General features: G+C 44.5%; 1 protein-coding gene across 1 annotated transcript; it reads right to left on the reverse strand.

The window, feature by feature from the left end:
- Window positions 1-2,422: 2,422 nt before the first annotated feature.
- Window positions 2,423-34,788, reverse strand: ZRANB1 (zinc finger RANBP2-type containing 1; the record flags this gene model as incomplete). The annotated part of the gene is made up of 9 exons (XM_084245767.1): window positions 2,423-2,827; window positions 3,954-4,183; window positions 4,314-4,443; window positions 5,645-5,765; window positions 11,529-11,727; window positions 12,327-12,398; window positions 14,896-15,049; window positions 15,910-16,097; window positions 33,975-34,788. The coding sequence occupies 9 exons, from the start codon at window positions 34,786-34,788 to the stop codon at window positions 2,609-2,611; spliced, it is 2,127 nt and encodes a 708-aa protein (XP_084101893.1). The 3' UTR covers window positions 2,423-2,608.
- Between the last annotated feature and the right edge of the window lie 37,301 nt (window positions 34,789-72,089).

Below are 72,089 nucleotides of genomic sequence, written 5' to 3' on the forward strand. Positions count from 1 at the left end.
GCATGTTAAAGCATCATCATCACCTATGTTACGGTGAAGTCCCCTCCAAATTCCCACAAAAAGTTACTGGGGTAGAGAGCACGGCTACTGACCTATCCTCCAGGAGTTACACGTTATCTTCCTAAGTGCTTGTCAAGTAGCAGCCAATGATGAGGGTGAAATGTGCAGGAAACATAGTCCCCAGCCATCCACGAGCAGCAGCAGCCCCTAGCAAAGACTAGGCCTCAGACACGATGCGCCTAAGAGTCAAACATCAACAGGCAGGTCCAATTCCATGATGCACCTGGGTTTTGTTTAATTAGAACAGAAAACACCACAATGTATTTCTCCCTAGGAGAAAAAAAACCAGTAAGTCTGTACAGTTACTCCCAGAGTCAACCAAAAGACATTCACGTCTGTCACCCAGCAGCATAGACTCTTCCAGGAAGGACCGCATACTCTATTCTTGCTTATTTATGGCTGTTTAATAGTTCAAGAGCTTAACAGAGCATTGGATCACCCAAAATCTTAGCTTGCAGCAGTCTATGTCCTATGCAAACCATCCAAAGCCCCAGCCCTATCTGGAGCCTAGGAAATGGAAGTCTCTAATGCCTTCTCGCAGGGAATAATGCTGTACTGTTCAGCCAGTTGTGGTCAGGATCGCTGATGATAATAAAAACCACCTGGAGGGCAGCAACGCTCAGACCGACCACAACACACAGAGGCCGGGAACCCAGCCTGTCCTTCCTGACAGCACTGGCTGCAGTGGAGAACAAAGGATAGACACTTCCCCCTCCAACGTTCTCTCTGGCTTCTTCAACTAGGAGGGTAGTTTCTGTTTAACAGGCAACTAACTAGAACAGGAGCGGTGCCCACGGAAGAGATGTTCCTATACATGGAGCAAAGTTATTAGAGATGCTACTACACTAAGGAGTGAGAATGGCAGCCTTTTGAGAAACCTGATCAATTACTGATCAAAGTGAAAGCAAACCAGTAAATTTGCAATAAAACATTAACCACTATGAACGGTTTTTAACATTGACCATTATATCAAAGTTCATTTATATGGACTCAACTTGCCAGTGTTTTCCTGCAAGGTTTTGCATGCGGTAAAAGTAGATCAGCCTGGAAGCACCTTTTCAGGAGTGTTCGAAAGGGGAGGAAATTGACGCCCCTTGTACTTCTCCGTTTTGTCGTATTCTGGCCCTAAGTCTGAGGCTGTGTGCAGTCTTGTCATCTGGTTAGAGCTTAGAAGAAAACAAATAGTTAAAAGGTTTTCACAGCCTTTTCTCATCAAAGGGAAGGAAAAACTGTGTGTGTCTATGTAGACACACACACAACATGTATACATGGGGCTTCTTTCCAAATCCTTTCCTATTAATAGTTAACAAAGCGCTAATCAGGACACTAAGTCTGTGTTCCTGAGATAGGTGTGAAATTTTTCTCCAGTAGTGAATGTATACCTGAAGTGGTCAAATAATACTTTTTATAAAATGTTCTACGACTATACTTAAGTTAAAATAAAGATGGCCACAATTAACCAACATGCAAAAACTCTCAGACCACTCACTGAGAAACTCCTTATGCATATGCAGTGCATTTACCACTTCACTGCATTTTGGAAATCTTTTTATTCTGTACTGAACTGATTTCCCGATGAGCCAGAGCAGAGGCACCCTTCCTAGCACAGCCCGCTTGGTGCAGAATTGATGAAAGAGCAAGTCCACAGCACTTTTGCACGGTGATCCAGGAATACATTGTCAATGGAGTAAATTCCACACAATTCATTTTGTTATAAATGGAGGCTCCCCCAATGTACATCCAGGGGGTACTTCACCAGCAGACTGTGGCCAGGAGTAAGGGCTAAGAACCCTTATTTTAAAGGTACTCTTTAAACAAAGTAATACCTAAATACTGAAAAGGGGCATATCAGAAAACCTGAAAGACAAAATAACAGAAACCAAAATCCCTTGCAGAAAAGGGAGCAATGTCTAGATGAAGTTCACTCAATAAAAAATTCTTATTTTCCTTGCAGTTTGTTCCTTAAAGATTTAATTTTATTTTATTGGGCACAACAGGGACTAAATTATTAATAAAATAAAAAGCTTGTTTATTTTTGTTTTGCTGTGGATAATTTGTACAAAAAGTTTCCAAGTCTCTGGTGAACTCTGGTGAGACTTAATGTAAAATGGATCTCTTAAGATGGAAGTAGAATGCCAGGTTCTACTTGAAAAAAGAAGATCTCAAAGGAACAAAGAGGCATCTGCCATGTGCTTTTGTAGGTGCCCGTGCTGGGAAGAACTTCTGATAATATGAGGATGCTGGCACAACTTTTCCTATTACACAACTTCTTACACAACCACATGCGTTACTTTATAGACAGATTTACAATTTGAAAGGGAAAAAGTTCTGTCTTAATAAAATTAGTTTTTTACAAACTGGAGTCCAAACAAAGTTTTCTGTCCTCACGCAGCAGATGCAGCCTCCTCTCGGGGTGTGGATCGAGGCGCCCTCGCGCAGACCCTCCAGCTGGGCTGGTTCCAGGCCGTGCACTCTGCTTGGAGGGCCACACTCACTTTGGGGTCACCACAGTGCCAATACCTAGGTCTTCTGCTCTCTGATTTGTTTTTTATTCATCTTCATCATCTTCATCTTCCTCGCCATCAGACAGGGATGTACAAGGTCGGATCTGTCGGTAACGGTCGAGCCATTTTTCCACCATCTGCGTGACCAGGGGGTGGTTTCGCCGCCGGGAGCTTTTCTGCATGGCAACAAGCACCCCCCCCTCGGTCACACAGCAGTCCAGCCACTCCCTGAGCAGTTTTTCCTGCTGTTCCTCATTCCCTAGCTTTTAGAGGAATGTGAAGAAAAGGGAAGATAATACGACAGATCAGAAACGTGATAGGAAAAATTCAACAGAAATCTACTGCTGCTGTGAACATGGGTAACAGGGCCAAAGTAACAAACTTTTTAACATGGTTTCAAACTCAACAGTTTTATGATTCAAATCCAGCTTCCGGTGTTAAGTGGAAAAGACATCAGGGGAACATTCACAGAAAAACCCAAAGCAAAGAACCACCCAGTCAGGTGCTTTGATGTAACAGCAGAAAGCAAGTATTCTCTCACAAACTGTTCCTGGCGAAGAAAAGCCAGGTCTTAGTCACAGCTTCAAACATATGACAAGGTAAGTGCACCCTGTGAATTACGTGCAGACTGATGTTGCAAAAATTATGGTCTGGATTTTTTTTTCTTAATGTGGTTATAAATGTTTTATGATTACTAGTATATCAAATAAAAATCCAATAGTTTTATAAGAATATGGGTTTTCTGAGTGTTCTTGCATGCATTCTCACCACCTTCGTCCCTTAACCCCCAGCCCCCACCGACAATGCTCTCCCCCTTGGTATTCCTGTGCCGGCCACTGCCGGGCATCTGCTCTCGACCCACAGCCAGCACGGACAAACCAACACAGCTGCTCAGCAGAGCAAGAACCAAAGCTTTCAAAGGCCAGTGATGAGCCTCTGAACCCTGCCCCGCCCCCAGCCCCTCAGCCTCCTCCCTCCCCGTCCACACACCACAAACTACACTGGCCTCCCAATCCCTTCTGCTTGCTGCTCCGTCCACCTAGAACTCTCCCCACAGCTCCCTCTAGTGTTACTGCAGTCATGCCCTCACCGCCCCGCTCAAGCCACAGCACCCCCACGACCCCGAGCACCACCCGCCCGTCGTCTTCCTTTGCTTTTTCCCCTTGGTCCTTGCTCCTGCCTGCCAAGGGGCTTTCATCTTCACATCACTGCTGCAGCCCACAAACACACATCCCACTCAGAGTCGGGCAGTGTGTACAGAGAGTGAGTGGCTACCGCCCAAGTCCACGACGTGCCGGCCATGCGACGACAGCCCCTGGCAGGCGGCCGGGGCGCGTTCTGGCCGGCATCGCTCCCTCCAAGCGGGCAGCGAGGACGACGCGCACCCACCTCCTGAGCAGAGAGAAAGTGCACGTGCAGTAGCTTCCTCTCGCTGTCCACCAGGGGCAGGAAGGTGATGGTCACGTCGTCGTCCGTGTGCAGGTTCGCCCCAGCGCCGCGGCCGCCATAGCCGTCGTTTTCCATGGCGACCAGAGCAGAGAAGTGGCCCCGTGTGTAGCCCAGAGCAATCGGGCTTTTCCAGCAAAAACTCTGTTCCCACAATAAGGGCAAATAGACACCTGCAGAGAGGGAAGAACGCCGAGGCGAGACGTCAGCGTGCCAGCCAGAGGCGCTCGACCGTAGCCTCCCCACCGCAAGCTGCGTGGTAGGAAGCAGGGGCCTCTGAAAACACCGCAAAGAGTGACTCACCTTGAAACCGAGTATATCCTAGGGTCTCTCCCCGGAAACTCTTGTAGTATTTCACGCCATAGACTATAATTGGCCGTCTAAGAATGTGCGCAAGTACAAAAATGTGCGTCTGCTCCAAACTTGCCCCCGGCTATGCGAGATAGAAGAGAAGAAAGCAGTTTCACTTTGAAATATTTATTGCCTGCCAAGAAAACCAAAGCCTATCCTCCCCAGCACAGATTTTTAAAAATTGTATCGTCAAGTTAAAGAAGCATTTGATGTCTCCGGCAGCCAAGGCCAGCAAATCTGTAAAGGAATGTGTAAGGTAGCTTCACTGCCCAACTCAAGAACCAAACAGATCTGGGTTAATACTGAATTCGGGAACAAGGCGTCCAGACAGCAGGGGCTTCTTGACTGGCCCATCACCACCTGGCTGCACTACCTATGAAAAGCACTTTGACAGCAGGTCCTTCTGCGTGAAGAGACAGTGCGAACTTTACAACTTTACACAGGTCTGCCTTCCACTGCAAGTGTTCTACCAGCATATTTCCAGGACCCGTATAAACAGACCTCAGCTATGAAGCAGCCACTGTAAATCCTGCCCAAGGGGTGCAGACAGGAGACACACCCTTCTGGGGGTCAGATGAATGACAGGGCTTTCTGCAAAGAAATGGAGTGGTTTCTGGTACACAGCTGGGCTTCATCCTGCTGTATAGTGAATGTGTGTCACAAAACAGAACACGACACCTGAGTCTAAGAGGGACAGCACCAAGCTCCCCTTTACTCGTTCCATGCCCCTCGTTGGAAATCCCTCCCGTCCACGGCTCCTGCTGCTTGGCTAACATCAGGTGAATGAATGCACCGAAGACGCCCTAGGTAGGAAGCCTGGTAAAGATTAGGATTTGTTGGCCAGGGCCTGACCGCTCAGCTCCAGCATGAGTGCCAACACTAGCTGGGGGACCTTGAGGTAAGCAAGACCCTCTCAGACACAGACCAGGCAGTAACCTGCAGATAGGCAAACAGGCGTAAAACCACCTTCCTGGGGACATAATGAATGAAGAGCCATCAGAATGCACATGAGCACAGAAGCATGGCTGTACACCAAGCACTGAGACAGCTATTATATCAGTTAATGTGAGAAACACATGAAACATCAGAAATCACTCCCCCTGCTCTGAAGGGAGGACACAGTAGATAACCAGGCGTCAAGAGGAGAACCCAAGTTACGTGAGGGGAAGGTCAGTGCCAGCGGCCAGCCCCACCCCGCCCCACAAGAGTATTACTGTGAGCCTCAGGGTTTGCAAACTTGGCTGCAGCCCTCACGGAAGGGCTGTGGCGCGAAGCATTCTCACCTGGCTGGCGAGAGAGAGTATAAATGCCCAGTCTTCTTGCCACTGTTCTTCTCTCAGGGAAAAATGTAAACCAAAGCTCTGAGAATACCACGATTCCCAATCTTTCCAACGTGTGTAAAACCTAAAACAGTAATTTAAAAAACAAAAACCTTTAAACAGTGCAATCATTTATTGTAGTAAAAAGCAATTCACATGAAGAGATTAGTAATCTGATTTTACCTGGCTTACAATATAGTCTTCAATTAAAAATACCTCTACTCTCCTAGCAGACACCTTTTAACATATCCTGAGATAAAATCTGATTCACCACTCATCCAAAATTTCATCAAAACGTCAAACACTAGAAGAATGGCTAATTGTAATAATCTACCATTGGTTTACAAATTTAAAAAATTTTAAAACTACACTGAAAATCAGTGGTGTCGTAGCCACAGTCACCACACCCTCTCTCCAGAAGTTAGTGGTGCCCACCTGGGGGACCCTACACAATGGACTGGGGCGTCCACATGCTCACAAGACCATCGAATCACTTCCTTTTAATTCCCTGCCATTACAGGTTTTGATTATGATGTGATGATTAAAAAAAAAAAAATCACCGCAACTACACAAGCAATTTCTTCTCTATATCCAATATTCCTCTAAATATTTTGGCCTAATCATGAAGATAAAAAAAATTGGTAGACTCAATTACTAAAAACAAAATTCTATTTTTTTTTAAAGATTTATTTATTTGGGCCTCCCCTGGTGGCGCGGGCAGTTGAGCGCCACCCTGTGGGGCTGTCCACAGTGTCTGCGGCACTGGTTTGTCCCAGCCAGCAGGCGGGGGGTCCCATGTGGCGTGGCAGACCTCTCCTGTTGCGCCCCCAGCTCCCCTCAGCAGTATATTTCGTCAGTCTGCCTGTTCTGTTCCCCGCTCTGTCTCTGGTGAGTTCTCTCACCCTCCTGCTCATCTGGCCTGTACCCCGGTTCTTATGTGGATGGATGGATAAATCTTTAAAAAAAAAAAAAAATTTATTTATACAAGAGTACAGGCCAGGTGTGCAGGAGGGTGAGAGGATTCACCAGAGACAGCGGGGAACAGAACAGGCAGACTGACAAAATACACTACTGAGGGGAGCAGCGGGCGAGAAAGGAGAGGTCTGCCGCACCATGTGGGATTCTCACCGGCCGGCCAGGATGGAACCCATGCTGCAGAGGCTGCAGACAGCTTTACAGTGCGGTGCTTAACCGCCTGCGCCACCAGGGAGGTCCCAATATTCTATTCTTTTTCTTTACATTTAATCTGTTTGCATTATTACATCCCTCCCACTTAATAAAGAAACAGATACTTTTACATAACTGAATTCTCAGCAAAAGGAGCAAAGGCTAAGAAAACTCTGTGTTGCTGTTGTCGAAAAGTCCAGCCTAGAAAGTTCCACGTGATAGAGGCACACATTCTGTACATCAGTTAATGGAAAGGCCCCTAAACAGGTAACTACTATAGTTCAGATTTAGTAAAGGACAAAACAGGAATGCTACAAAGACTTAACTCTTGATAGAATTACTTTTCCCTCTTTCAGGTAACCAAGAGGTTTTTTTTTAATCAGCAGCGTAAAGTTTCAATGCCAATGTTTTGGAAATAAAATTGGGTATCACTCTTAAAATACATAAGATAGGGCCTCCCCGGTGGCATAGCGGTTGAACGCTGGGCTGCGAGGCTGGCAGCGCCGGTTCGTTCCCCGGCTGCCGGCAAGGGTCCCACACACACACACCAAAAAAAAGGTAAGATACACAGAAATATCTTTGAATGTACCACCAACAAAAACACTTTTGAAAAGTTCAAGAAGAAATATGAGATACAAAATGTTGTTAACAAGAAAGAGGCACAGTTCAAGCTTTCTTGGTTAGAACTGGGAATCATTTTATGAGCGAGACATTAAGCATGCGGAAATTAAATAATGACTGCACTCAAAATTCCTCGGTAAGAACAAAACAGCCTTAAAAAATAAGCATGTTCAAATAATCACCTCCATCGCACAAAAACCTGGACTCTGCAGCTACCTGGGTCAGGAACACAGGCCAGCAGCACAACAAAACAGGCCTGGTGGTCTTTGTCAAACACACGCACTCGGGACTAGATGACTCAGAACTGTCAACCAAGCCACTCTACAAATTCAGTGCGATCTCTCAAAATCTCAGCATACACTCTTGTGGAAACTGATACTCTGGATCCTAAAATTTATATGGAAATCTGAAGGACTGAGTAACTAAAGAATTCTGAGGGCCTCCCCGGTGGCGCAGCTATTGAGCGCTGGGTTGTGAAGCTGCCCGCAGCCTCTGCAGTGCCGGTTCGATCCCCGGCTGCTCCCTGGCCACAGGGTGAGGGTCCCGCATGGCGCGCAGACCTCTCCTGCTGCCCGCTGCTCCCCTCAGCAGTGTACTTCGGTCCTTCTGCCTGCTCTGCTCCCCGCTCTGGCTCTGGTGAATTCTCTTACCCTCCTGCACTTCTGACTATACCCAGTGCTTGTATAAATAAACAAATCTTAAAAAAAAAAAAAAAAAAAGATTTTTGAAAAATACCAAGTAGGAAGAGTTGGACTCCTGATTTCAAAACTTACCACAAAGTCACACTCATCAGGACAGTCCGATGTTGGCATGAGAATAAGGACATAGATCAAAAGAAAGTACACAGAGTCCAGCAACAAACCTATACTTTCATAAAGTCAAATAATTTTTGACAAAAGTGCCAAGACAACTGAAAGTCTTTTCAATAAATGGCACTAGGATAGTCACCCTCACATGCAGAGTGCATGATTTTAGATCTTTACCTCACAACTTAACCTCCACTCAAGATGGACCACAGACCTTAAATCTAAAATCAGAATCACAAGGGCCTCCCCGGTGGCGCAGCGGTTGAGCGTTGGGTTGTGAGGCTGCCCACGGCCTCTGCAGCACCAGTTCGATCCCCGGCTGCTCCCCAGCCACCGGAGGAGGGTCCCGCATGGCGCACAGACCTCTCCTGCCGCCCGCTGCTCCCCTCAGCAGTGTCCTTCGGTCCTTCTGCCTGCTCTGCTCCCCGCTCTGGCTCTGGTGGATTCTCTCACCCTCCCTCGCTTCTGACTGTACCCAGTGCTTGTATAAATAAATCTTTAAAAAAAAAAAAAAAACTTTAAAAAAATAAAAAAAAATAAAAAAATAAATAAAATAAAATCAGAATCACAAAATTCTTCAATGATAACATCGGGAGTAAAACTTTGAATTTTTAAATTCTAAAATTAAAAACAGCTGTAATAGCCTAAGGGCTCAACTGAAGATTAAGGAGACAGCAGCAAGAGCTGGCACCGAAGCTATCTATGGCAACAACGATTCCACCTTCCCCTCTAGTAACCTTCCTCCCCTCCCCACCCCAAGTGGGGTCACCACAACCCCTGCAGCTTCCTGTGTCTTCACTGTAAACATTAGGGGGGATCCCGGCAGAGTGGAGGAGGCAGTGCCAAGGCACACTGTTTGAGGAGGTCTGTCCATAGGCAACTCGAGGCCCTCACTCCTGAAGCATCTTTTTGTGCTCAAGGCCTCCATTACCAAAAGATCTGCTACAATAACACGTAACAGAAGCTGGACCCATACAGCCTAGCTGCTCCCAACCGGCCCATTTACCACCTCAGGTTACGGCACCTGCACGTCTCCCTGCTTCCCTGCTAGACGTCTGAGACCTCAAAGTCACCTCAGAATTCCGTCCTAAAACAACTTCTATTGGAAATTCTAATCCAGAAAATCACTCACTACCAGCTTTACCACCAGCCACCAATGTCTTTAAAAAAACGAAAAAAAAGTGGGCCTCCCTGGTGGCACAAGAGGTTAAATTCCAGCACTATCAAGCTATCAGCGCCCACTACAACAAGAGTTTGATCCCCAACCAAGTTGCTGACCCGCATGGCGCAGCAGACCTCTCCCATCTTGCTTGAGGCTCTCCTCAGCAGTGGATTTCAGGTGGATTTCAAGTGGATTCCACTTGTTCTGCTCCCCACTCTGTCTCTGGTGAATCCTCTCACCTCCTGCTTACACCCCTGCTCTTGTGTGCATAAATAAATAAAAATAAATCTTTGGGAAAAAAAAAAAAAGCCCTCAAATAAGGAAAAACAGCTATCACCTGAAATTTACAGTGCACTCTCAGTCTTACAAGGGCAGGGTATTAGCAGCAAAGGAAAGGCGCCAGAGCTGCTTTTACAAAGTGACAGATTTACCAGGGCCAGCTCTGCCTTCCGAGCCGGCAGCCAGGCCTCCCTCACCCACACCCAGAGAACAGATCCACCTGCCTAGAGCAGAGGCGGTAACTAAACCAGCAGGTTAACTGTGAGGCAATCTCAGAAACTACTCTCCTAAGAACCGAGTAATTCTCACCCTCTGCGGGCGTAGGCAGGCCCAGCAGACAGCAGTCATCAGTAGGAGGGTAGTTGGTGAGCATGCAAGCCAATCAGCGCATTCATTGACATCACCTTGCCCTGGGCGTGTCTTCCCCATACCACAAGATCAATCCTCAGCACTCCCTCAATGCCACTGCAAGGCACAAAGCCCTCTCTCCTGGACAAAGGCTACATGACTGAACTGGCCTTTGGGAGCGACCTAGCCCTCCCTCCAGTACGTTACACACCCAATCGGGCTGTAACCCAAGCTTCTCAAGCAGGAGCTATTTTATTTTTTTCAGATAACCACAAAATTTTACTCTATTGCATTATGCTGTAATCTCAGAAAATGTGGCACTCAAGTAATTATATTTGCCCTCATTTTCAAATTCCAGACAGTGCTTTTATTTTACTAAGTACTGACTGCACACTTACTATGTCTCAGGCTACTTCAGGCCCTAGATCCTCCACAAGGCAACACAGCATCTCTGTTCTTGTGGAATTTACATTGTAATGGACTCTGTGTAATCCCTAAATACTAACGACAAAACCGACAACTAATGAGTGCTCAAAAATTATATGAAAATACTAGGACACTAAATTCATTTGGAGTAGGGCCACGATCATTATTGTGTCAGCATTCAATTAAGTTTAAGACAAAAAAAGCACCTTTGATACTGACGTATGAAAAATAGTACAAATCTTTAAATGACTTCTGCTGCTAGCTTCAACACTGGGCAATTTAGCCTCTTTCAGGCTCAATTTTCTCACTTATGATAACTAAATGAGATAATGCATGCAGAGAACCACCAATATACCAAACATCAAACTACTACTGATTCACAATCACAGCCATTGTTGCAAGCGACTCAGTTTAAGACTACAGTGACACACACGATGGGACACCAGACAAATATATACATATATATGGGATATTTCTGAGAATGTGAAAAATGTGCCATGACTGTATGCTGAATAACTGGCCTAGTGTTTTCTCAGATGCAGTCATGGGGATGTTGTTAAGGAAGGAGAGTATCCCTGTTCTTAAAATCTTCATGCCGAGATAGTAAAGATAAAGCATCTGATTCCTCTAAAACTAAGTGGCAAAGGGAGTGACTATGTATGCAGAGATGGAGCCTGAGCAGCCAGATGTTACCCTTCAACCAAATGAAGGTGATATTGGGGCCTGTTGCCCTTGATCTTTTCTGACTTTTCTTTAAGTTTAAAAAGTTGCAAAAAAAATGTGGTGTTAAGACTACCTGCCTTAGAAAGGAAAAAAACTGGTAATACAATGTGCATCAGGTTGAACAAAATATGAGCAAAGATACCATCGATACTGAAGGTTACTACAACTTCATTATCTCTATTTTAAAGCTCAGTAGAAAGGTGTTATTCCAACTACAGCAATGATCCAAGTGTCTTAATAGCCAAAGCCGAAGCTATTTTCCCCCATCTTCCACAGAAAACGCATCAGGAAGCCTCCAGCAGGGAAGGTGGCTCACCAGTGTGAACAGTCATGCAGGCTGTCGTGCAGGGCTTTCCGCAGCACCGAGTCTTTGTCATAGATGCCCCAGGTTGCCTGCAGTACGGAGTCTAGTAAGCAGTCTCCTGCAGTACGGTTCCAAAGTGCATAAAGCCGGCTGTCCAAACGGGTAGCCAATTCCAAGGACCAGTTTATAATTGGAGACTCCTCTTCTAACTCTACATGAGGAATGGAAATAACAGGTTCCTTTTCATGCTTAAGCAATTAAGGACTATTCCTTGGAGGAAGGAACCTACTTTCCAGGTGTTACTTTACACATAATTTACTAATAAGTACCTAAATAAATCTCATCAATTGAAATATAAATCTTTTGGTATAATTTTCTGCAGCAACCTTTCTATTTGATGGATGGGTTGCTGCCAGATCCAAAAATCATTCAATAAGGCCAATTAGATCTTTAAATGTGGAAAGAAATTTTAAAAATATATATATATTTGCATAGCTGAAAACATCTTGTTGCTCTAGGATAATTTACTCAATTATTCTTTACAATTTATTTTCTAAAAATGGTTAATGTAGATATATACTCATTCTAAAACAGGAAGTAGAAAAAACAAGGTTTAAGAACATTCATATATTTTGTGTTCGCTAGTTAAAATGAGCATTTTTTATAACATAATATAGCACTGTCTTAAGGACTTTACATTTTTAAAGTAAAAATAAAATAGGTTGATATACACCAAACTCTCCAAAACTCACAAAATTTACTGAAACCAATGAAAGGTAAATAAGTGGCAATCACTAATTCCATGCTTACCTTTTTGAACATCCCTATCAAGCACCTCATCAAATAATTTTTCTTGGACTGTTGGAGGCAAGTCTTCAATATCTACAAAGAAAAAGTAGGCTTAAAAGATATTCTTATGTCTTGTTACTTAATAAATTTGACAGCAGCATCTAACAGTAACTCCCTCTAAAATAACCATCTTTCCACTAAAGGTTATTAAGTAGCTTGTTTTTAAAGTGTGTGTGTGTGTGTGTGTGTAACATGTATGTGGAGGATAAAACATTTCCTTTCTGCACTTCATTGTCAGAAACGTGTCTAAAAATAACAGCACCATCCTAAGCAGTAATTACATACAGCAATCATCAAAATGGCAAAAGCCACAATGTTGCTGAGGACGTGGGAACATTTGCGCACTGCTGGTATAGTAACTGGCACAGACACTACAGAACACAGTATGGAAGTGTCTGAAAAAATACAACAGAAAATCAAATGAGGGCCTCCCCAGGTGGCGCAGCGGTTGAGCGCTGGGCTGTGAAACTGCCCGAAGCCTCCGCAGCGCCAGTTCGATCCCCAGCCACCGGCGAGGGTCCCACATGGCGCAACAGACCTCTCCTGCCGCGCCCGCTGCTCCCCTCAGCAGTGTATTTCGTTGGTCTGCCTGTTCTGCTCCCTGCTTTGGTGAATTCTCCCCCCACCCCCCGTGCTTCTGACTGTACCCAGTGCTTGTATAAATAAATAAATAAATCTTAAAAAAAAAAAAAAGAAAAATGATCCAGCAAACACATTTCTGGGTATTGACCCAAAGAACGTAAAAACAAAACACTTGAAGAGAGATTGGTACTCTCGGTTAGAAGCAGCACACGTGGCAGTGCTGCATGTGACGTGTGTGTGACAGCAGTTCCTCAACCAGAGGAAGATGGGATGGCTGCCACCTGTACAGTGTTGACGGGTCTGCGGGCATGACGCTAGGTGAACTAGCCAGAGACAAACACTGCATGCTACCACACACAGACTCTTTATCCAAAAGTCAAACTCGCAGAGTAGAAAAGTGGTTGCGGAGCTTGGGATCGTGGTAGAAATAGGGAAAATTGATTCATGGGTATGAAATGTCAGCTCTAAGATGAATAAGGCTATGGATGTAATGTAAGACACATTGGCCATACTTGATAACACAATGTTGTACAACTGAAATGTGCTGATAATATTCTCACCAAGAAAACAAATATGTGAGGTGATGACTATGTTAATTAATTAGGTGGGAGGAAATCCTTTCACAAAGTATGTCTGTATCAAATCGCCATAATCTACAATTCAGGTCTCTTACAATTTCATACCTCAATATACCAAATTATATCTCATTAAAGCCGAAACTAAAAAAAAAGAACAGAGCTATCTGATATTCAAGTTAAAAATAGTAATAATTACATACAGATTTTTTAATTGTTCTCTTCTCCCACATCTCAATCTCTGCTCAGGTCTCTTATTTTCAGACTTTAGAATCTTCCTATAAAAGTTAATGAATCATAATTCTGGCACACAGATCTCTGTTTTTGCCCTCTTTTCAAATTACCTAGCTCTATTCAGTTTACTATTTGAATGATCTAGATTAAGAAGCATTATTATTGAAAATAAAAAAAATTATTTTCAACTCAAACAACAATCTAATCACTTGGGAGGAGGTTAAATTTACAGGGTATACTTCAAGTGAAATTTGTCTTCTTTTAAAAGGTGTAGCTACTCTCTCCTACCATGTGAAAATGCCCCCGTTTATGTCTGAATACAAAATTTCAAAATACCCAGAGTCAAGACGGAGGCTTTACTGTAGAAACTTTTGGTGCTTGGTGCATTTGCAGTGCCAACTGACAACAAGCATTCTGAAAGACACTTTCAAAAGAATGCCAGTATCTCTGCCTCAAATAACTTGACTGTACTCACTGAGAGCCCATGCTCTAATTCCTGTCTCCTATTACCAGCTAAACCATAGCTAATAATTTCAAAATAATAGGCTGGCATTAAGAAAAACAATGACTGATAACATTCTAAAATAAAATGGAAGGGCCTCCCCTGGTGGCGCAGCGGTTGAGGGTTGGGCTGCAGCCAGTTCATTCCCCGGCCGCCGGCGAGGGTCCCGCATGGTGCGCAGATCTCCCCTACCGCGCCCGCTGCTCCCGTCAACATTGTGCTTCGTCAGTCTACCTGTTCTGTTCCCCGCTCTGGCTCTGGTGAATTCTCTCACCCTCCCGCACTTCTGACTGTACCCAGTGCTTGTATAAATAAATAAATAAATCTTTTAAAAAATAAATAAAATAAAATAATATGGAAGAGGAAAAATAAGTGGTTAAAAACAAAAATTTCTAAATATCTGAGACCCACAAGAAAGTTCACTGCTATCAGCTGTTGGCCTCCTCCCAGATAACTGAATTGTTTGCTTGTAAATCCTCATACTGGTGACTTCTAGCATTAAAAAGCTAGTCAAAGTAATTTAAGATGCAAATATAGTAGGCTAAGTTACCGGTTTTCCAACAAAAACTTTCTCATTTAGACATAAAAAATATATAATAAAGTGGAAATTTATTTTCGTATTGAAATTTGGAGTTACCTGCCGGCAATGTAAATGTTACGAGGTCAGTTAAAAAATAGCAAGCAAAATCCCCCTTTCTCTGATGAAGAGAAGCAGCTATCTCCCGTCGGATCTGCTCTGTCAGTTCAGGACACACCATTGCTGGAATACACTTTGCTGCTTGTTGAGATACCTTAAACACAAAAAAAGACTTTGCTCTGCATCTCATTTATCATCAGCCAAAGCAGAAAACAACATTATTTAAAAATAATTGCCAAAAAGTCCTACTAATTCAAGGTGTTTTGTTGTTTTTTTCCTAACTATCAGGTATTGGATAGAATTTCCTCCCACTGGAAGGAGGCATCAGTGCACTTCCCAGGGGCAAAAAACAGCCATAAAAATGCTTTGCTCTGAGTCTCCCTGATGGCGTATGGGGTTAGAATGCAGCCTATGAAGCTATCCGCAGCATAAGTTTGATCCCCGGCTGGCCAGGGAGCAGCCCACATGGCGCAGCAGACCTCTCCTGGCTTGCCCACTGCTTCCCACAGCAGTGGACTTCAGTCAGTCTGCCTGTTCTGTTCCCCACTCTGTCTTTGGTGAATCCTCTCAGCCCCCCCACATCTCTGGCCTGTACCCCAGCTCTTGTATGCATAAATAAATAAATCTTAAAAAAAAAAAAAGGTAACAAAAGAAAAAAAAATGCTTTACTCTGACTCAGTAATTCTGTGTCTTGGGAACTTATTCCAAAGAAATACACAAAGCTGCATATAAAAATGAATGCAGATAAATATTTGTTACTTGAATGAATAAATGAAGAATGAATGACAGACATATCCAGTTTTTTAAATCAAATATGATGATCAAATACTGGAGCAAAATGTTCTATTTTAAAAGCATCTCACTCTTAAGAATTACATACAGTTAAAGTCTCAAGTTTAATGTGATTTTTAAAGGTGGATAAAAGAATCTAAAACTGTTTGAAGAAACAAAGTAACATCAAGAAGGAAAGCTGAAGAACTCATGTCCTTCAAAGTCTAACCAACGGGCAATCACCTCAGTGAGCAGTATTGCCAGCATGTCCTGCCTCTGGAAGCGGATGGCCAGGTGCACCAGCGTGTAGCCCACATCGAAGGCAGAGGGGCGGCTCAGCAGGCGTACTTCGTCTGCGCTGAGCTGGCGGGCGATGTCCCCTCCCGAAGACTTGTATGCTTCTATAGCAGCTAAATCTCCTTCCACAACCCCTAAAACAGGCATCAAGACATAAAACAGTTTCATTCTATTTTCCGTCATGAAGCACAAACCTGCAGCACTCACGCAAACTAGTGTTTCTGTGCTTCTCGGATCCGGGGACATTGTTTGAATGTTCTAAAGAATACAAGGAAAAGAGTGTGCTCCTCTCCTTTTTATTTCTTCTAGAACTACACCTGCCTAGTTACAGATACTTACCTTCATGTCGGTGCTGGTGCCATGCTCTACAGGGATAGAGGAATTATGTGGAGATATTAATTGGATCAAAACTCAGCAATCTAGTATGAGACCCTGAACCTCACAGAAGATACTAAGCTCCCGTGCTGGTCCTGCCTGCAGACACCAAAGAGACAGGAACCACTGCTGGTGCTGAGCGGCATCTGCCCTTTACACTGAAATCTTTAAGCTGAACCAGCATGCTGAGCTCTTCATACTGCTGTTTAGCGTCAAAAGAATCTAGAGCAATTAAAAACAGTTTCCATGCAAGTAAAAGCTAGAAATACTCTGATTTCAGAATCTCTCAAAGTCAAGTCTTCCCGTACACCACCTGAATTATTCGTACAGTACGAATTATTAATACAGTAAAACTAAGATAATTTTGAACAAAAAACTTTGTGAAAATGAAACATTACAAAGTAGTTAGGGGTGGGGAGATGAAACAATTATCACCTTTTTCCAAATCCATAAAAATCTTTCCATTCCAACTGAAGTATGTTATTCATCTTAATGCATATCAATGTAAAGGCAGCAACCCTATTTGGTAAGCAGAGCAGTACCATCTACGCACCAAAAAAAAACAAATAACCTTGGCAGAAAAACGAAGGTATAGGTCAGCTTCAAATTTACCACAAATAGTTTTTTTAACATGCCAAATGGCAGGACCAAACAATTTTAGGTGTTTCCTATTACATCAAGCAAAATTTGTTGTGTAAAATGTTAACATTAACTAAAAATATTCTTAGCATACTTTAAAAATACCATTTCTGCCTCTCTGGTGGTGCTAGGGGTTAAGCACCACACTATGAAGCAATCCACAGCCTCTGCAGCACAAGTTCAATCCCCAGCCGGCCAGGGAGCAACCCACATGGTGTGGCAGACCTCTCCTGTCTCCCCGCTGCTCCCCTCAGCAGTGTATTTCAGTCAGTCTGCCTGTTCTGCTTCCCACTCTGTCTCTGGTGGATTCTCTCACCCCCTGCATCTCTAGCTTGTACCCCAGCTCTTGTATGCATAAATAAATCTTTTCAAAAAAAAATTTTTTTCAAAAAAAAAATAAAAATTCCATTTCTAATAACCACCTTGTATTAGGAATTAAAGTATAAGAGATTGGTACAATGCAATAATTTCCCCCACTTATTAAAAATAACAAAGCTTATTTGTTTAGTTCCCCCATTCGCCAAATTTGTGACCCCGAGGGCACCACGGGGGCATTGTGAGGAACACGACCACAGTGAGCATGGCTCCTCCGCCATGTACAGTCCTTGTACATCGCACTCGTGAGCCCTCAAATGCCAGCTTCAAAGGTTTTCAAACCATCAGATCATAGATCCTTTCTGCAAATCCTGATCCTTTCCCTAGAAAAATGACGCCTTGCCCCAACACATACATTTGTCAGGTTAAGAATCCAGTATCAGGGGCCTCCCTGGTGGTGCAAGGGGTTAAGACACAACCTGTGAAGCTGTTCGCAGCCGCTGCAGCACAAGTTCCATCCCCGGCCAGGGAGCTACCCACATGGCGCAGCAGACCTCTCCTGCTTCGCCCGCTGCTCCCCTCAGCAGTGTATTTCAGTCAGCCTGCCTGTTCTGCTCCCCACTCTGTCTCTGGGAATCCTCTCACCCTCTGCATCTCTGCCCTGTACCCCAGCTCTTGTATGCATAAATAAATAAATCTTAAAAAAAAAAAAAAACCCTGACTGAAATACAGACCCAGCTAAGCAGTGGTGCACAATTACAGATAAGGGAAAGTTAATATACTCTTTAAAACATGAAGAATCAAGACTAAATCAAAGTAACTATAGTATGTATTACAAACTACAAATTAAGCAAACAAACAAGCAAAAAAAAAAAAACCCATGTTGTTCTGGACCAGGAATAGTTAATCTATTAGAAGCCACAGGTCACAACTCACTGGGGACTTCACAGCTACGATGGAACTCCGTTGGTCAGAATATGGAGCTGGCTCATAAATGTTTAGAAAAGACTTATTTTTTTCCCCCATATATGGCACAGTTTTCAAAGTTTTGCCTTATTTTCTTTTAACATAAAAATCATAATGGTAACTAACTTTGAAAAGATGCCAAATGGTAAAAAAAAAAGCCAGGACTTACCTGAGCCCACCTGGGGCCAGCTCAACACTACCCTGGAGTTCTATGGTAGCTGTGACATCACAGCATGCTTTATGCTGTGGGGGCAGGGCGGACTTGAAGTCAGCTGGCACAATGTCAGGAGCCCTTGAAGAGAAAAGTTAGTTTTAAGTGGTAATGTTCAGAATGTCTGTTCTCACGGTGAGCAGAGATGCAAGATGGGGCTGGTCACATGGCACGGGTCTTTTTCCCCTACCAAAGTTTAATCCATTTCACTGGTTTTGCAAGTTAAAAAGGAAGGTACACCAAGCCAGAAATATTTTTTCTTTATACTCCTCAACATTTGGCTATTATTTAATCCCAAACCTGGTTTAATCATGGCAATCTCTTTCAATACTCAAACATGAGCTGCCTTTCAAATAAAATGACCTCAACATTTTTAAGTGTATCTTCCAATAGCCACAGTGATAATCCCAAAAAGTTTGAAGACCACCAAACAATCACTTCCTAAATGCATTTTTCACAGAATACCCAAAATTAATCTACCAATTCTATTCCTCCGAGAAATAACCCTTTCCAAAAAAAGGACTGGATAAAAATCACAAACTGAAAATATATTTTCAAACTTATCATAATTTGTACTATCTATCAAGGCAACCTTCTATGCAATTTATTAAACTCCTTTATTAAAACAGCCTCGTTAGAAAAATGAAAGATTCAATGAGATAGGGAAGTCCCAGTCACTAATTGTTGTATTATTGATCATGACAAATTATGCAAAACATAGTTCAAACTTCAAGTTCTGACCTAGTTAAACATCCCAACTGGTAGAGAAACATAAGTCTGCAAAGTCATGAAAAAGCTACCTGAAGTAAAAGCTACTACTGAAAGCATAATGAAGGATTTCAAGAAACGTCTCACGTAGCTGTCTTTGGAACAAGTCACCCAGGATCAGGAACGCTGTTAAAGGGTTAGTGAAGCTGAATCTAAGTTAAAATTGCAAAGATTACATAAAACACTGACAACTATAACTGGAAGTTTAAAGTTCTTCAAAACCTAGGGTTCCAAAAGTCATCCAAAATAATGTATGCCTCAACCACAGTCACCATGAAATCAAGTCCCAAGAGTTCTCTCTGATTTCAAAGTAAAATCTCATCTGCAACACTGCCAAATTATCCCAGCTGAATTTGAAAACCTATTTTAGATTTTGAAAATTTTACTATTTTACTAGAACTGGGGGAAGCAGTCCAGCCCACTCTTCTACAATTGAGAGAGCTAGAGGTAAATGAACATCTTTAAGGGACAGCGGCAGTACAGAAAGCGGCTCGTCATGACACAGCATCATTACTACTGTTTATATTTTATTAGTATCAATCTTTTTCTAGTCAAAAATGCTAACTCAACTGAAAGAAAGAATCGTCCTGAAAGCGATGTTTAAGGGTGACTTAGTCCATCTGAGAAGGCCCCAGGAAGAAGCACAAAACACTGGCAAGAGAATCCCCTGGGCTTTAAGAATCACTGGTGCCCAAGTACCTGCGTAAGCTCAATGATAGCTTCGCCCCAACATCGCCAGCCTACAGAGCCCACGCTCGCTCATCTAGACAGCCTCTCTCTGCCGTGTCTGCAATGGGACTTCATTTCTCCTAGGTTTAGGAAAAAAACAATCAACAGCTACCTGACCCACAAATGCCCACACCTGGGTATCTTTCTTAACTCCTCCTCCTCTCAACTCTGTATCAATCAATTCTTCCTAAGAATTCTTCCTTTTAAGTCTTTCTCAAAGACACACTGCGACCCCAAGCTCAAGACAGCGCTCACTCGCCTGGACTACTGCCACTTCCTCCTCTGTGCCCAGCCTGCTCCGCCCGCAGTCTCCAGACTGTGACCAGGGATCTTCCCAGACCACAGGTTGAGTGAGGCGTCTCCTTGCAAATGCTCACCGTTGCCTGAACTAAGAGGGAAACACCTGGGCCAGATCAGCAGGCCTTGACAGGGCTGGCAGTGCCCTTCAGGTTGCCTCTTTTCTCCCCCAGCCCCTATCGGGCAATTGACCCTACCTTCTCTCAGCTTTTTGGGCAGGCCATGCTCTCGACTCTGGGATCTGAAGACGTGCTCTTCTCCATGGAAACACTCCTCCCTCTTCTCTTCAAGGTTGTGGCTTAGACGCTACTTCCTGAAAGCCCTCCTGGAAGCTCCAAGGAGATGAGGGTGTGTACCCCTCGGGGAGCATCCTGCACTTTCTCTGCTCTGCTCATCACACCATACGGGTTTGTAGAATGCATCTTCTTCAACTAGATCTCCAGCCTGCTGAGAGCCAGGACATCTTTCCTGGTGCCCGGGAGCACACTCAATGACTAGCTGAATGCATGAGAGGGATGGATGAGCAAGCAAAAGGTAACAACTAAGACAATTCTGAAAAGCAATAGGAGGGTGGAGAAGGATGGACATTTGTCTCATCAGATTTTTAAATACCTAATAAAGCCATAATTATTTACCTAAAGGGTTATAGTGACATAAAAAGCATAGAAAGGGGCCTCCCTGGTGGCGCAATGGGTTAAGCACCGCACTATGAAGCTATAGCAGCCTCTGTAGCACGAGTTCAATCCCGGGCCAGCCAGGGAGCAACCCACATGGTGCAGCAGACCTCTCCTGCCTCCCCATTGCTCCCCTCAGCAGTGCTTTCATTCAATCTGCCTGTTCTGTTCCCCGCTCTGTCTCTGGTGAATCCTCTCACCCTCCACACCTCGGGCCTATACCCCAGCTCTTGTATGCATAAATAAAAATGAATCTTTAAAAAAAAAAAAAAGGCACATAAAGACCCTCAAAACAGGGCCTCCCCAGTGGCGCAGCGGTTTGAGCGCTGGATTGCAAAGCTGCCTGAAGCTTCTGCAGCGCCAGTTCAATACCAGGCTGCTGGCGAGGGTCCCACGTGGCGCACAGACCTCTCCTGCCACACCCGCTGCTCCCCTCAGCAGGGTACTTCATCGGTCTGCCTGTTCTGCTCCCGGCTCTGGTTCTGGTGAATTCTCTCACCCACCCGCGCTTCTGACTGTACCCAGTGCTTGTATATATAAATAAATAAATAAATAAATAAATAAATAAATCTTTTTTTTTTTTAAAAAAAAAAAGACCCTCAAAACAAATGATGTAGAATCACTTTATCTATGATAGAACCTCCAAATCAGTGGGAAACTTTGCTTAAAGTTTACTTAAACCTTATTAGTGGAAATTATTTGGATAAATATTTTAATTCCTCGTTCAATCCAAACAAACTGTGAAACAACAAAGACAAAATATAACTCTCCCCACAAAAAGGGAAGAAAAGCCGCAACCAACATGACTGGTACATACCAGTTCTATCTGTACAGACTTCACATACCTTGATGAAATAACAAGGGAAAATGGACAAAAGACTTGAAACAACAATTCACAAAAGAGAATTCCAACGACTCAACGAGGCAGGCCTCCCTTCATCACAAACACCAGCGAAGACACAGCTACCCGGGAGGTGCGCGCACTGCTGATGGGAGTGCCACTGGCGCCGTCCTCCAGGCAGCAGCTGACCAGCACGTATGATGGGCCCGTGACACATTTCTATCACCTGATATTATTATCCCATTTCTGGAAACCGAAGAACCTTGTTTTTAAAACGCTGACAATTTTGTTCATGAAAATATTCAGTACAAAAAAGGTTCAAGTAACCAAAAAGAGTTGTTTACATACTCATTAAAAAAAGATGAAAGTTTTTTAATTACTTCAAAATGTAAAGTCCAGTGAAAAAAAGACTTTTTAGATGGTGATTCTAGGAACTTTACTTTTTAGCTTTTATACCAAATACTCAACAGTATGTTCTGCTTTTATTACTGAAAAATGAACTAAATTCTCATATAATGTCACAGGAAGTTAGTACAACTGTCTAAGCTTGATGAAACAAGAAACAATGATATGTCCACCAACGGATGACTGAATAAACAAACCGTGGCACATACATACAATGGAATATTATTCAGCCTTAAAAAGGAAGGAAATCCTGACACCTGCTTCAACACTGATAAACCTTGAAGACAAGACTAAATGAAATAAATCAGTCACAAAAGGACAACTACCGTATCATTTTATTTAGAGGAGGTCTCCGGAGCAATCACTCGTAGAGACCAAAAGCAGATCAGTGGTTGCCAGGGCGGTGGGGAAGTGGGGGCGTTGTTAACAGACACAAGAGTTTGAAAGATGAATAAAGTTCTGGTGGTGAAAGCTGCAAAACAATGTGAATGGACTTAACGCCACTGACCTGTACATTCATTGTTCTGAAATATTTGATTTTAGGGCAATGGCAATACCAAAGAGAGCAAACTTTGGTACATATATTTTGCCACAATCAAAATAAATTTAACAAATGAAAATAAGATACAAAGATATTATTCAGAGATATCAGAGATGCTGCCTTACCTCCCCCCAAAACGTGAATGTTTAAGTTTAACCTAGTGACATCAAGTGAGAATCATTCTGTACAACAAATGGCCTGGACTCAAAAATGCTGATGTCACGAAAGAGTAAATTTATTAAAAACAAACAAACAAAACACCTATGGCACTATTTAGAGACTAAAGAGGCAAAGCAATAAATAAAACGTGTAATTCCTGATAGAATGGCATTCGAACAATAAGCTATTAGTGAAACTACTAGTAAAAATAAATGTGGGAGTTGAATAGTAAACCTCCTAGATAATTATATTGTGTGATTACATAGGGAAAATATTTGTTTTTAGGACATATGTGCTTAAGTATTCAGGGCAAAATGTCCTGACTTCTACAACTCTCAAATGATTCAGGAAAAAAACCAAAAGGGAGAGGAAGACAGGGAGGGAGCAAACGTGGCAAAGAACTAACAAGCAGAGGGCCTCCCCGGTGGCGCAGCGGTTGAGCGCTGGCTTGTGAAGCTGCCCGCGGCCTCTGCGGCGCCGGTTCGATCGCCGGCTGCTCCCCGGCCACCGGAGGAGGGTCCCACATGGCGCGCAGACCTCTCCTGCCGCCCGCTGTTCCCCTCAGCAGTGTCCTTCGGACCTTCTGCCTGCTCTGCTCCTTCTGCCCCGCTCTGGCTCTGGTGAATTCTCTCACCCTCCCGTGCTTCTGACTGTACCCAGTGCTTATATAAATAAATAAATAAATCTTTAAAAAAAAAAAAAAAAAGGAACTAACAAGCAGAATCTAAGTCAAAGGCAGGTGATGTTCAATACATTAAAATTATAATTTTTGTACAGGTTTTGAAATTCTTTTGGAAGAGCTGATGGGGGAAAAAGTGCTGTCTCTGCACGGCATGACTGGCAAACAGAAGGAAAAGGAACTTGCATTTCTTTATAAACTCTGCATATTGCTTAATTTTAACCATGTGCATAGATTACTTTAACAAATGTTTGCGATTAAAATTCTTTTAAATGACACATTTGGATTTTGTAATTAAATGTGTTCATTAAACAGAGTGTTTTTTTTTTAAAGTTTTTTTTTTTAAATTTTTTTTTTATAGAGGCATGTTTTATTTATTTATTTGTTTCTTTGTTTCTTTGTTTATACATGCACTGGGTACAGTCAGAAGCACAGGAGGGTGAGAGAATTCACCAGAGCCAGAGCGGGGAGCAGAGCAGGCAGAAGGACGGAAGTACACTGCTGAGGGGAGCAGCGGGCGGCAGGAGAGGTCTGCGCGCCATGTGGGACCCTCCTCCAGTGGCCGGGGAGCAGCCGGGGATCGAACCGGCACCGCAGAGGTCGCCGGCAGCTTCGCAACCCAGCGCTCAACCGCTGCGCCACCGGGGAGGCCCCAAACAGAGTGGTTTTTAACAAACGAAAACCCTTACTAGATCAATTCAAGCATCATATCCTATGATGGAGACTCGCCATAGCCCCAAGCACCAAGGTCTGAGGCGGCCCATTAACAGCAGGCAGGGCTGTGAGGTTATCATTTCTAAGCCAGGAATCGAACGTCAGACAGAGGACCAGCAACCAGCAGAGTATTGCTGCGGCTCTATTTCTGCCACTGCCTCAACACTCATTTCTGGAAGCCTCTTTTTATCTCAGGTGTCAGGAAGCACTTCCAAATCCCAGCTTGAACTGGCCGGGGTATTTTATACCCTGAGTTCCAAAATCATAACAGGAAATCCTTAACGACTTGAAGAAAACCTATCCAAAGATAAAATTCCTCTCACAGCGCTAAAAATAATCCTATTACCTATAACACCAAAGGCTTCACATAAGGAGATCCACAGCAAGGAATGTATGTGGAGAGAAAAGAAGTCCCGTTTTTATGGCTACACACCAGCCCCACGTCAGAGGATCGCGCACAGCTAACCAGGACATACAAGGCATGGCAGGCACACTTAGCAGCTCACTTTCCTTTTATGGATGCAGTGCCAAAGATTTCTGCAGGAGTCTGCATACATTTTAGAGTCTATTAAAAGCTTTGAATAGAACATTTGAACTGAAACCATTTTGTTTCTTTAAAAAGGGAAGGGGCAATTCAATGGTCTTAAGTGTCAAAGGCTAACAGAACGCCAAATCTTTTTTTCTTTTTTTTTTTTTTGTATCCTGGCTTTATTCATATGTAAAGGCAAGTAGGACACTAAAAACTGACGCTAAATCAGAAGAACACCTTTCAGTAGAACACTCAATCTGGTATCAACAAAATCAAGTTCATAACCCAACAGAGCGGCCCCCTAGCACACTGGAATAAACACGGCATTTAAAAATAACCGTTAGCAAATCTATCGGAACAATTTCATTAGCTTCCCCGCGCAGCTCCCAAAAGGAGATCTGTAAAATTAAATATCCAAACACAGCTCTGCTACTGGGCTACCAGCTCAGAAGTGATAATGACTGTGAAGCAATTCCAGAGGTCCAGAAAATTTCCAAAAATGGAAAATAACTTGTCCAAACATCTGTGGCACATCAAGTTGAAAACAGGACACAGAAAACGCAGGAAAAAATACTGTAAAGATGACACACTAAAATCAAGTTCAAGTAACACAGCCTAAGCAAAGAAAGGTGGGAAACACTAGCAAACGACAGGCCACCTCAGGACACAGCAGCGAGCTTCACACAGGTGTATTTACTGTAGTCGACACAGGGAAAGGCAGGACTGGAAACATTAGTATTGACAGGCATCCCCTACTATGCATCAGACATCAACAGTTTAGGAATGGCACTCCTTCCAGCCCTATCAGACAAAAACAGTGTGATACTGTGAGTTACAAAGATCATGTATTTGGGTCTCACCACTGATCCCAGCACAGAGCTCCCATCGCCCCCATAAAGAGCCTCTATGGGGCCATAGGGCAGCTTTTGTTCTATTTATTTTTGTTCCAGTTCCTGGGAAGCTCCGGCACCATAAAGGTGAAAAGCTGTCTCTGTCATTCATGTAACAAGCCCCTTTCAACCTCACCCCAGTTTACACCGATGAGGTCCTCACCCCAGTTTACACCGATGAGGTGACTTTTGGAAAGCCTCTAAGATGGAAGGTTGGTTGCCAGGGAAGCCAACCTTGTGATTACAGGACTGGAACTTTCAGCCCCACCTCAGGGGCGGGGAGAGGTGATGGGTTGGAAGCAATCGTGCCTACTTACATGACGAAGCCTCCATTCAAATCCCTGAAGCAGGGGGGTCAAAAGCTCTTCCAGCTGAGTGGACATGGAGGTGGGGCAGAGTGGTGCACCAGAGAGGGCATGGCGAGTTCCTCGTCCCTCCCTTGCCCTAGTTGTTCCTGAGTGGTAACCCTTTTACAGTTGTCCCCCTCATCTGGTTCCAAGACCCCTGTGGATGCCTGAAACCTTAGCAGCAAAAGCTACACTTTTTTTTCATATACACTTTATTTTCCCTATATATGATAAAGTTTAACCTATAAATTAGGCGCAAAAGATTAATAACAATAAAAGCGCAATCATTATGACTACCATAATAAACATCGTGTGAAGGTGTGTTCTCTCTCTCAAAATATCCTACTGCACATAGCATTTTACCATCACCATTGATCTCAGGCAACTAAAACCAAGGACAGGGTCAGACTATGGATAAACCAGTAATCTGCTTGGTTAAATGTTTTCGAGGGGTGAGAGGATTCACCAGAGACAGAGTGGGGAACTGTCAGAACAGGCAGACTGACTGAAATACACTGCTGAAGGGAGCAGCGGGCGAGACCGGAGAGGTTCTGCTGCCCCATGTCGGTTGCTCCCTGGCCGGCCGGGGACCGAACTCGTGCAGCAGAGGCTGCGGACTGCTTCATAGTACGGTGCTTAACCTTTGCGCCACCAGGGATGCCCAGGAACTGTCTATCTGAAGCACAAGTAACAAGCTGGATTTGAGATTGGCACCTGTGGGACTGAGTCCTTACCCTTTGGGATCCAACACGACCTCTAGGTAGAATGTTGAAGGACACCCAACTAGAGTTCAGAGATTCTGAGAACTGCTTGGTTTGGTTGGGGAAACTGCCCCTCCCACACACCCTGGCAGAGAGCCACTGGCAAGAGCTGGGAATGCAGTGTGAGACCAGAGGAGACACACAGAAGGGAGGTTTCATGCCAAGCACCTCATCTTCCTCCAGAAAAGGACACAACGTGGCTCTATCACATCCAGCCAGTCACTTAACTCTCTGGCCTCCTCTGCTTAACAAAAACAAAACCAGACTAGACTCTCAAGGAACTGGTGAGGGTTACCTTAAATTTCTCTGAAACTGCCAAAGATGCTAATTATAATTTTTTTTAAAAATTACTACTTGTATTAATTTCCTCTTGCTGCCCTAACAAATTACCACAAACTTAGTGGCTTAAAACTTAATACAAATAAGTTATTTTAAAATTTGGGAGAGGTCCCTTATGCGTTTCACCGTGCTGAAATGGGGAGGGGAGAGGCCCTTGAAGGGATCCTCAGCTTTTCTCACTTTTTTAGAGGCACCTGCATCCCTTACTCCTGGCCATCACCCAGACCTCTGCTCCTCCACAGCCACATCTCCTGTCTCCCTCTTTCACTTATAAGGATCCTTAAGGTCACCTGGATAATCCCTCCACCTCCAAGATCCTTAATCACATCTGCAAAGTCCCTTCTGCCATGGAACACGGGCATATTCATAGCTCCTGCAAATCAGGACACAGGCATGGAGGCGGCGTGCTGGACAGCATTCTTCTGCCAGCCACAGTGTTTTTAAATCAGGTCTGTAGATCAAAAAAGTTCAAAGGGGTGGGGAACTGGGGGGAGGAGTCTATAAGCAAATCAAGTAAAAAACAGGAATCTGGAGACTATAATTCTATTAACTGTGTTTTTCAAATTCTTAGCGTTCATCAATAAAGTATCTGTGGAGCAAATTAATTTTTAAAAGGACTACTGAACTATAGAAAAGCCTCTTCCATTTTCTCTCTACAATAATTTATAGTCCCTAAGTTTCCTTTGAAGTTAAGAACTGCCACAAAGACAGGATAAATTGGTAAACTAATTAGAAAGATCACTATGGTGTCTTAGTCAAGGGTTCCCTTTTCTGTTTTGTTGGATGTGGCAGTTATCTTGATACAAATCACCTTATAATCACTTCTGTTCAAGTACCACCATCTCTCAAAAGCTAATCTCACATGCTTCTTCCTTCAGCTGGTCATTTTTGTTTGGATCCTTGTATAACACCCCTTTTATCTGGCCAGCACTATCTCAAAACTTGGAATTAAAAAAAAGTCACCACAGCAGATTACATTTTGCAAGAGACTTGTTTTTCCAAAGAAAGAAAAATAACACTAATATAATCTTAATTGCTTACTTCCTTGATAAAGCCATCCATATACACAATTTATAATACCAATAAGCAAAATAAATTGAAAGAATGCTTTGAAAAATAATAAGCCCATAAATTGCTAGCTCTTGTATTAATGAAAAGAGTGAAAACCTACTGACACACACATTCTGATACACAGTTTTAACTCCATGCAAGTTTTGGGTATTTTCTACAGCTATGCTAACACGTGCGCAGACGGGGAAGACACCACATACAGATTTGATGCTAAGGGGCGAAAATACAGTTGGCATCAATATGAAAAATAATTACCACAGATACTGACTTTTAAGGTAAGTAATGAGAAAAGAGGAAATATTAGCTCAACTATAACAATATTTTTTGTAGATAACTTGAAAGAAAAAGTTAATTCCAATATATTTTAAGACTCCCGTAGGTTTTTACAAACATCAGAATTTTGCTCAGAAATAACCAAGGTTACAATTCTTTTTTTTTTTTAAGATTTATTTGTTATTTATGCACACAAGAGCTGGGGTACAGGCCAGAGATGCGGGGAGTGAGAGGATTCACCAGAGACAGAGCGGGGAACAGAACAGGCAGACTAACGAAATACACTGCTGAGGGGAGCAGCAGGCAAGACAGGAGAGGTCTGCTGCGCCATGGGGGTTTCTCTCTGGCCAGCTGGGGATCGAACTTGTGCTGCAGAGGGTGCGGATTGCTTCACAGTGCCGTGCCCAAACCCTTGCGCCACCAGGGAGGCCCCAAGATTACAATTCTTTATGATTCCATTTCTGCATGCTCCTTGATCAAGACAGGCAACGGCTATCAACCAGGGACCCAATGCACACAGCGGGCTGCTTTGGGGCACTCAGTATTTCAACGTAAAAATTCCGGTTTCAACATGTATATGTTTTACAAGCTTAATTCTTATCCTCTATGCCATCAACACCCCCTGCCTCATCCCCATCCCATGTCCATCCTTCCCATCTTTCTTCATGTAAGAAGAAACAGTTCTTGTATGCATGAATAAATAAATCTTTTTAAAAAACCAGTTACGAGCTATTAAGACTTGAAACAAAATGTCCACCTGGAGGTGACAGGGCCAATGACAACTGAATGAAAAACTGTCACATTGCTTAACAGAACTTCAGGGATACTAAACATAGAATGGTTTTTGCTTTATATCAAATATTCAACAGTGAGGTAGGAAGACAAATTAAAGCAAAGATATCAGACTTCATATCCACAGATGGCCGGGAGCATGACAATACACTGAAGCCTCCACTCTTTCCTTTAAGATCCTATGGCACCATGGGCCTCCCCTGGTGGCGCAGCAGTTGAGCTCTGGGCTGCGAAGCTGCCTGCAGCCTCTGCAGCGCAGGTTCAATCCCCGGCCGCCGGCGAGGGTCCCACATGGCATGACAGACCTCTCCTGCCGCGTCCGCTGCTCCCCTCAGCAGTGTATTTCATCACTCAGCCTGTTCTGTTCCCCGCTCTGGCTCTGGTGAATTCTCTCACCCTCCAGAGCTTCTGACTGTACCCAGTATTTGTATAAATAAATAAATAAATAAATCTTAAAAAAAAAAAAAAAAGATCCTATGGCACCTACTTCCTGTCTTCCCCACAGGGAGAATCCAAGTCACACTGGTTTGAGCCCTGGGTAAGTCTATAAGCTGAAAAATACAGAAAGCTAGAAAGAAGGCAATGAATCTAGAAGTTCCAGGGAGGCTCGGAGTAGAAGTCTAAGTGTCCAGATCCCAGTGTTCCCATTACCCATGGATTGAGGTAAATGTTCAATTGCTCACTGTGCATCAGACACTGTTTTCGAATACCACTAAGATATAGCTGTGACCAAAACTGACAAAATTCTTGGATCTCAGATCTCAGGATGCTTACATGCTAGGGGAGAGAGACAGAAAGGTGTCTAGTTATTAGAAGGTAACAAGTGAGGGTATAGGATGGGGCTGAAATTTTAGAAACAGCAATCAGGAAGGCAACAATTGAGAAGAATGAAGAAAGCAAATTAGCTAATTCTACAATCCAGGCAGAGGAAACAGCTAACACAAAGGTTTTGAGTCTTACTAATATAAAAGAAAGGGGACAGAGTTGGTTAGAATGAAAGACAACAGATGAGCTCAGAGAGAAATAATGTGTATGGGGGAAGCTGGTGAGGACAGAGCAGAGGGCCGGTGGGGTTTTGGGGGGACTCTAGCTCTAATTCTGAACTACTTGGAAGGGTTCTAAGCAGCCTCCTATGTTGATCATTGATGGGCCCGGAGGTACGAACTGGCCTTATTCTGGACAGATACTTGAAGGTCGTTAAGATTTTCTGACAGAGGGGAATGAGGTAAAGAGAATCAAGGATGACCAAGGCTTCTGAAACAGCAAAAGGAACAGTGATGGCCATCAACTGCCACAGAGGGGCAGATGTCAAGGAGTGGCCAGTTCAGTTTTAGCCTCACTAAGTTTGACTTATTAGACAGTCAAGGGAAGATGGTATTTGGTAGCTGGGCATGTGGGTCTAGGATTCAGGAGCAGATTAAATTAACCCTTTGCACTCCACTGTCCCCTCTCAGGGGACATTGGTAGCCAATGTCCAGAATGGTTCGGAGTGCAAAGGGTTAAGGTACTGCACAGATTCAGTTAAGGGTTCTTATCTGACCCTGTGCCTTCTCAAGGGATCAATTTGGATCACAAATTTAAAGGTTCTTTTAAGGTCAACTGGTTGGATACAACAGCAAAAAGAAAATGGTTAACCAGGAGGTGCCACCCTATTCTCTAGGGACATTATCATCTCCCCAGTGGAAAAGGCAGCCTATGATTAGCACTGACATGGCCTCCCAGAAAATACCTGGCAGCAGATTGCAGACATTCCAGATACAACTGGACGTTTAAATCCACACCTCTACCTCTACCATGCCAGGTTCCCACCCCCAAATCCAGGTTTTGGCACTGTGCCCAATGTTCTCTTACACATAAGATAATATGACTTATGTGAAACTACATCCAACAGTCATGTAAGACACTCAAGACTGATGATTTAGCTTATGTTTGCCTTCTCTACACCAAATCTTCCTCATTCCTATTTTATCAGCTACAAAGTTGGCCTAGGGTTGAGTGGTTTTTTTTTTTCCTTCCTCACTTTTCTAACTTCAATTGAAGACTCCCAACTTATACCGAATATGAATGTTATACTTATATACCTCTTAGTTTGGAGACTTAGGAGATAGTTTTTTTGTTTGTTTTTTGTTTTTCTAATGTGTGTGTTGCTGAAGCAAGCACTGGAGATAATTTTTTTTAATGCCTAATATGGACAAGCCACAATTAACAAATCCAATGAAACCTGGAGAAAATGCAGACACAAAAGGGGAAGTAAAGATGAATTACAATGTAACCAAGTAAAAAATATTTTAACATAATTCAGTGGGGTTTACAAACCAGGATGTGACTTCCCAATAAAGACAGGCCTATGATCTTTTGTACCATTCAGAACCACTCCATATAGTGAACAGTCAAAACTATGTGCTGACAGGAAAAATAATCCATATTTACCAAGAACCAGATAATCAATTCTTAGCCCTAAAAACCTATGAACTCTGGAGTGGGAAGGGAAGAGGGGTTGAATACCAAGTAATCCTTTAGTGATACAACACTGGTCTGCTGGTAGATCCACCTTCAAAATGAATTCATAGCACTACACTCTGAGGAGCTTACGTAATACACTATCTTTAAAGAAGGCCATGTGGACAGAAACCCAAGGCAGCACAAGACAGAGTAGTCATAAAGATAAGAAATACCAACATAAAGACAGTTACAGAACATATGTTTCAGGAAAAGAAAATATTTCAAAGCAGGAATTCTCATCCTGATACACTAGCTTCAAGAAATAACATCTGTGCTTCCTTAAGGATTCTGACCCTGAAAGAGCTTAAGAATCACCACAACAGCCTTCATTGCCACCTTGAAGTAAAAGTATGCATAGCACACCACTATTGCCTGCAAAATGATTCTGAGACTGTTCCAAAGTCATGCTGGTAAACAACACCTTGCCGAGACACAAAAGGTCACAAAACCCAAGGTTCCATTTCTACGGAATATGCACAAGAGGTAAATCCATAGAAATAGAAAAGAGAAACCAGGGCCCAGGGAATGGACAGGTGCTTAATGGGACAGGACTTCCTTTTGGAGTGAGGCACTGACTCTGAACTGGACAACAGTGAGAGCTGCTGACACTGTGCATGCACCAATGCCACTAAAATGCTCCCTTTCAAAATAGTGAATGCTATGTGGTGTGAACTTGAGCTCAATTTTAAAAAATCAAGCTTCAAAAAAAAACAAAAAAGGCAATCACACGCATGTGTTCTCCTAGTTTGGGGAGAAAAAAATGACATCGAATGGGATGAAATGGGACAGGTCAGAGCAGAAGGCTAAGTGTTTTCACCCCTAATCCTCAGCACAGGAGACAGCTCAAGTGAGCTATTAAGTACTTGCTGTACTGGCCTTCAGAAGGGCTCATCTGCTGGGATATTCATTTTACAGAACAAAAGGAAAATGAAAACCTCAGATTTCTTGACACCTGTTAGGACTTGCAGGTTCATACAGCCATGTCTTCCATACACCTGTGGCAATATCATAGTGAGGGGCTAATCCAGTGCAGGGCAAATGTATAGACACAGAAATACAGCTAAGCCCTTTTTAAAGACTTCACTATTATTGTACACACAATATTTAATATATTGATTGATCACTCAAAATTTCCTTCACAAAACTGAATTTAAAAGTAAGCAACCCGGGCCTCCCCAGTGTTGTCGCGGTTGAGTGCTGGGCTGCGAAGCTGCCCGCAGCCTCTGCAGCGCCAGTTCGATCCCCAGCCACCGGCGAGGGTCCCACATGGTGCGCAGACCTCTCCTGCTGCGCCCGCTGCTCCTCTCAGCAGTGGACTTCATCGGTCTGCCTATTCTGCTCCCCGCTCTGGTGAATTCTCTCACCCTCCCATGCTTCTGACTGTACCCAGTGCTTGTATAAATAAATAAATCTTAAAAAAATAAATAAAAATAAAAGCAACCCATCCAAATAACTGAAGTCATAAAATGCAAATATATAATCTACTCAAAAGTCAAATAACTACTTTTGTGAATTACACTGCAAAATATTAACTCGCAAGGTCAGTAACTAGAGAAGAACCCTGCTCTCATAATATGTCTCTGTCCTTTTAATAGTGCTGAGAGGCAAACTGAAACCAATATCCAGAATTTCCTTAAGAAATCACATAAACCGCAAAACACTCAAATCATTATTTGAACTATGGAATCAACTGGCCATGTGAATTCAGTTTCATAAAGTTTGCAAATATTTACTACATGGCATTCATGTTAAATTCACACCAGTATTTTCAAGGTCAGTATTATGTTTGTTCAACTTCTTGGAGTCACACATTTTTGTGGTATTTTTAACATCTGACTAAAGCGTCTATCATCACAAGATGCTAGCACTGTTTGTAAACACTTTGAAGCAGCAGCTGGTGCTGCTCACACATCTTGTTACGATAAATAGAGTAGCAATTTTAAACTCCAGGTGTATATTTTACTACTAGTGTGTAAAAAAAAACCATGTTTTATCTTAAATTTTTCCCCTAACGATAGAGGGGTATGCACACAATGGACTTAGGACAAAGTTAAGACCACATCACAAATACAGCGATTCTTATAGATGCGTCCTGAAAGCAGACTACCATGCGGAATGAAGAAATGTTAAATGATACTGACCCTGCTTCTCTCTTCCATGTCATTTTTAATACAAAAAAAATGCAGAAACTTACCCACACAAGCATTGAGGAATAGCCAGTCGGTCTTTTTCATCCTGTTTTTAATTTGCTTTAATTTTTTGAAATCCACTTCAAGTTCCTCCTTACTGCCGACAGCACCAGCCAACTCAATCCTCTGAAAATCCATTTTCATGTCAGAGTCCCGCTTCGTAGTAGGCGGCGATCGTCTTTGGCTATTACCACTACTGCAGCTTCCCCTCCATCGAGCTCTGTCCTGCTCATTTATTATTGAAGAAGCCTCTTCAGTCTCTGCCAGCTCTATTGCTTCAATATTATTAGGTCTGGGATGATCGCAAACAACACATTTTTTAGCCTTGGCCCAGTTCTCATATGTGCAAATAGAACAAGTCCAATGCTGGGTCCTTGTGTTCAGTTTATTTCTATCATTGTACTCCTCGCAAGGATCCACAGAAAAAGCAACTGGTCTCGAGCCAGATCCTGAGGACTGAGGAGATTCTGTGGGACTCCGGGTCCTACGCTGGGATAAGCACTGGGTACATCTGATTGCTCTTGGCCAGTTCAAATATGTACACATGTGGCATGACCATTTATTTGCATTTTCCATGCTGTACGAAGACTTAACCCTCGGTCTTGCACTGGAGTCTGGGCATATCAAAGGACTACTTCCTCCTTCAGTGCTGGAAGGATCCCAGTCTCGACCAACATCACTTGAGCCGCTTTTAAATGGATCTTCTGTAATAATTGTTCCGCTGGGTCTCTGAGCACGACACATGGTGCACTTGATTGCAGATGGCCAGTTTTCATACGTACAATATTCGCAAGCCCACTTAATCCCACGTTCTGACATTGTGCACTTCTTGAAATGAGTTATGTCAAGCAGGAAGCTACAAATAATTAGGACAAGGTTATTAAAACACCTTTGAAAATATGCCCCCCAAAATAAATGTACCCTTCCACTTATAAGATACAAATTTAGCAAAAGATGCATAAAGATTTCACATCAAACTATCCTTATTTTCCTTTCCCATTTATGATTTCCACATAGATACTGGAGATAAGCGCCCAAAGAAAAATTTTAGTCCTTGGGATTTAATGAAACTGCACTTTGGAATGCAAAAGAGATAGGCAGACAGTAAAGGGAGATTCGCAGCTGTACAGGTTAAAATAGGGAACCCACTAACAGAAATATTTCATTTCAGTCAAGTGACAGCCATCAATTTAGAAAAGTAACTAATAGCTAAAAACTCAAAGGAAAAAAACCAGAAACCAAGTATCTTAAACACAAATATCTTCAAATTATGAACACTATTATGCCACCTAGTTACATTATTATGGTTGATTTACAGTCAAGAATTCAGAGGATCAAAGTCAATTCTGTTACTCTTGCTAAGGGAGAAAAGCTGCTTGACGTGCTAATTAATCGCCACCCAGGTAAGCACAGGTAGGAAAGAAAGACAGTGAAGAGTAATCCTACAATTAACAAGGTAACACTGTGAAAGAGAGACCAAGATCCTTGATATTCCATATTCTCAAAATCCAGTTCTGTCTAAAGCACAAAAAATAGAAACTTCACATCACCTCCACTGGGACAAGCAAATGGACAGGACATCCCTGAAATGCCTGCAATGACTGCTGGCATAATCACTCCAAAGTCATTCTGAGTAGTCATGTTCAAAATATATAGTTACTGTTTTAACTACATACTCAAGATTTAATTCATACTAAAAATATGACACTCACTAAAAGGTTCCTAGGAACACTACACTATAATGAAGACTTTAATGATGACTAATTTATAAAAGAAGCAACTTAACATAGCAAATTTAATGATTTATTAAATGGCTTAAATTTAGACATATTCTACTAAGACCAACATTTCCACTGTCTTAAATTCCTTCTCAACCCAATAAATATCATCACCTTGCCACCTATTTTTCACTAGAAAGGTGAAAGACAACCTAAGCAGAGTAACAGAAACTTTTCCCTCTTTCTCGAGGATTTTTCCAAAACCTGGAAAGCTAAACATTTCATTTTTAAGTATGCTAGCTCCCTGCCTACCAAGTCGTCATCCCATTTATAGTGCAAACTCTGAGAGAACAAATTCACTACAAGAAAGGCTATATTTAATATTGAAAATAAAGGGGCCTCCCCTGGTGGTACAGGCAGTTGAGTGCCACGCTGTAAGGCTGTGCGCAGCCTCTGCTGTTGTGCCCACTGCTCCCCTCAACAGTGTATTTCGTCAGTCTGCCTGTTCTGTTCCCCGCTCTGTCTCTGGTGAATCCTCCCACCCTCCCGCGCATCTGGCCTGTACCCTGGTTCTTGTATGCATGAATAAAAAAATGAGGAGAGGGAAGGGAGGGGAGGGGAGGAGAGAGAAGAGATCACACTTACTAAGATTTTAATTTCCACACTATAGCCTCTTCCATGCACACAGAATGAAAGTGTGGTTTATAAATCAGACCAAATATACGAGTCAAGTCTTCACACTGGCTCAGACAGACTGCTCAGGAGAGACTGCAAAACATGCTAAATGATTCGGTGCAACTGTAGTTAGGCCTGTAAAGGAGAACAAAACTAAGTTTCACTTGATGGCTGCCATCTAAAAACAGTTATTTTGTAAAGACTTTATTTCAATTATCTTATTCATCTCTTTTAATAATGAAGAACTATACTTTGAATTTTAATTTAACACAGCAATAAAATTAGCTGATTGGGCAGGTCACCCAAAACAGAGGTGAAAAAGACGTTTTTTGTATTATGTTTTTTGTATTTTTGTATTAATATGTGAACATGTGCACTAAGGCAACCGTCAGTATTAACTTGGTAGTGCTAAGTCAATTCCCACCAGCGTGACTTGTTACTGTGGAAGGAGAAAGGCAGTGTAACCCAAAAGTAAGTAGAAGCAGCAAAGAACTGTTGCTTATTGGGCCTCCCTGGTGGCGCAGTGGTTGAGCTCTGGGTTGCAAAGCTGCCCGCGGCCTCTGCGGCGCCGGTTCGTTCCCCGGCTGCTCCCCGGCCACAGGAGGAGGGACCCGCATGGCGCGCAGACCTCTCCTGCCGCCCGCTGCTCCCCTCAGCAGTGTCCTTCGGTCCTTCTGCCTGCTCTGCTCCCCGCTCTGGCTTCTGGTGAATTCTCTCACCCTCCTGCGCTTCTGACTGTACCCAGTGTTTGTATGAATAAATAAATAAATCTTAAAAAAAAAAAAAAGAACTGTTGCTTATTATATTTAGCTTTGAATTATTTTTCTCCTTTGCCAAACTGGTTTTTGTTTCTAACCCAGGTAATTTATATTTATCTTCCTTAGACTTTTAAATTTAGCTTGTCCACACTGATTACATACCATCTGACAGTAGTCCAAATCAGTTGAAGAGCAGGGAATTATAACCAGCAAATAAGCAACACAAAATAAACAATCACAATTTAATGGCAATTTTCATATTCATTGGGCGGTTTCTTCCTTTAGCTCAGGAGTGAAATATAAATTCCTTGCTTGTGCTTCTGGAAATTAAATGAGCTAATCTTCACTGAATTAATGTACCAGGATAACACGTTTAAATGTTCCTATCTGACCAAAAACAAACAAAAACAGCACCATAAATAGTCATCAATGTCACATATGGCTAGAAAATAATGGACAAACAGCTACCTGATTACAGCGGACCCTGTCCGAAAATCCAAGTATCTACGCAATACTAAAACCATGTTAGGGTAGTAAGGTAAGTATATTAAACTAGATGATGAAATACAGTATCTGCTTCTTTGGGGCAATTTAGACTTTGTAGAAACACTTTTTCAGAAACAGAAAGCTAAAATGTACTGGAGAGAATTATCTTGAGAGCCATTTATACCTGTATTAATCAGTGAATGGAAGCAACTTGCTCTAAGAGTCAATACAGCACAATGACGTAAAACTGTTACCAAATATCTATTAACATACCCAAGTAAATTTGATTTACAAGTCTAATTTTGCATGTACCACAGATTCACAAATTCTAATAAATCACACTTCAATTAATTGGAACAATAAAGCAACAATAAAATCTGCATAAGCTGGGCCTTCTTTAAGGGGAACTAGACATGACTGCTACTCTTAAAACATTCTTTTGTTCAAATGCTATACCAGGGGCCTCCCTGGTGGCTCAGGGGTTAAAGACAAGTGCTATCAAGCTATCGCCAGCCACTGCAGCACAAGTTCAATCCCCCTGCAGGCCATGGCGCAGCAGACCTCTCCTGTCTCGCCCACTGCTCCCCTCAGCACTGTATCTCAGTAGGACCACCTGTTCTGCTCCCCACTCTATCTCCGGTGAATCCTCTCACCCTCCCCCACACCTCTGGCCTACACCCCAGTTCTTGCATGCATAAATAAATACATCTTTTTTAAAAAAGTGCTATACTAGCAGTTCCCAACCTGTGGACCATCAAGCTCAACCTGCAGACAGAATGAATTAACACCTTCCAAGTAGATCAACCACTTCCTAGTACTAAATTCTTAACTGCTTTTGATCAAACATGTCCCAGTTCAAATAAAAGGAGAGGGCACGGGCCTCCCCGGTGGCGCAGCAGTTGAGCGCTGGGTTGCGAAGCTACCTGCGGCCTCTGCGGCGCCGGTTCGATCCCCGGCTGCTCCCCGGCCACTGGAGGAGGGTCCCACATGGTGTGCAGACCTCTCCTGCCGCCCGCTGCTCCCCTCAGCAGTGTACTTCAGTCCTTCTGCCTGCTCTGCTCCCTGCTCTGGCTCTGGTGAATTCTCTCACCCTCCCGCGCTTCTGACTGTACCCAGTGCATGTATAAACCAAACAAACAAACAAATAATAAATAAATAAATAAGACATGCCTCTAGAAAATTTAAAAAAAAAAGAGAGGGCACAAGCATTGGAGAAGGGAGGTAGTAACTGAACAGTTTTGTGTTGTCATGCTCAATAATGAAATGGACAGTATTTGTGAAGTATTACTGAACACTGTAGAAGTCAATTCCTCAAAACTTGTCAAGTTCCCCCAACCACCTATTAGAGAACCAGAAAAGAAATAATATTCAAGTGCAAACTCCTTAAAAATAAAAATGAAAGAAGCTTAGTTATCAGTTTGCATCAAGTAACTCATCCAAAAGGAGGATTAGTCAAAGTCTTTAAGATTTCATATTAGCTTTATTTGTATAAACGTATATTATTCATTAGTTCAACAATAGAAACATAATTGTTGATACATTATTAATATGACTCTGTGGAGACTTGATGTAAATATGCCCAGAAAGCATCTTAGGGAAATACAGTAGACCTAAAACTAAAAGAATATTCCAAGCATGCTGAATACTCAGATTCTGTTGAAATATCACAAGGTAATCCTGAATTGTAATTATGTAAATAAAAAGTACTACTAAATTCTTAAGTCAAAATTTGCAATCAATTCTACTTTTCTCCTCAGCATCTTTCTGTATCATTGTCTTCCTCACAACAACCAACAAAAAACTACTCATTTTAAGTAAAATCCTGAACACTGATGACATGGTGAACCCCTTGCCTACAATTCTGACCTAGTATTTCATCTCAGGCCTCTAACAGCTTATTACACACTGTATTAAACCTCTTATCTTCCTCTCACAAAGAACTCCTATCGTGACTTGTCTCTTTTCCACTGGGGACACCATCAACACCCCAGCACAGAAACTCAGAATCACCTTGAATTCTGCTGAGTTCTCCCCATAGATTCTCTCTAGTGGTTTCTGCCCATCAGTTCTTTTCTTCCCATTGCAACCTCCACCAACCTTTCCTCAGTTCAGGTCAGTGCTACCGGAATAGCCTCCAAAGCGCCTACCTCTCTAAATCCATCTAGCTCACTATTGCCAGAATAATCCCCCCAATCACAAGACCTCTTTTTGAAGCTCTCCTCCAACAGTATAAACTCTCAACTTGCCCTCTCCCTCCCTTTCTCCCAGTCTCTGTCTCTCACAAACACAATCCCAAACACACCACATGTACCCCCAATGCACATACCACCACCCCTCAATGATACACACACGAAGCACAACCTTAGAAAACAAGCACCAACAGACACACAATTTCCGAAATCCTACCATCCTTCAAGACTCAGTTTAAGTTTCATCTCCCTCATGAAGCTTTCAAACCACTTCAAGTTCACGACAAGCAACCACACTTCTATTGACATTTAGCATTTAGTGTATTTACTGTTGGTGCTACATCCTAGAACGCTAATTTATGTGTGTATTTCCTTGTTATTCCCTCCCTTCAGTATTCAATCAGGTTGCCAAGCTATCAAAAACTTCAGAGGCTCTAGCATCTAGAACTTAGATGGGCCCTGTGTTTAATCACAGGAAAGTAACCTGAGAAAATAAGTTTGAGTAACCTGAGAAAAGAGAGTAGAGCTTTTAAGCAATCTAGGCAAAAGAGAGACATTGTAGAGGATGGATCCACTCCCATGGCAAGACCTCAGCAGAAGCTTCAAGGTGCCAAGCACAGGGCCCCAGGAGTTGGTGAACTAATTATTCAGGTCTTGCAATGTAAAGGACACAAATACAAAAACATTTCAACCATTATTCTCTGAAAGTAATAAATCCATGTGAAATCATGTGTGCATAATCAAGAATTAGTAGATCTCAAAAAACAGGATGATCTTCCCACACAGAGGGCCACTGTCCAGGCCACTGTATGGAATACGATGTGCACGGAGCACATGTGCTAAGGCCCTTCCCAGGAATTTGTGAATAAAGTAGACAAAGTAAATGTAAATTAAAAACCACCTGCCAGGGGGCCTCCCTGGTGGCGCAGCGGTTGAGCGCTGGGTTGCGAGTCTGCCGGCGACCTCTGCGGCACCGGTTCGATCCCCGGCTGCTCCCCGGCCACCGCAGGAGGGTCCCACATGGCGCACAGACCTCTCCTGCCGCCCGCTGCTCGCCTCAGCAGTGTACTTCAGTCCTTCTGCCTGCTCTGCTCCCCGCTCTGGCTCTGGTGAATTCTCTCACCCTCCCGTGCTTCTGACTGTACCCAGTGCATGTATAAACCAACCAAACTGTGTACTTCGGTCCTTCTGCCTGCTCTGCTCCCCGCTCTGGCTCTGGTGAATTCTCTCACCCTCCCATGCTTCTGACTGTACCCAGTGCATGTATAAACCAACCAAACAAACAAACAAATAAAAATAAAATAAATTAAAAAAAAAAAAAAAAACCACCTGCCAGGCCTCCCTGGTGGTGCAGTGGGTTGAGCGCCGTGCTTGAAGCTGTCCGCAGCCTCTGCAGTGCAGGTTCGATTCCTGGCCAGCCAGGGAGAAACCCACATGGTGCAGCAGATGTCTCCTACCTCGCCCGCTGCTCCCCTCAGCAGTGTCTTTGGTCCATCTGCCTATTCTGCTCCCTGTTCTGTCTGGTGAATTCTTTCACCCTCCCATGCCTCTGACCTGTACCCCAATTCTTGTATAAATAAATATTTGTTTTAAAAAACCCACCTGCCAAGATGACACTGGCTTCACTGGCACTGCAGCTTCACTGACCCTACAACTTGTACTCCTAACTTAACTCCCATCAAAGCTATATGCTCAAAACTCAAGAATTTTAAACTTACATTTAAATTGTCAACATTGCATTCATGTTAGGAAAAACCATAACAATAGTTACAATTCTAATGGGCTTTCTTTAAATCACTAGACCACCAGCAATCTACTGGTTAAAACAGAAGGTCTAGGAAATGAAATTAATTGACGGTGGTGTTCAATCTCTCACGTAACAATAATAATGCTCTATCTTTTCACTTACTATTCACTTCAAGAGGAATTCTACCTCTGAACACACTAGGGCCTTATCTGTAATTTCGCCAACTTCCTAGATTTATGCTCTCCAAGTTTCTAGAAAGTAAAAGGAAAGAAGAGTAACACATAGGTATCTTGAGCTACCATAGAAACCATCTTAATATGGTTCCTTTACAGATAAGAGGCATCAAAAATCAATCACATCCTCCCAATTATAGCCAAAGAAAATGAATTTAACATAACAACCTATGACAACTAGCCAAAACTCTACTGTGTGCTCAGAATGTGGAGAGAGTAGGCAAAGCACTATCGTGCACCCCAAATACCTGCAAACTAACTAGGGAAGACTAGTTCTCTTATACCAGTGGGAGGGAGACCATATTCTCCAGTAGCACACACAGACATTTAAAATAACTTCTGCAATGGTGCCTCCCTGGTGGTGCAGCGGTTGAGCGCTGGGTTGCGAAGCTGCCCGCAGCCTCTGCAGCGCCGGTTCAGTTCCTGGCCACCGGGCGAGGGTCCGACATGGTGCACAGACCTCTCCTACCGCACTTGCTGCTCCCTTCAGCAGTGTACTTAGTCAGTCTGCCTGTTCTGCTCCCCGCACTGGTGAATTCTCTCACCCTCCCGCGCTTCTGACTGTACCCAGTGCTTGTATAAATAAATAAATCTTAAAAAATAAAGTAAAATAACTTCTGCAATAAATATGAACATACTTCCTCATTCAAAATTTGATTTCTTCCCTTATCCTACCCTTTCTCTGCCCACACCCAACAGATTAGTCCCAAGTCCCAATGAACAGAGCATCTGTAGGAACCAAGATTTGTTACTATGCCTGCACTGCAGCTAAGGGCCATGTTTTACCAGACACTACGGATGCTCCCTGTGTGACAGAGGAAAGAGGGGTAGAAATTTGGAACTTTTAGATAATCAGTGAGTGCTGATATGAAACAAAGAAAAAGCTGTGAAAAGCAGACACACTAAATGGATTAGCCATTCCAAAGGAAACCAACTCAGATTTATCTCATCAGGAAATAACTTTTTCCTTTTAGCTCAAAACTTTGTTCACTGTATATGCAGAACTATGTCCGGCACACAGAGGTGGAGGAATGTCCGGCCAATTTGTTTCATAATGTTGCTAGGGTCAGTTTTATCAAGTAATAAAAAACTCAAACTTAAGCATGTACTGTGTGCCGGACTATTTCTACACATACAGTAACTAATTCAAGCTTCAGAACCCTATGAAACAGGTCCTATGATACCCAATTTTAAAGATTGGGAACAGATATAGAAAAATTGAGTGAACCTCCCTCAAATCGCAAAGCTACTAAGTGGCAGACTCCCGAGTCTGCATTACACACTCACTGCTGCTGAAACCAGTGACCTGCTCCCATTATCCAGAATGTGAGCTGTGAGTGAACTGCACTTAATTCCTAACTAAGCAGTTATTTAGATACAGACAATATCTAAACAAGCAAACTTTTATAATTTAACACTTTGCTCCAATTCTAGCATTTAAAAATGATGCAGAATCTTCCCAAAGCATAATCTAAATTAAGTACTGCAAAATGTCTTAAAAGTTGAGCAAGACAGAATAGAAGTTATTTATAAAATAACAACATATACTAAATACAGCAGACAAAATTGAATACAAAAAGACAATTCGGAGTATTCACCATGGCTTCAGACTATAAAATATCTTGAGTATTTTTTTTTGGTAGATAATCACTGAGAAAGAAAATAAATATTAATAAAAGTCAGTTTGGGGCCTCCCCGGTGGCGCAGCGGTAGAGCACTGGGTTGCGAAGCTGCCCCCGGCCTCTGCGGCGCCGGTTCGATCCCCGGCTGCTCCCCGGCCACCGGAGGAGGGTCCCACATGGCGCACAGACCTCTCCTGCCGCCCGCTGCTCCCCTCAGCAGTGTACTTCGGTCCTTCTGCCTGCTCTGCTCCCCGCTCTGGCTCTGGTGAACTCTCTCACCCTCCTGCGCTTCTGACTGTACCCAGTGCTTGTATAAACAAAACAAACAAACAAGCAAACAAATAATAAAGAAAAACATGCCTCTATTAAAATAAATAAATAAATAAAAATAAAGTCAGTTTGACTTTTCTTAAACTAATTACTCTAAATCAGCTACTAAAGACCCACAGTGTATCACTTAATTTAAGAATTGAAAAGACTTCCATTTTCATTCAGACAATGGAGGAAAAAGGAAACCCTCCCCAAATGACACGTGTACACACTGAATTACAGTACCTACACATGGTTGTTTTAAAGGAAAACAAGAATGTGAGATAGTAAACAAATATTTTTTATCTCTTAAAGCCTCAACTTTCTCATTTGTAAATAAATAAGCCAGAACAAAATAATCTTCAGAATCTTCACTCCATGTACAAAACTTAACAGTCTTACATCTAAGTAAAGACGCACTTTAAATCTTCCCTACTGAATTTATTTTCCAAGTGTTCTATTTAAAAAAAAAAAAAAAAATTTTTTTTTTTGGGCCTCCCGGGTGGCACAGTGGTTGAGCGCAGGGTTGCGAAGCTGCCTGAAGCCTCTGCAGCACCTGTTCGATCCCCAGCGGATGGGTGAGGGTCCCACATGGCATGCAGACCTCTCCTGCCTCCGCTGCTCCCCTCAGCAGTGTACTTCATTGGTCTCCCTGCTCTGGCTCTGGTGAATTCTCTCACCCTCCAGCGCTTCTGACTGTACCCAGTGCTTGTATGTATGTATGTATGTATGTATGTATGTATGTATGTATGCATGTATAAATAAATAAATAAATAAATAAAAATCTTTTTTAAAAAAGAAACTTTTTAACTTTTCCCTGCTCCATATTCAACAAGTTAGTCACAAATGAAGCCCAAATTTCAAAATATATACTGTCAATATGCATTTTATACTAGTGTCACAAAATATATCTAAGGTTTCAAAAAATAAAGCTATCATAAAAAAAATAAATAAAGCTATCATATGCCATCCCATCTATGACCAATCTACACCAAATAATAGTTATCAAACCTGAATGTGGTCACACTTCTAGATCTAACTACCAGTTGTCAGGCTACAGGGACCATAAGCACAAACTAAATCCATGAAGATGCAATAAGTAAGTTTGTGTGCATACACGTGTGTATATATATGTACACACATAAAATTATATACAAGTTTACAATTGCGTGTGAGAAGGCAGGGGAATCTGAACACTGATTTAAGATCTAAAAATTTTTTAAATTTTAAGGTATGATTAACAATAGGATACCCATGTTTTTAAGAGTCTTTTTCTTCTAGAGATACCTGCTGAAATATTTATAGTATTATATCTGGAATTTGTTATAAAATAACACATTGGGAACAACAAGTGCTAGAAAGGAGTCAGAGAAAGAAGAACCGCAAACACAGTTGGAAATGTAAAGTGATGCGGCCATTTAGGGAAGCAATCTGGTTTGACCTTAAAAAATGAAAAGTGGAAATACAATATTGACCCAGAAATCCCACTTTTGGGCATCCACTCAAAGAACATGAAAGCATCAACTGGAAAAATGATACACCGTACAATGTTTACTGCAGCACTATTTACACTAGCTAAAACAACAGCTAGAGGGTCTGATGATAGAGGATTGGATTAAGGAGTGGTTATCTATACAATATTACTCAGCTATAACTTAAAAAAATGAAATGTTGCCATTTACAACAAAATGGAATTTAAATGGAATTATGTACAATAAACAAAAGCAAATATTGGACATTCACATGGCAGAAGATTCAAAATAAGTAAAATCAAAAAAAAAAAAACACTGCAGACACAAATGAAGTGAGGTTTTGAGGTTAAAAGGGAGGGGGCAAGGAGACAGAAAGGGTCAGATACAAGGGACAGTGGTAGGGAAAAAGTACATATAAGCCTTCCTCAGTGGAGTTTGCATTTAAAGGTATTTAAATGGGAAGAAATAAGAGAATGTAAAGGGGGGGGGCATATGAGGATTCATTCTCCTAGTCTCTCTATATTATGCTTGCAATTTTCCACAATGAAATTTTTTAAATCAGTAAAGTAACTGAAAGTAGTTTCATAAAAGGCTAGCAAATATGAACCAGACTTTCTTTCATCCTAAATTTGTACAGACAAATATCACACATCAGAAAACTAAAACAGACCTGAAGTGAAGTGGTAAAAAACCTGTCTTCTCAATAGCTCAATAGCTTTCATAAGTACAGACACAAAAATCCTCAGAAAAATATTAGCAAATCAGGGCCTCCCTGGTGGTGCAAGGGGTTAAAGCACCACACTATGAAGTAACCCGCAGCCAAGGCAGCATGAGTTCCATCCACAGCCCGCCAGGAGCAACCCACACTGCGCGGCAAACCTCTCCTGCCTCACCCGCTGCTCCCCTCAGCAGTGTGTTTCAGTCAATCTGCCTGTTCTCTTCCACACTCTGTCTCTGGTGGATCCTCTCACCTCCCGCATCTCTGGCCTGCACCCCAGCTCTTGTATGCATAAATAATCTTTAAAAAAAAATTAGCAAATCAAAACTAAGGATGTATAAAAAGAATTATATTTCACAACCAAGTGGTGTCACCTAGACTTTGAGAGGCTCACTCTATATCCAGAAGTCAATTAATGGAATTCAGATCATCTTATCTAGATGCTAAAAGTCACATGATCACAGGAACACATGTAGAAAAGGCACCTGACAAAATCTAACACATGCTCATTAAAAATAAAACAAACCTCTCAGCAAACTAGGAATAAAGAGGAACTTTCTCACCATAATAAAGAGCATGTACAAAAAAACTTAGACCTAACATCATACTTAATGTTGAGAAATGAGAGACTTTCTGCTAGGGAAATTCTAAGTTCTAGCTAAAAGGCATACAAGTTGGAAAAGAAGAAACAAGTGTCTTTATTCACAAATGACATGATTATTCATATAGAAAATCGTTCTCTCTCCCCCCACCCCCAGCTATGAAGCAATCACAGCAAGTTTGCAGGACACAAGATTAATGTACAAAAGTCAACTGTTTTCCTATATACCAGCACAGAACAAATGGAACTCAAAAATAAAAACACATCACCATTTATATTACCAGCCCTAAAACTAAGAGACTCAGGCATACATCCAATAAAATCTGTACCATCTCTACATGAGAAAACCTACTAAGCTCTGATGAAAAAAGCCAAAGACCCCGGGGAAAGACATTCCACGTTCAAGGAAAGGAGACTCAACGATGTCAAGATGCCACTTCTTCCCAATTTGATTAAGAGATTGAAAGCAATCCCAACCAAAATTCCCTTATTTTAAGGATATGCACCCACTGAATCTAAAGTTTATATATATATACGCAAATGAACTAGACAACACAGTACTGAATTAAGTCAGAAGACTGACATTATCTGACTTCAAGACTCACTATACAGCTACAAGTAATCAAGAAGGGGGGCGGGGGATAGTAGACAGGCTGATGGAAAAGAGAGAGCCCAGACCCACATAAATAGTCAACTGATGTGACAAGGAGTAAAAGCAAGACAATGGAGAAAAGATCATTTTTTTTCGACAAATGGTACCAGAACAACTGGAAAGCCACACACAGAGAAATGACTCCATTCATAGATTTCACACCCTTCACAAAAATTGACTCAAAATGGATCACAAACCTAAATGTTAAAGGCAAAACTACAAAATTTGTAAGAGATAACATAGAAGGAAATCTAGATGACCTCGGCTGTGGCAATGACTTTTCAGATACATGACCAAAGGGACAGTCATAAAAGAAATAACTGATATACTGAATTTGTGAAAAGTAAAACCCCCTGCTCTGCAAGATTTTCCATAAAAACTTTACAGTTTGTCAATACCCACAAAACAATTTGCTGGGATTTTGATTTTCAAGGTAAGTCAGAGAACAGCGAAAAAAATATTTTCAAAACACCCATCTGATAAAGGAATATTGTACAAAATATACAAAGAACTCTTAAAACTTGACAAGAAAACAAAATACCAATTTTAAAACAGGCAAAAGACCTGAACAGACACCTCGCTAAAAAAGAGAGACAAATGGGAAATGAGTATATGACAAGTGCTCAAAAGCCTATGTCACTGGAGTTACAATTACAAGCAGCAATGAAATACCACGATGCACCTATTAAAGCAGCCAAGACGCTGGTGCAGATGGGGAGCGACAGAACTCTCGCTCCCTCCTGGCAGGAGTGCAGAAACTTTTGAAGACAATTCAGCAATTTCTTACAAAACTAAACAAACTTACCAAGTCATCCAGCACTCATACACCTTGAGTATTTACCCAAAGAATTTAAAAACTGAAGTCCACATAAAAACCTGCACACAAATAGTTTATTCATAATCACCACAACCTGCAAACAACCAAAATGTCCTTCAGTGGGTGGATGGTTACACACACTATGGCGCCTCCAAACAGGGAAATATTCAACACTAACAAGAAGTGAGCTATGAAGGCATGAAGGAAACTTAAAATATGCTGATTCAGTGAGCAGAGTCATTCAAAAATGGCTACATTCTATGATTCCAATAGGCAGACAGCTGCCTTCTGGAGAAGCAACCTATGGAGGAAGCACAACTAGCAGTGGTTCCAGAGGCTGGGAAGAGGAAGGGCTGAAGAAGAACACAGGACTTTCAGGGCAGTGAAACAACACTGCCTGATACTATAACAGCGGAGACCTGTCATCACAGGTCATCACATTTGTCAGAAACCACAGAATGTGCAACACCAGGAGTGAGCCCTAAAGTAATCGATGGAATGTGGGTGCTAATGACGTGTCAGCATAGATTCATCAACTGCACAAATGAAGCACTCTGGTGCAGATGATAGTGGCAGCGGTTGTGCATGTGTGGGGGCAGGGGTTGTATGAAACTGTATTTTCTGCTCAATTTTGCTGTGAACCTAAACGGCTCCAAAAAATGAAGTCTATTTTTTTTATCTGCTTATAGCAACATGTCTAGTCACTGACGGACAGGAAACATTTTATTAAAAAAAAAAATTTTCTTTTTTTTTTAAATCAGCACTCAAAGAACATGAGGAGTTTTTAAAAGGACACAGGAATTTCTGGTGTGAACTTACAACTGCTCTAAAAAAAATAAAACCACACTTATAAATCTTAAAATAAATACAAGGAAACAGAAACTCTCACTAACCAAAACTGGATCAACCTGTGCATCCACATTAAAGGATTTTTAAAGCACTGAATAAAATAAAAATTCCTAAGCATACATGGATGTAAACAAATTAATGGGGAAAGCTCTTCCTTACCGTGGAAATCCAACTAATAAAAAAAGGAGTGACTGGCTTACCAAACCAACACTTGGCAATCTTCAAAACTGACTCAGGAAAGAATCACTAGTGGATGTTAAAACCAGTGGGTGGGGCCTCCCCTGGTGGCGCAGTGTTTGAGCGCTGGGCTGCGAAGCTGCCCACAGCCTCTGCAGTGCTAGTTCGATCCCCCGCCGCAGGGCAAGGGTCCCACATGGCGCGCAGACCTCTCCTGCCGTGCCTGCTGCGCCCCTCAGCAGTGTACTTCAGTCCTTCTGGCTGCTCTGCTCCCCGCTCTGGCTCTGGTGAATCCTCTCACCCTCCCGCGCTTCTGACTGTACCCAGTGATTGTATAAATAATCTTTAAAAAAAAAAAAAAAACAGTGGGTGAAAATGTGAGGATGAACAAAATATTTAAATAGCCACCAAGTATCCCCCCACAATAGCCTTAACCAAGTAAACAAAGCCTGCACCCCAGCAAAATGACATCACTCTGCTCTTGATTACTACACTTGCCCAAAGTAGGTATCATCATGGAAGAGCAGCAGCCATACCATAGTATCCACCTTCTACAAAGTAACTTAAGTCCCACATTCAAAAACATCACACCATGAAATACAGGGACTTTACTACTCCAGTTTAAGGAGCTTATAAAAAAACAAAAACAAAAACATGGCAACAGACTGCAGCACATAATCAGAGATTTTTTTGCTTTTATAAAGAACACTAATGGAACAAGTGACAAAATATGACAATATTTACAGAAACTCATCAAGGTTCTATAAACAATATCATTTAGTATTAATTGCCTGATCATAGTATTTTCGGTGTGGAAGAGAAAGACCTTGTTTTTAGGACACACTAAAATACTGAGGGATAAAAGGGCATCAAGTCTGCACCTGACTTTCAAACAGTTCTGAGATGAAGATCTATCAGTATTTATATATCCATCCATATCACACAATAAATCTTACAATTAACAAAGTACTTTCACATATATCATTTTTACCCTGACAAAAACTAAGAATCTGGTACAGAAGAGTCCTTTCACGTGAGAGTAATATGGCTTCCAGGGCCTCCCGGGTGGTGCAGCAGGTTGAGCGTAGCACTATGAAGCTGCCCGCAGCCTCTGCAGCGCCGGTTGGATCCCGGCTGGCAGGCGAGGGTCCCACATGGCGCAGCAGACCTGACCTGGCTCGCCCGCTGTTCCCCTCAGTAGTATATTTTGTCAGTCTGCCTGTTCTGTTCCCCACTCTGTCTCTGGTGAATCCTCTCACCCTCCCGCGCATCTGGCCTATACCCTGGTTCTTGTATAAAATAAATAAATAAATCTTTAAAAAAAAAAATTTGGCTTCCAATATCCTAAACCTTCTCAAGAGTTTTCCTTCTTTCCATTCTACCACTGAACCCTAGTTCATCAACAATTTACTCCTCTACCGGCTCTCCTACCTTTACCACTCCACATCACCGGCAGAATGGTCTTTAAAAAAACAACGAGGGCCTCCCTGGTGGCGCAGGGGTTAAGCACTGCACTATGAAGCAACCCGCAGCCTCTGCAGCAATCCCCCACCCGCCAATCCCCCACCCGCCAGGAAGCAACCCACATGGCACAGCAGATCTCTCAGGTCTCGCCCGCTGCGCCCCTCAGCAGTGTATTTCAGTCAGTCTGCCTGTTCTGCTCCCCACTCTGTCTCAGGTGAATCCTCTCTCTCTCTCTCTCTCTCTCTCTCTCTCTCACACACACACACACCCGCATCTCTGGCCTGTACCCCAGCTCTTGTATGCATAAATAAATAAATCTTTAAAAAAGAGAGAAAAAGAAGTATCTAGTGCCACTATCCTGCAGTTTGCATTATTCAACATCCTACTAAAGCTAAAAATCCTGAGCAGGGAGGGCATAAAATGCCCTTCCAAAATGTTTCATGACTGGTCTGAGTGTCTTCTCAGCCACCCTTCCAAACAGACAGACCCGTACACATCGAGGGCATGCTCCAGTTTCTCCTTCAGTGATGGAGCACTGCCTCTCACCAAACCCTATTACGGTGAAATTGAAATTATCTGACTATGGGAAGGGCAGTTCCACTTCTTAACAGTGATGCCCAACTCTCCCACACAGAAGAAAATATACTGCATGTCTTACATGTGAGTTCCTGCCCCTCTCCATTTCTTACTGAATCTGGCAGGATAGCTAAATCCTTAAAATCCAAGCCTCTTTGCATGAAAAAAAACTGTCATAATACCTCACCTGCCCTTTAAGGAGAGGTTAAAACCGATTATATATCAAGATCCAAATCCTACAGTATTATAAACAATTGCGAGCCTGAAATAATACCACCATAAATTTTATATGGCACTTTAGGTCACAGAACACTTATATTTTTCATTTTATCCTCAGAACCCCCAGGTACTCCCCGCCAAGGTACCCTACAATCCCCATAAGGTACAAGTGTCTTCATTTTAGTAACAAAAAATCTATGGCTCCAGGGCCTCCCCTGGTGGCACAGCGGTTGAGCGCTGGGCTGCGAAGCTGCCCACAACTTCTGCAGCGCAGGTTTGTTCCCCGGCTGCCGGCGAGGGTCCCAAAAAAAAAAAAAAAAGAAAGAAACATAAATACTGGGTTGTAAGACAGGTTGGCTGTACCATCACTGTCTCTAGCGAACACACAGCATTAACACCTCCGAAACAAATCCCAAAATGTTTACTGTCTTCAGATTCCCCTCCTTGTTGGAGCCACCATTATTATCTCCATTACCAAATAGCCACCAGCTGATTCTGCTGCTTCGCCTCTATCTACCAGCCAATGTAGGAGCCAGAAGCACCTGTCAGAAATGTAAACCAGCTCACCGCAACAAGACTTAAAATCCTCTACCGGCTTCCCAAACCACTCAGAAAGAAATTAAAATTCTAATCTTTTACAAACAGCTCGTTCTCACCTTATAGTAGAAACCCCGTCTCTTCTTTCCCAGGATTTTCCTGGGCCAGCTCCTATTGCTGTGATCTAGGTCTAAACAGCACCTCAGGAACTTTCCGGACAACGAATCCTCCACCACAGCACCCACAATCTCAGTATCTGCACAGTATTTATCTCTAGTATTTTTTTCTTGTTTCCGCCATGGCTGCCTCCCCACACTAGAATGTAAACACAAGTAGAAGGGACTTTGTCTCATTCAGGAGGGGGTCTCAACAACCTGCAGAGTTGCTTTCAGAAATGCTTAACACTCAACAGGGCATCATTTAATGTCTTCACTTTAATTCTTCTTTTTAACAATGTTTCTTATATCATCTCCTTTCTGAAAATCATAAACAACCTCAGAATCACTACTACTGTTAACTTAATTTGCTGAATAAATTTCTATAAAAACAATTCCTTCAGGGCCTCCTTGGTGGTGCAGGGGTTAAAGTCTCAGCCCTCTCAAGCTATCACCAGCCTCTGCAACATGAGTTCTATCCCTTCAGGGAGCTGACCCACGAGGAGCAGCACACCTCTCCCGTCTCACCCGCTGCTCCCCTAGGCAGTGTATTTCAGTAGATCTGCCTGTTCTGCTCCCCACTCCATCTGTGAATCCACTCACCCCCTGCACCTCTGGCCTGTACCCAGTTCTTGTATGCAAATAAAAATAAATATTTTTTAAAAATTTAATAGTCTTCAACTTAATAGAACAGCTACCCCCCCATCCTAGCCTCCCGCTTGCCATCTGTAGAGATGACCCACACTGAACAGGGTCACTCTTCCCTAGTCCCCAGCGCCTTGACAATACCAGCTCTGCGCAAACATGATGATGAGGGATTGGAGACAGAAAAAGGCATGTATGACCAGGTGCCAGGAATGCCTTTCCAACATCATGCGCATGCTTCACCACACTGAACCCTCTCTAGTCCTTAGATGCAACATGCAAGCGCCATGTCTCCATGCTTTCACTCCCAACTGCACAGGATTCTCTCCCACTCCTACCCACTGCTCTTATCTGACCCAAATACCTAGAAGACTTCAAGAGGCGCACAAAGGTTTCCACCTCTGTAAAGTCCTCCCTAACCCAATCCTAATCTTGTACTAAATTTAGTCACTATTTTTACCCCTTCACAGTACTTAGTTTCATGGAATATTACTTGTTTCTAATAAACAACTGGGAAATTTTCATTTCTCTGTCTCTATAAATAGTGTCTTATGCAAGAGTTCCTAACTAATCATTCAGTCAATAAAAAGCAACCTGATATTCTATGGCTATCAAAGGATAATCCAAATAACAGTCAAAAATAGTTCTGAAAATTGCTATCGTTCTCCTGCTTAAAAACAAACCCTAGCTTCATTAACTACCAAAAAGTGAAATTAACAGCCCAATCCAACCAATAAAGCAAAGGATTTAGAAGTAGTTAAAAATCACAGAAATAATGTTCTGCCTTAAAAATTCCCATCACAAGTGCATTGCTGCAATTTAATGTGTGACACTAAGTAGAGGTCCTTTTCTCCATTTGCAAAATAAGGATAATTTATTCATATAGCCAGGGAATACTGTCTTGCAACAATCCATTTGTAGGCGGGAGTAAATACATTCCTAAAGCAGAATACATTTCAGGAAATGGCCCTGGGACAAGTGGATAGCCACGTGCAAAGTCCAAACTTGGGCCCTTACCTCACACTATATACAGAATTTAACTGAATATTATGATACTTTTAAACGTTAAGAGTTAAAATTATACAATTCTTAGAAGAAAACCTAGATGTAAATCATCTTGATCATGGATTAGGCGATGGTTTCCTGGAGACATCAAAAGCAAAAGGACAGGGCCTCTCTGGTGGCGCAAGGGGTTAAGCACCGTACTATGAAGCAAACCACAGCCTCTGCAGTACAAGTTCGATCCCCGGCCAGCCAGGGAGCTACCCACATGGCACAGCAGACCTCTCCTGTCTCGCCCACTGCTCCCCTCACCAGTGCATTTCAGTCAGTCTGCCTGTTCTGCTCCCCACTCGGTCTCTGGTGAATCCTCTCACCCCCACATCTCTGGCCTGTACCCCAACTCTTGTATGCATAAATAAATAAATCATTTTTAAAAAAATAAGCAAAGGGACAAAGGAAAACAGTGAACTGGGCTACAAATTCAAACGTTTTGTGCTTCAAAGGGACAATCAGGAAAGAGAAAGGACAGGGCCTCCCAGGTGGCACAGGCAATTGAGCACTGCGCTGTGAAGCTGTCCGCAGCCTCTGCAGTGCCAGTTCGATCCCGGCCGGCCGGCGAGGGTCCCACATGGCGCGGCAGACCTCTCCTGTCTCATCCACTGCTCCCCTCAGCAGTGTATTTCGTCCATCTGCCTGTTCTGTTCCCCACTCTGTCTCTGGTGAATCCTGTCACTCACACACACACACACACACACACACCCCGCGAATCTGGCCTGTACCCCGGTTCTTGTATAAATAAATAAATCTAAAAAAAAGAGAAAGGGCAGGAGAAAAAATATATAAATGATGTATTTGACCTGTATCAAGAATAACTAAAGAACTCTTACAACGCAAAGATAAAAAGACAAATAATCCAATTGAAAATGGACAAAGAACTGGAACAGAGATTTCTCTAAAGTAGGTTCACAAGTGGCCAATAAACACTTGAAAAGATGCTCAATACTATTACTCATCAATGAAATGCAAATAAAAATTAGGTCATGACACCTCACTAGGATACCAACAACAAATGCTGATGAGGATACAGAGAAGAAACCATCATACACTACTGACAGATTTTCAGCAATGGCACAAACACTTTGGAAAACAGTCTGGAAGTTCTTCAAAAGTTAATCAGAGCTGGTATATGAACCAGAAATGCCACCCCTAGGTAGACAACCAAAAGAAACAAAAACTTATGACCACACAAATACTTGGACAGGAATGTTCATAACAGCATATTTCACAACAGCAAAAAGTTGTAACAACCTAATAGTCCATTAATTAATAAATGGATAAACATAAAATATGGTGTGTGTATATCCACACAATATTACTCAGCTATACAAAAGAATTAATTACTGGCGGGCCTCCCTGGTGGCGCAGCGGTTGAGCACTGGGATGTGAAGCTGCCCGCGGCCTCTGCAGCACCAGTTCGATCCCCGGCTGCTCCCGGACCACAGGAGGAGGGTCCCACATGGCGCGCAGACCTCTCCTGCCGCCCCCTGCTCCCCTCAGCAGTGTACTTCGGTCCTTCTGCCTGCTCTGCTCCCCGCTCTGGCTCTGGTGAATCCTCTCACCCTCCCGCGCTTCTGACTGTACCCAGTGCTTGTATAAATAAATTTTAAATAAATTTTATATTCACTTTACCTTACCAATCCCCATTTTGAAATTCTAACTGCTGGCTCTTGTCAAAAATTTCATCTTAACCAAAATACCAGTCCTAGAAAAAGAAAAATGCTTACCAGATTTCTCAAGTGGTGAAATTACTGGCATAATTCTATATAAGCGTCATTCACAAATGCAAATACCCTAAGTAAAAATGCTTAGTGTTTCTGGGAAGTTTACTACCAACTAATTTCAGCCTCGCTTATGCTAAAATGGTTTCTGAAACATAAAAAGTTTTTATGTAAACTACTTTCTTAAAAAATCAGTTAAGTTCAATGGAAAAAATATTTTTGATGAACTGGAGGAATAAGTTTCCATACAGATGCAACGAATAACTCCAGACAATTTACTGAGACTGTCTAGCCATGAAATACCAGGCCTCCACCTACCTCACCCACACAACAGACACAAACATCCATTTCCCAGCTCCATCAGCATCCACCTATGTACCACATAATTACAGGTATTATCCCTGGTGCACAAAGACACTGTGGGCCAGCTTGTTTGTGTTTTCTTCCAACAGTGTTGACAGGTCGCAGTGGATCACACATTCTCCTGAGTCTCATTCTGCCTCAGGATCAATGACACACACTGCCAACATCTGAGGTTACGGACGCAAACTGAGAATACTTGCTATTTTCTCCTTCCCATGACACCAGGTGTCGCCTACTTACAAACACGGAGTGGCTGGCCACCCTTAGTGTCACTGGTGCCCAACGCAAACCAAAGTAACTGCCCCAGACTCACATCTGAAGGAAACCACAGAACAGTGGTTCTCATTTTCACATGAAGATATATACGGTCATTATGAAAATGTTGAGCATGCTCTCCAGGAAGAGAACCATGCTAATAATAAATATGACCAAAAACATTTTTAGAGACAGCCATAATTTCAAATATTTTGTCTCATAACTCACAGAAGTCCCAGAAACCCCAATACTCAGAAGCACACTGCATATCCTAGTTTCTTTGTAACCAAAATATTTTGTAGGGTTATATATCCATATTTTCAGTGTTGAATTAAAAAGTCCCCACAGATAACAGGGTTTAAGGTTCATAACCATTTCTCTCTCGGGGATCTAAAACTGGTTGAGAAGCAGAATAAAAACAGAGAGATAAACTGAAATCCAAGTCAAGAAGAAAAGAGTCCCACACAAGAAAAAATAAATCTCTTGGGGTTGAAGCAGTCAGGGCCTTCTCAGGAGACAGGACTCAAGCGGGCCAGAGAAAAGAGCATCGGAGAGAAGAGGGTTCAAAGAGAAAAAGGGACATGAAGGGCCAAGAGGAGGGCGTCACAGGAACAACAAACACGTTTGTTTGGCTGAAACTAAGGATTCACAATTGGACAAAATAAGAGTTAAGAGTGAATGGATCAAAGGGGCCTGCCTCCCTGGTGGTGCAAGGGGTTAAGATACACCTATGAAGCTCCCCGAAGCCACTGAGGTACCCATCACCCCCACCCTGCCCCCCGCAACTCTGGTTCCCGCAATCCCAGTTCTTATATGTACAAATAAAACTTTAAAAGAAAAAAAAAAAGAAAAAGAATGAATGGATCAGAGTCAGATAATAGAGAATGCTGAGCAGCACACAGGAGCTGAAACTGTGCTTTGCATGTCACAAGGAGTTTTCTGGACCTTTTAAATGTTGTGCTGTGAAGAAACGATAGTGTTAACATAAAATGTGCAAGATACTGTTGACCCAAAGCGTAAGCAGACACAAATATTCTAAATAAAGGGCCACATCAAAGTCCAGGGACAAAATCAGATTATTGGAGAAGAGCGGGGGTGAGCAGCAATGCCCAAAAAAATAAAGCTGAACCAAACTACATAAAAAACTACAGTGGTCTACTTTTGTAACTCCCAATTATTTAAAGCTTTTAAATTATAAGAGTAACATAAGCACAAATGCACATTGGACAGCTCTCGCTGTATTAATTTCCCATGTTTACCCAAAATATTGTACAACTGGGGTGTGAGTTCCAAAACCATGTTAATCCTCCATGTTTAAATGTGATCTGCCATAACCCTTAAAGTGTACAGAGCTGGATCAAGGCCACAACTTCAAATATGCTACCAGAAATGAGTTCATCATACCAACCTCGGCACATTTAAAGAGTAAATAAATGGATGTCTCAGTGCTCTGAAGCATTAATAAAAGGTGTTGGAACTGCAACAGAAATAAAAATTCCTCATGACATTCAAATAATATCCTCCCCCAAAGTGTAAAATGTGTCATTACCATGCTCTTGGTCCCCCTTATAGCCCGATAAAAAAAGTTATGGAAACTTAGTGTAAGGAGGGGACTGCATACTAGTCATAATTCAAAAGTCAAGGGGAGCAGAGTTCTAAATGTGTTTTGAACTCCTCCTGTAATTAATAATAACAATAGCCAGGAGAAAAGGCCCAGCTTTATTTTTCAGTTAGGATGACTTTCCTACGGTCTTTGGCACAGGGCAAGATCAAAATTCCTTATGGTTTGCACACTGAGTCACCCTGTTTCATCAAAACAGGGGTCCCTTTGAGGTCACACAAGTGGTAAATAAGTAGAAAAAGAGAGCACAGAGAGAAGAACCACTCACTACATAACGTTTCCAGGTGCTCAAGATCTCTCTTCGGCTATATTCCTAAAGAAAGTATTCGGTACATTAAATTTACTGACAACATAACAGACCAGACAGTGAGCAAACAGACCAAAGCACTGGACAGAGAGAAGGGCCTTTAGCCTGCCAGTCCAGGGAGTCAGGGGAAACTGATTGAAATTCCAAATTCTCCTAAGAGTTTCAAAACGCCAGCGCACTCCCAGCCTGAACCTAACCTGCCGGTCCCTTGTGCTCCGCGCAAGTATTCCTTACAGTTCTTTTGTCTGTGAAATGGCCCAAACCAAGCCCCAGCGGTGAAAAGAACCGATTCTTGCACTCACAACCGTTGTTGCGAGCGAGAGGAGGAGACGACCTCTCCACCAGGTCCGGCTCCTCTCTCCCCGGGCCACCCCCCATCTCCCCCGGCCACCCCCACCTCCCCACCCCCATTTTCCTAGCAACGACGAGAGGCCCGGGCGGGAGGCGGAGAGGACGCGGCCCGGGGACCGAAAGACAAGTTTGGACACCAACTTGCGGCGGTGGGCCCGAGTATGCGGGGCCCGTTGCAGGGTGGGGGCGAGCGCCCCTCGCTCGCCCGTGGGGCAGGAGCGCGGCGAGGGGGGCGGCGAGGGGGCGCCGGCGGAGGGCGGTGACAGGCGGCGGCCGCCGACGGCAGGTAAACAGGCCGGCCGGACCCACCCTCCACACCCCGGCCGGCCCCGCGGGGCGCCCAAGATGGAAGCGCACGGGCGGCGGGCCGGGCCCCCTCCCCGCGCACCTCTCTCCGCCCGGGGCGACGCGGCCGCTCGGGGGGGGGGCAGGGGGGGCCGGCGCCGCCGGGGACGAGGCCCGGGCCGGCCGCGGCGGGACCGCGGGGGGCCTGCGGCGGGGCGCCCTCCCGGGGCCCGGTTACCTGGCGGCGGCGGCTCCTCCTCCAGCTCCGGCTCCTCCTCCCCGCGCGACGCCCGGCGCCCGGCGGCGGCGGCGACGACTCCCCGAGCAGCCCGCGGCGCCGAGCCGAGCCCGGCCCCCTCGGCCTCCCTCCGCGCCGCCGCCCGCCCGCTGCTGCCGCCTCCGCCCGCCCGGCGGTCAGGACATGGTCTCCGCGGGCCCGCGCGCGGCTCCCGGCTGCCGGAGGCGGGGGCGCAGGGGCGGGGAGCGGGCGCGGAGGCGGGGGCGCTCCGCGGGGAGGGGCCGGCGAGCGAGGGGGGCGGCTTCGGGCGCTGCGGGTTCCTAATGGCGGCGGCGAGGGGCCCCGGAGCCAAATAAACCCCGCGGCGAGCAGCACAACGTCAAGGCCGGACCCCGCTGCTCGTCGCCCGGTCATTGGCCCCGCGGCCGCGGGCGGCGCAGCCAATGGACGACCGCCTCTTTCCGGGCGCAGGAGGCGGGCCGCGGAAAGGTGACGTCACGCCGGCGCCCGGCCCTGATTGTGAGGCGGCGGCGCGCGCCGGCCCCACCTCCTGGGCGCGCGCCTCCGCCCCGCCCCCTGAGGGCTGGCCCCGCCCCCGGGTGCTGGCCCCGCCCCCCGGACCGGGCCGACTGCCTTCCCCGCCGTGCGGGCGACGCGGGCCGGGAGGGGGTTGGGGGGTGAAGGGGGATGAGGGGGGGTGAGGGGTGGTAAGGGGGGGCGAGGGGTGAGGAGGGGCGGGGTGGGGGGGACGGGCTGTGAGGGCGGGCGGGGTTGCTGAGGGGAGGGCGGGGGGCCTGAGGGAGGGCGGGGGGTGCCTGAGGGAGGGCGGGGGTCCTGGGAGAGGGCGGGGGGCTTGGGGGGGGCGGGGGGGCCTGAGGGCGGGGGGGGCCTGGGGGAGGGCGGGGAGGGCTGAGGGGAGGGCGGGGGTCCTGGGAGAGGGCGGGGGGGCCTGGGGGAGGGCGGGGGGCCTGGGGGAGGGCGGGGGGCTTGGGGGGGGCGGGGGGCCTGAGGGCGGGGGGGGGCCTGGGGGAGGGCGGGGGGGGCTGAGGGGAGGGCGGGGAGGCTGAGGGGGGCTGAGGGGAGGGCGGGGGGTGCCTGAGGGAGGGCGGGGGTCCTGGGAGAGGGCGGGGGGGCCTGGGGGAGGGCGGGGGGGGCCTGGGGGAGGGCGAGGGGGCCTGGGGGAGGGCGGGGGGGGGGCCTGGGGGAGGGCGCGGGGGCTGAGGGGGTGCGGCAGGGGCCCCGACGCGGCCCCCCGAGGGCGTCCCCTCCGCGCTCCGGGCCGCCTCCCTGCCCCAGGGCCACCAGGCTTCTCGGCCAGCCCCGGGCTTCAGGCCGCGGGGGACCCGCCGAGGAACACTTCTTCTCACCGTTTCAAGCTGCGTGCGGCGCCGGGGAAGGTGAACGCTCAGGTCGCGGTAGTTCGCGTTTCCAGACTCCCTCGCCGTGATCTTCGCGCCCGCCGCCGCGGCGCTGTCCTGCGCGCGAGGGACGGTCCTGCCGCGCGGGGACGCGTGCCAGCCCCGGGCCGCCCGCCGCTGCCGCTGCCCGGCCCCGACTTTGAGCGAACCCCGCTTTCTCAGGCCGCCTTCCCCGGGAATTGTAAACTCGAGTCGTGGGATGAATCACTGCCGGGGGAAATGTTCATCCGTGAGACCCCCCAGAGCCCAAACTCTAGACAGAGTGTGGTAGCTGCTGGGTGCTGGGGGCACATGTCGAGTATTTGTTTCTTTTTACCATAAACACAGCCCGTCCTCCAAGTAAGTCGTTTGACCGTTTGCTAAGACCCCATGGATGTCCCATTTTTCCAGTTGGAGAGCCCTTGTGTTGCCCAGTGGAACTTTGCTTTGAGTTTCTCGTACTTCACATTTCAAGAATTTGAAAGACCTTAAAGCGGCAAGTGTTTGGAAGTTGAAGGTGTCCAGAAGTTGTCTGTTGAAGCAGAACCACGACACCGTCAAAAGACAGCTCCCCTCACGGGAGGTGTGCGTCATTCCGCTTAATTGGCTTTGCAAGGCTTGGATGGAGACTTCATTTAGTGAAACTATTCGTGGCATTCTCAGCCTCTCTGCATAAATATGGCAAAGAATGTGTGTACAGCTTCAGGATGATCCCGGAAGGATAATACCTTTTATAACTTCCCCCCACCAACATTTCATAATCGTTGCTATATTTAATCCCCACAGCCGTTCCTGTGATACAGCAGTTTTCAATCATCCTCATCTTCCCAGAGCAACATTATCTGTTCAGGGACTTGTTCATCTATTGAGTTGAAACCGAAACAGTCATTTACTGCAAAACGTAACACACATTCTCAAACATACAATTAACACCGTTGTAGATAAAATTAAACACCGCATTATTGCGTAAGAGCAATGGCTAAACCAACATTTCACTGTGAAAATATTTAAAGGGCCTCTGAGTACATCCAGCACCCCTTCCCGAAGCACAGCTGTGGAACATCTACAGGTTAACAAGAACCACAATTAGGCGTGAATGTGCCCTTTGAGTTTGGGGGGGTGGGGGTTACTGTTGGGGTAAGGTTTACTCAGTTTAGCAACATTTAAGTAAGTACCATGTACCAAGAACAAGATGTGTTTGGGGAAACTCTAGAGTAGGAAAGAGGGGCGAGGCCAAATAACCGTCATTATAATGCAAGGTGTAATGTGTGAGGTCAGCCCTAAGGAAGAGCATCCTTCAGTTGAAAGAAAGAGCAAATCCCCAAACGGCTGTAAAAGCTGGAAGGATCCCGGATACAGCCCTGTGGTTCTCAGTCTTGACTACAGGAGAGAATTCTTGGGGAAGTTTTTCAAAATCCACATCTCTGAGCTTCTCCCCAAACCTGTTGAAATCATCCCCAAGAAAGATGGGGCAATGACAGGTTCCATTTTTTTACAAGAACTGGGGTACAGGCCAGAGGTGCGGGGGGTGAGAAGACTCACCAGAGACAGAGTGGGGAACAGAACAGGCAAACTGACTGAAATACACTGCCAAGGGGAGCAGCGGGTGAAATAGCGGGGATCGAATTCATGCTGCAGAGGCTGCAGATAGCCCTACAGGCTGTGCTTAACCCCTTGGGCCACCAGGGAGACCCCTGGTTTTTTTTAAAGATTTATTTATTTATGCATACAAGAACAGGGGTACAGGCCAGAGATGCGGGGGGGGGGGGTGAAAGGATTCAACAGAGACAGAGTGGGGAGCAGAACAGGCAGATCTACTGAAACACACTGCTGAGGGGAGCAGCAAGCAAGCCAGGAGAGGTCTGCTGCGCCATGTGGGTAGTTTCCTGACTGGCTAGGGATCAAACTTGTGCTGCAGTGGCTGCAAACAACTCTGTAGGGTAAGGAAAAATATCAGGCTTTTCTGCCCTCCCGCCATCAGGATAGATGATGGATCCTTGCAGTCCTGAATGCATGCCTGATGGCGGCACCTGGAGTAGGGTGTGGGCTTAGGTAGATGAGATTCACCTGCGCTAAGACTGGGCTTTTAAGGGCGGCATCACGGGGACACAGCAGCAGCAGAAGCTGAAACAGAAGCCAAGAGAGAAGCAGAGGCTGAGAGAAGGCCTGAGAGCCCAGATAGAGTGAAGACTTGCTGGGGGCTGGGAGGCCTGCCAGCCTCCCGGCCCCCCAGCACCCTTACCTGCTGTGTACCGGGTAAATCCCAATAAAAAGACCTGCAAAAAGCCACTAAGGACTCTGACTCCTCCTTCACCCGGTCTGCATGGGATCAGAAAACCTGCTCAGTGGTCTTCCTGCCTATACAAACTCCATAGTTCACCTCATCCTTTTTTTTAACTGATTTTTCTTAGAACCCTTGTACCAAAGTGTAGGGACAGTGTAACTTTCCCAAACTACCATTGAAGGTAGCCTTCCATTTTACTTCTTCTGCCTTATTGTGAAGGTCTTGAATGCCAGATTGTAGGTCTTTGCTTAATTCAACTGCTACTAGGAAGCTGGGGAAAGGTTTTGAGCAGGAAAATGCAAGTACTAGAGCTCTACCTTACCCCGTAAAGTTTGTGGGGCAAACTCAGGTGAAACGAGGTACGGAAACAGCGAAGCCAATTAGAAAGACAAGAACCTAAAACCAAAATCACTGTGGTCATGGAAAGGAAGAAACATGTAAAATAAGATTCTGGAATATTCAGGGTTTGCCAGTATCTGAATTGGGAGCAGAAGAATCAAAAGTCAGAGCACTGAGTATAATCCCCACCAGCTCCATCCACATTCCCGCAAATGACAAGAGCTTATCTTTTTGATAGCTGAGTAGTATTCCATCCTGTATATACTTCACTTCCCCATCTGCTAAAGGTAAGTAAGTCAGGAGGAGGAAGACAAATACCAAAAGGCATCACTCATGTGTAAAATACAAAGATGCCTAACAAGGGATGAGATAAAGCCAAGTTAACAACACACCCTGGCAAGTTGTTTCTAGAGGGGGAGGAGTCCGGGGAGCACAAGGGGCTGTGAGGATGGCCGGTGTCAGTGCCCTGGGTAGTGGTGAGGTGAGCTAGAGAACCTGGAGGGGCAGGTCCTTTACCTCCAAACACGAGTAACCGTGAGAACCAATGTGAATTAAATCCCAAAGAGCACTGTGAGTGCGCGCGGATGTTGACGCCTGGGAAGCCGGGCAAAGGGCCGGTAAGAGGTGGGCTGGGCAAGGTGTGACTGTGGCAAGGTGTGCCGTGAGCAGCTGGGAGAGCAGGGAGAAGGCGAGCCTGGAATCTGCGAGGGTGGAGCTGGCACTGACGCCCAGGAGTTACCACTATTAAAGTGACAGGATGGGAAAGAAAGAGGAAAAGCTACCAAAGGAGGGGAAAGGTTGGGGCTGCATGACAGGAGGGGAAAGAAGCGTGTGGGAGCCTCATGCACACAGAACAAACAAGGTCAGACGGGACTAACTTAGAAGCTAAAGCAGGGAAAAGGTCACTGCATTGACAAACCCAGTTCCCAGCCTAGTGACCTTCTGGAGAACAATTCTCAGTGGGATGGTGGGGAGCACAGCCAGGTTTCGGGAGCTGGAGGCATGCGTGGGCCCCGAGCAGCGATCCAGATGCCCGGCCAGGACAGTGGCAGCGAAGACAGGCGCAGTACAAGCTGAGCCCTGGCAGGTGCCAGGCACGAGGCAAGGTTTTGGTTTCTTGCAAGAATTCCTTTCTAAGAACGGGTATGTCTGAGCACTTCTGTCAACACAGAGAAAAGCAAAACCAAACCAGAAAGGAGGTGTCTGGGGCACGGTGATGTGTTGCAGAGTTTCTTCCTCAGAAGCAAGGGGAAGGGAAGACACGGAAAACAGCTGCAGAGAGATGCTAATAGGAGAGAGAGCTGAGGGAGAGGACGCCTCTCTCCTCCCCAGGGAATCAAGCCCAGGTCACCCGCTGAGGGTTGGAGGGGGGGTGCTGGTTGCTGGAGACGAACCTGGGGGCTTTAGGACAAGCGTCGGGGGGAGTGAAGAAAGCAAGCACTTTGTCCAACGAGGTTCGGTGGTCCAGGGTGACCCTAGAACCCAGAGGCGGGGCCGCAGAAGGCCCCAAGAGGTGGACATTCCCAGACAAGGAACACAAAGGCACTTTGCTGAAGAAAATGATAGCAGCTTCAGCTTGCTTGAGGCGGTGCGGGAGGGGGCAGGAGGGCTGTATCCTGATAAAGCAAGTCATAAAATTGGTGAGCTCCTTGGAAAAGAAATGCTGGAACCCCTAAATCATGCAGAGTTGTAAACCCATGTCACCCCGATAAAAGTGATACAAATTTTTAAAATTGCTTAAAAATTCGATTGTTACGAGAACAAATTCTTAGCCACATTCCAGAAAATGTCAGTTGAATAAACACAAAATATCTTCCACTCACTGAGTGTGATCAGCATGGTTTCTCAGCCGGAAAACCTCCTTACAATAGAAAACAACAATCTGCCAATGTTGCCTGATCCTTTCTCGTGCAATAAATGCCACTGTTTTGTGCACTGTGGGATCACCCTATGACCCTTCTGGATGCCAACCATAAACTTGCCTGGGGAAAAAATCTCCCAGGAAAGGGCAAAGGCTGCATGTCCGACACTAGGCATGATGGAGCTCGTGTGACTTACCCACCAGTCCTGGCCTGTGCTGGAACTAGTCTCCTCTCTGTGGGTGAAAATCTAGTTTCCTGACATCCAGATTAAGAAACGTTCAGAACCCTTCCACTAAGTATCCCCGTGAGCTAGCCTGCTGACTCAGGAGAGGGTTGTTGAAAACTTATGGATTCTTTTTAAGGAGTTTGGAGACATCAAATATCTGCAACAACCTCCTGGGTTATTTTCTGGACCTAGAAACATTTTGCAAGTACAACAGGTGAGATAGAGGAGCACGGACTTTGGAATCGCCCTGAGTTTAAATTCTGCTCTGCCACACAGCTATGCAATCTCAGGCCCTGCTTCCTCATCTGAGAAACATAGCAGGTAATCAGCGACTCAGTGAGGTGAGAAGTGGAAAGCCCTGGCAATAATCACCCGCATTGGATAAATGTGGGTTTCTTTGTGTGTACTTTATTCAGCTAACATTTATTTTTATTTTTAAAGATTTGTTTATGCATAAAAGAGCTGGGGTGCAGGCCAGAGATGCAGGGGTGGGGTGTGTGTGACAGGTTTCACCAGAGACAGAGTGGGGAACGGAGCAGGCAGACTGACTGAAACTCACTGCCGAGGGGAGCAGTGGGGAGACAGGAGAGGTCTGCTGCACCATGTGGGTTGCTCCCTGGCCTGCCGGAAATCAACTCGTGCTGCAGAGGCTGCGGATTGCTTCATGGTGTGGTGCTTAACCCCTTGCGGCACCAGCGAGGCCCTCAGCTAACATTTGTTAAGGAATGGCTCCGTGGGAAGGCACTCTGCTGAGTAGTAGCCACACAGAGTTGAACAAGGCTGTCTCTGCACCTGAGGCCTCAAAGCCACTGAGGAGCTGTTTTGTTTAACTTGGGGTGCCCATACTCTTTAGGGGTCTCTGAGCTCAGACGGAAGAAAATAAATCTTTATTTCCCCTATGTAGGATAAAGAAAATGTCAGGCTTTTCTGCCCTTCCGCCATCAGGATAGATGATGGATCCTTGTCCTGAATGCATGCCTGATGGCGGGCACCTGGAATAGGGTGTGGGCCTAGGTCGATGGGATTCAGCTGAGCTAAGACTGTGCTTTTTAAGGGCGGCGTCACGGGGGACACCAGTAGCACCAGTAGCAGCAGCAGCAGCCGAAAGAGAAGCCGAGAGAGAAGCAGAGAAGAAGCAGAAGCAGAGAAAGCCAGAGAGCCCAGATAGAGAGGATTTGCTGGGGGCTGGAAGGACTGCCAGCCTCCCGGCCCCCCCAGCACCCCTGCCTGCCATATGCCTGGTGAACCCCAATAAAAGACCTGCAAAAAACCCACTAAGGACTCTGATTCCTCCTTTACCCGGTCTGCATGGGATCAGAAAACCTGCACTGTGCCCCGTTCCTGCCCTTACACCCTAACATTTAACTGAAATGTAGTGTAGGGTAAGGAAAAATATCAGGCTTTTCTGCCCTCCCGCCATCAGGATAGATGATGGATCCCTGAGGTCCTGAATGCATGCCTGATGGCGGGCACCTGGAATAGGGTGTGGGCCTAGGTAGATGGGATTCACCTGGGCTGAGACTGGGCTTTTAAGGGCGGCGTCACGGGGACGCCAGCAGCAGCAGCAGAAGTCGAAGAAGCAGCAGAAGCCGAAAGAGAAGAAGCCTGAAGCAGAAGCAGAGAAGGCCAGAGAGCCCAGATAGAGTGAAGATTTGCTGGGGGCTGGGAGGACTGCCAGCCTCCCAGCCCCCCTGCCTGCCATGTGCCTGGTGAACCCCAATAAAAAACCTGCAAAAACCACTGAGGACTCTGACGCCTCCTTGACCCGGTCTGCATGGGATCAGAACACCTGCACTGTGTCCAGTCCTGCCCTCTACATGTAGCGTTTACATTAATTATCAATGTCATCAACAAACCAAACCAATGCTTTGGCACCAACAGAAATCAGAGATTTCTTAGAACATTATGGTTCCAGATCTCGCCCGTCATCATGACTGCAAAGTCGTGGTGGCTGCTAGACCTGCCACTGGGTTATTAGTTAATGCCCTCATTTCAAAATCTGACATTACAGATTTTGGGGTTTCCCTGTAATCTCGCTCACTTCATGCATTTAAAAGATTATTCTGAAGTGGCCATGACAAAAGAGCCCCTCATCCAGTGATTTTTATTTAATCCTCAGGGCAAGAAGGCATTGTTCACGTAAAATGCAAACTGTGCAATTCTCTTAGAAAATAGAAATGGGAAGAAAGACTGGGTTTTGCAGGTAAATATGATCAGCTGAGCAAGGAGAAAAGAGTAAATCAGGCAGAGGTAGTGGGGAAATCCCCTGAGGGATCAGACGTGTATCACTCAGAAAACCCTGGAGAAGTAAAAGGCAGACTCATATCTAGTCAACGCAAATGTGTTTCCATCTGACCCCAGGGGTTTATAAGTTTATTGTTCTCATAAACAAAACTCTTCCCAGCTTAGTGCTGACAAGCTGACACCACCACTACCACCCCCATCAAGCGTACATGTGCGTGTGTGCACGCGTACACACACACACACACATCTCACACACAAGGAAAGAAACAGTGATCTAGAGTCTAATACTTTATTACATATCTTATTATATAATGCTCAGGGAATTGAGAAAATTATGCCCTTTGCCAAATGCTAAAATGACAAATTATCTAAAATGTTAGGAATGCCCTAATATTTTTCATTCCTTTCCTCCCAGTCATGTCAGACTGGGAGGAAAGTTTAAGTCTTCGAAAGTGTTCAGAATGTCTTTCAAGTATTTCTTAAATTAATAGGAATGAGCCATGCAAATGATTTCATTTGCTTCAAAAAATATGTAAATTCAAGTCGTGGATCAGAGAGAATAATCTATTTTTGCAAGTAGCTTTATAGCTAGGCGAAACCAGGAAATCACAATATTTTGTTACTTTCAATGTGGATCAGCTATCCATTTAAAATAGATAAGCTAACTGCTAAAAAAAAAAAAAGGCGGGGTGGGGCACTGACCAGACAGAAATGTAGTTGTATGACCAATACAAAATTATTCAGCGGTTCCACAGAAGGATGAATTATATAACTAATTAATTCACTGGCTGATGGCCTTCATACATTACCTGGAGCTTCAGCTATGAACAGAAAGTGCCCTCTCTGTATTTCTGATATTTTGACTGATTCACTCACTTTTGTATCCTTTTGAGAACTTAGAATGATGTTTGGCGCGCGCACACACACACACCAGTACTCAAGAACTATTGACTGAATTAACTTTACATTCTTGATTTGATACTTCAGGGTGTATTCAGCCATCATTATTCTAGTTCAGTAATCTAATGCGTTTGGTTTTTTTTTCTTTTTCTTTTTTAAAGATTTATTTATTTGTGTATTCAAAAGCTGGGGTGCAGGCCAGAGGTGCTGGGGGGGTGAGAGAATTCACCAGAGGCAGAGTGGGGAGCAGAACAGGCAGATCTACTGAAATACACTGCTGAGGGGAGCAGCGGGTGAGACAGGAGAGGTCTGCTGCGCCATGTCACCTCCCTGGCCAGGGATCTAACTCCTGCAGTAGTAGCTGCGGATAGCTTCATAGTGCTGACTCTTAGTCCCTTGCACTACCAGGGAGGCCCTCAGAAACCTCAGAGCAAAATTTAAATTTTGATCAAGAACTAAGAATAGTTTGATATTTCCTTTGCTTCTCTTCCTTTCAGTTTGCAATGTATATATCTTGTGCAGAATTTTAAATGTCAAGTCTTATAAATGTATGCAGATGAAAATGACAGCTAACACAATAGCGTTTGCATTTAGCAATCTTAAAAAAAAATCCGATTTTTTGTGAAATGTGTCCAGAGTGTGGTGGGTTTCAAAAGAGCTGTGGGTACCTTGAAATTGGCCTAGGGAATCTTCTGAATAACTTATGCTTTCTGGAAAGAGAGTCTGTTGGTTTCATCAACTCTATAAAGACATTTGTAACCCCAAAAAAGGGTTAAAACCACAGATTTAGACCACTCGATTTTGTACTTTTTATGCAAAAACTAGAATTTGTGTTTTTAGGACATCTACATTTTCAAAGCACTTTTCTAGGCACTATCTCTTTGTAGCCTTAGAGCTTAGTCAGATGGGGATGATCTCCAAATGAGTAAAGGGAAAGCCAGGGGCAGAGAAGTTGCAGGACTTTCTTTTTAGGAATGAGACCCTAAAAGTTCTAAGCCCATGACCCTTCTCCCAGCTTTTCTGTCTTCCCTGCTGGGACCCAAAAGACACATGAACACATCCCACCACATATTTTTATAAAAGATGTGTGAGTTAAAACTAAGTGTCATCACCTTCTCTGATTCTAACATTAGTTTTTTCAAGAAGCCATCCTTGCAAATAGAATTTACCAGAAAATCCCAGTTTACTGGCCTCCCCCTTTCCTGGGGACCACCCTGTTACAATTACACATATGAAATGAGCCTTCCCAACTGTGGGGAAAGGAGAAATAGTATCAATCCCCAGCTTGAAGCCAAACTCAGTCAGTGAAAAAGCAATGTGCTCAAGCTGAGTGACTGTCTCGCCCAGCCTTGGAGGTCAGCTGAGTAGCATCCACTGAGGAGCTGTCTCGAGAGCTCAGTCTGGCTTCTTTTGAAAGCTTAGACCCAGTGCTGGCTGGGAGTGGGGTGAGAAAGCCAGCAAGAGAAGAGATGAGCTGGAGCCCATTTGCTCCCCGCAGGGCAGGCAGCTCTGGAAAGATGCTGACAAGACTAGGGCCCCTCAGTGTCACATTTGTGGGACCCCAGGCCACCCAGATTAAGACTCATGTCAGGAAGCCTTAGCATGAGGCTCTCACCTGCTCCAAGAACTGCATGAACTGTGCAATCACCTTGCAGAGCCACATCCTTCCTCCTTTGCATTGTCCTGAGAAGATAAACAACTGGCAGGTCTAGTAATGACAAAGGAACAACAGAGGAAACTGAAATTGCCCAGGGCCTTGCTTTAAATCCCAACCAGGGTGAAGACATGGTCTACACGCCAGTCACAGGCAACATAGCCTGCACGCCCCATTCTTGCACTACCTCAGAAGACTTGTATGTGGTGTCCGGGCAGAAGCAGATAGCACAAGCCAATGAGAACATGGAAATTCTTTGCAAAGGTGTGGGCAGGGTGGAAGAAAACCAGAAGCATGGTGACATCTCCCTGAGCTTCCAAGACTCGTGAGCTATCACAGGTGACACTTGTAGGGAGGGCCACTGAATGGTTGCCAGGTGGCCTTCCTGGACAAGCAGCCACTCCCTTCCTTCCAGTCTCTGCCCAGGCCTCCCAGTAGCCCAGCCAAGCTGCTGACTGCCAGGCCAGGGAGCCACTGAGGCAGGTGGTTCTGCCCCAGGACGCACAGCTGGGTGAGAGAAGGCCAGGAGAGACCCAGGGAGGCTCTCCAGTCCCCAGAAACTACAGCAGAGCAAAGGTATAAGTATGGTTCTTTTGGGGCCTGTGGAGGCCTTCTGGGAACATGTGGCTGAAGGGGCCTCTCTGGTGGTGCAGCAGGTTGAGCACAGCACTGTGAAGCTGTCCGCAGCCTGTGCAGCACGGGTTCGATTCCTGGCCGGCCAGTGAGATTCCCATATGGCGTGGCAGACCTCTCCTGTCTCACCCCTAAGTGGTGTTTTCGGTCTGTCCGTCTGCCTGTTCTGTTCCCCACTCTGTCGCTGGTGAATCCTCTCACCCTCCTGCGCCTCTGGCCTGTATCCCAGCTCTTGTATAAATAAGTAAATCTTTAAAAAAAAAAAAATAAAATGTGGCTGAAGGCAGTGGTTCAAGACCAAGTGGGGTCCCAGAAGGAACACACAGCTCATCTTAAAATCGAAGTTGTTGGGCCTCCCTGGTGGCGCAAGGGGTTAAGACACAACCTATGAAGCTGTCTGCAGCCTCTCCAACACGAGTTCGATTCCCCGGCCAGCCAGGGAGCAGTTGCCCACATGGTGCAGCAGACCTCTCCTGTCTTGCCCGCTGCTCCCCTCAGCAGTGTATTTCAGTCAGTCTGCCTGTTCTGTTCCCCACTCTGTCTCTGGTGAATCCTCTCACCACCCCCCCACACCTCTGGCCTAAACCAGCTCTTGTATCCATAAATAAATAAATCTTAAAAAAAAAAAAGCGAGGGCCTCCCCGGTGGCGCAGCGGTTGAGCACTGGATTGCGAAGCTGCCCGCGGCCCCTGTGGTGCCGGTTCGATCCCCGGCTGCTCCCCGGCCACCAGAGGAGGGTCCCACATGGCGCGCAGACCTCTCCTGCCGCCCGCTGCTCCCCTCAGCAGTGTCCTTCGGTCCTTCTGCCTGCTCTGCTCCCCGCTCTGGCTCTGGTGAATTCTCTCACCCTCCCGCGCTTCTGACTGTACCCAGTGCTTGTATAAATAAATAAATAAATAAATAAATAAATAAATAAATAAATAAATCTTTAAAAAAAAAAGTCAAAAAAAAAATCTGTATCAAAAAAAAAATTGAAGCTGTTTATGCTTGAGATAAAACTGAATTCTATCTAGGCAAGAGCAGTACTTAGGTGAACAGCACAAAGAACGAGGCAGTGACTCCCGGGGACAAAGTGAGTGGAATGGAGTCCCCTGGGGAAGGGTGAAGTGTGCCCCTGGACCCGGCGGTGGGTCACCCCCACTTCTGAAGTGATGTGCCTGAGAAGGCCATAGCATCTGTGTGACACTCTACCCCTTGAGGAGTGAAACGTATTAGAAAGCCAATAAATAGTGGATTTGTTCTCTTGAAAAAAAGAGAGAAGAATGGATATTTCCAGAGCTTTGCGTAGGGCCACAACTATTCCCATGTTTAATCCCTTCGTTTAAGCAAAGGCTCTTCCTCCCAAAGACAGTTTATTCTGAGAACATCTGAATTTTCCTCTACAGCATTCTGCTCCTCTACAGCATTCTCTACAGCATGGGCTTATGCCATGAAAAGAGAATGATCTTAATCCATTCCATAGATAAAACTCAGAAAAGATGGCCGCCAGAGGTGGCTCAGCAACTCATCAATGGAAAAATGGAGAATCATCAGGAAGTGGCTTCTTAAAGCCACAAGGGAAAAAAAAGTTGAGGCCCATAAACTGATAGTTCATCGCTCTTGCAGCATCTCCTCCAAATCTTACCCAAAGCACAAGAGTCATCCTCATGTGTTAAACAATTAACCACATTTCCACAACGGGGGGATAAAAGAGAGTTTTCTTTTATAACTTAGTTTTACGGTACAGTATTGAGTCTGTCTGCAGGATTTCCACTGAAATCAG

This window comes from Talpa europaea (assembly GCF_964194135.1).
Source record: "Talpa europaea genome assembly, chromosome: 10".
Lineage (NCBI taxonomy): Eukaryota > Metazoa > Chordata > Mammalia > Eulipotyphla > Talpidae > Talpa > Talpa europaea.